The sequence below is a fragment of the Saimiri boliviensis genome, chromosome 15 (assembly GCF_048565385.1).
Source record: "Saimiri boliviensis isolate mSaiBol1 chromosome 15, mSaiBol1.pri, whole genome shotgun sequence".
In the NCBI taxonomy this organism is placed as follows: Eukaryota; Metazoa; Chordata; class Mammalia; order Primates; family Cebidae; genus Saimiri; species Saimiri boliviensis.
Genome location: NC_133463.1, coordinates 12907771 through 12979859, shown reverse-complemented (window position 1 = coordinate 12979859; position 72089 = coordinate 12907771).

The window sequence follows — 72089 nt, the reverse complement described above, 5'->3', positions numbered from 1 at the left end:
ATCACAAAGGGCGTTTCAGCTCTTGGAAAGGAACTTGAACCATGTTCAAATGGTGGAGGGAATTCGTGTAGGGTTTTGAGCAGTAGTGAGGGTGCATGTTTACATTTGTGATTCGGTAGATCCTGGTTTCTGTTGGGTCTTGAGTGGTGAACCAGAGTTTTCAAAAGAGATTAGGTAACAGAAAGAACAGGACAGACAGTGCTAATACAGAGTGTCCTTTAAGCTAGACTGCAGAGAACAGAATAAATGGGGCCATGGTAGGATTAGAGGTAGGGTTTCAGGGACAAGGTGTTTGTGAGAATTTAACTAAAACAGAATAGTGGCCTAAATTAGAAAAATGGCAGCAGTGTTGGAAAGAAATGAATGTATTTGAGAAATAGAGCATACACTAGACTGTACACGATGATGCTTACCTGTGTGGGAGAAGGAGATGCAGAGCTAGGCATTTAGTTGCTTGAGACAGAGAATATAGGAAGTGGAAGAGGTTGTAGTGGAAAGAAATAATGAGAAAAGTTATGCATTTTCAGTAATTAGGCATCTAATTGTGTGTGGTTGACATGTGAATATTATTATAGACACTGAAATGAGGTGGTATTTATTCTTAGAAGTGCTGTAGAATAGGTGAGAAAATTCTCTTTTAAAATAAAATACACATTTTCACATGAAATTAGTAAAATATATTCCTACTCATTTGTCAATCTTTGGCCACAAAGCAATAAATGGCTACTGAAATGACCCTATAGAATCTGAAAAAACTATTTCCTCCCAACCCAGGTATATTAGAATTGGGCCTGAGCTACCTTGAAAAAATTTCACTGGAAAATCTATTGTGAAAGAGGGAGAGCTGCAGGTCATAATGGAAGTTTTGGCCTGTGGTTTGAAAAATCAGAAATTTCATCTAACTCCTTGGAAGATTCTGGAGACTTCAAATTGTAATTCCCACAAACCCAAATGAACTACAACCTCATTCATTTGCACTTGTACTTCCAGAAGGAAATACTGTTCTTGGTTATGAAAATACAATTTTTCCCCTAATGGACTGCCCTTTCTTTGTGAACATGCTTGCTTTTATTATTCTGAAAGGAGAAATGTAGTCCACTGCAGAATGAGAGCTGCACATTAATTTCAGCAGAGGACAGAGAGCCTTGTTTCCTTATTATCTTTAGCTTATAGGCAATGCACTCACTTTCAAGCAAAATAAGAATACTACAAGACTTATTAAATGGCAAACTTCTGTAAAGGTTTTCTAAATGGAAAGAATGCCTGTGTATAAAAGTAATTTCTATAATTTTATGTGTTCTTATGTTCACACACACACACACACACACACACACACACAGAGAGAGAGAGCCTCATAAAGTTATTTATTAAATAAGTAATAATTGAATGTCTATCAGGTGCAAAGTATCATTATCCATGCTGGAGATACAGCAGTGAACACAGAAGACATAAATCCGTGCCCCAGGCACAGGATGAGTTTGGATGAAGACCATCTTTGTAAGAATATTGGAAAAAAATGTTCTCTAAATAATTACCATTTAAGTGATCTTCTTTTTAAATTTTCCATGAGTTACTGAAACTACTGAGGTGTTCAAAAGCCACATGAACAATTTACTGAGGTGCAGATCCATGCCTCTTCCCCAAAAACCCTAATGTACTTCATCTCAGGAGAGGTCTGGAAAATCGAGTTTTATCATATCGCACACCTAGTGGACCATTTGCACCCCAGTTCCCACAGACTGGGGCGCAATGGTCCACTAGGTGTGCGATATGATAAAAGTTTCATGTGTTGTCTCGTACGCAAATTCTTTTCCTTTTTTTTTTTTTTTTTTTGATGGTGTCTTGCTCTGTTGCCAGGCTGGAGCCTCCCATGTAGCTGAGACTACAAGTGCACCCCACCATGCCCAGCCTATTTTTGTATTTTTAGTAGAGAAAGGGTTTCACCATGTTGGCCAGGATGGTATCGATCTCTTGATCTCATGATCTGCTCCCCTTGGCCTCCCAAAGTGCTTGGACTAGAGTCACGAGCCAAGGCGCCTGGCCTTCATTGTCTTTAATATCTTACTACATCAGGAGAAATAGCAGAGATCCCTGCGTGGTCCAGGATTTAATAATATGGTGGTGTGTATATGGGGTTCTTAAAAACAACCAGGCATTTTTCATTTATAAAAATGAAAATTCTTAATTAGAATATTTCCAAGTACAGGCTGTTGGTCCTCAATCGTGATTAACATGACTTGCGTACATTCCTTTATAGCTGATATAACTATGTATACATTTAGGTATGATTATTTTCCTTTCAAAGTGTCTTTGTTTATTTTATTTAATTTGATTTATTTTTATTTATATTTGTTTTCTTTGAGACAGGATCTTGCTCTGTCACTCAGGTTGGAGTGCAGTGGTGCTGTCATGACTCACTGCAGCCTCAACCTCTGGGCTCAAGCAATCGTCACACCTCAGACTCCCGAGTAGCTGGGACCACAGGTGCGTGCCACCACGTCTGGCTAAATCTGTATTTTTGGTAGAGATGGGGCTTTCACCACATTGCTCAGGCTAGTCTCAAACTCCTCGGTTCAAGCGATCTGCCTGCCTAGGCTTCTCAAAGGGATTACAGGCATGAGCCACTGCATTCAGCCAGAAGTGTCCTTGTTTATATCTGTAAGCACTTGCATGCTGAAAGGAAGATTTATATGTTGATAATAAATGTAAACAGCAGCTACACATGACTGATAATTTCTGTGATCCTGTTTTTAGAATTGCAGATTTTGAAATGCTTGGTCTTACGTTAAGCACCACCTTGACCTCTGACACAGGTCAGGAGTAACTAAGTTGGGCAGACAATCAAACTCTTCCGTTTCTCTCTTACTGGTCTCTTTTCTTCCTTAGCTCCTCTTTCAAATTGCTGCAAAATTTTCAATTCCCAAACACACACTTAGAACACACCCTGCTTAAAGGTGTGTAATGTGTCCATGTTGCCCTTGGGTTTCACCAGCTCAGTGATGAGGCCAACGGCACACAGTCCTCCTTGCCTTCCATCCCTGCACTGTGCACTCCAATCTTCAGCCAGAGGGAACTTTATGTGGGCTCTTTCATGCCAGTAGGTTTGGGCACATACTTTTCCTTTAGTTTAAAATATACTCTCTTACTTATTTTTTTTAAATAACAGCTCTATTGAAATATAATTCACATACCATAAAATTGGCTTTTAAAAAGTGTGCAATGCAATGTTTTTGGTAAATTCACAGGGATATGTAAACATTACTGTCATTTATTTCTAGAACATTTTCATTCCCCATAAAGAAATTTGTACCCATTAGTATTCACTCCTAGCAACCACAAGTCTATTTTTTTGTTCCCTATAGATGTACTTTTTCTGAACGTTTCATATAAATGGATTCATACAATATGTGGTCTTTTGTGACTGGTTTCTTCCACTTATCATAGTGTTTTCAAGGTTCAACCCTGCTGCATCATGTACTTCATTCCTTTTTATGGCTGAGTAATATTCCATTGTATAGTTATATTTCAATTTTATTCATCCATTTATTAATTTATGAACATTGGAATTTCTAGATTTGGGTTATTTTGAATAATAGTTCTACAGATATTCCTATATTTCTTGTCTTTTGTATCTGGTTGTATCCTAGTCATTGTTCAAGATCCAACCCAAATGACAGCTCCTTTGTGGAATCTTTTTTGATCTTTCTTGAAGTTACTTGCCTCTTCCACCTTCATTCCCATTGTGCTCACTTTGTGCTTTGCCCAATGTCCTCTGTCAATTGGGAGCTTCCCAAGGGCAGGGGCAGTGTCCCTCCATTCTTTATATCTGCCCTGGTGGCTGGCATAGTCCCTGGTCAACAGACAGATAGATAGTATCTGTTGAAAGGGAGGAAGAAGCAAGGTAAGGGAGCGAGGAAGAGAAAGAGGAGGTAAAGTTTTAAAATAATAACCTTTGTTTAACTGGATCACAGTGCTGTGTTATCTGGAATTTTTGATGTTAATAGTTAAATGAATTGTTGAAGGAATGAGAGAAGGGGCTCTTTGGGACAGAAATAAGCTCACTATATCGTTAGCACAAAATTGGGAGACTTGAACAATTTTATCATGTTTCCAGTTTTCATCAGAACAGAAATAAAATGCGAGGCCAATGACAGCAGTGAGTCGGAAAATTAAATATACACAAGCTATAAATAGACAACCTTATACTGCAGCGATTAGTCATAATAGCACTCTAACTTGTGTTCGAAAAAGATGCCTTTTTCAGCTCAGAACTTCCTTGGGTAGTTCTTTATCTTGCCTCATTTATTATATAGTCAGGAAACAGTCTATAATATATGAAACATGTAGAATATATATACGGTTCAATGTGGAGCATAAAGATTTGACAAGGACATTCAAGAGGGAAAGGTCTTTGTTAATCCTAAGGAGAGAAAATATACATTAAAAAGAAGACACATAAGTGTGTCTTTTAAAGTGGATGTGACAACTGCTCAGTTCTGTAGACACAGAATAGGCAGAGAAGAGTAAATCTGAGATGCTGGAATCTGTTGCCACATTGGAAGGGCTCAATGCATCTCTTGTTTGGAGGGGATGGGGGCCTGGGAGGAAGGCCTATGTTGACTGCACCTTCATCTAGCTATTAATTAGCTTTAAAGGCTGCCAAGGGAGACACCTGTTGGAAGTGGAACATGGAAAACTGTCAGTTTTAAGGAAAGATCTGAGTTTTTCATTATGTGTGGCTCCAAGAAAAACAATAGAGGTGATTTCAAAGCAACAAAGACAAATTTACTTACTCTTTATCTTCCCTGGGGCACATTCTAAACTCAAACTGCATCATTTCCTTTCTGCTGTTGCTTTGGCTAAAGTACATGAGTTATAGACCCTGGCTTGGTGAAAAATGCAATGCGATGCTGTGGGCAATAATCATTACTGATGAATTGAAAGCTAATAGGTATCTCCAGTAATAAGAATAAGACCTACAAGTCATTGGAATCTGTCATGGGAGAAACATTCTGCTATCTGCTTTACATGTGCAGTCTCCTTTCTTAACTATTGCATCGCCCAAATAAAATAGGTATCTCTATTCCTATTTTTAAGGAAACAAATGAAGACTTGGAAAGATTAAGTCCATTGTCTTTCCTTCATCCATTCATTTTATCTACTTGTAAGAGCAGATAAAATGAGCTTTCATTTTGTCCATATCCAAACCAGCACCTTCTATGCTTTAGATCCTGCCACCTTGCATTCTCTTAAACCTCACTTTGTCATTTATTTTGTCTACTTTAGCATCAAAACATTTTTCATTTTCTTTTCTCACTCAGGTCTGGCTAACCATTACAAAATGGCTTTTAAAAGTTACATTTGTTCCTCTGTCTATCTCATCATCTCTTTCCATTTGGAGGCAAACTTCTTAAAATGCTGCACACTCATTTCCACCTCATCGCATTTTCACCCCTCAACCCTCTATAACTCACTTTTTTTCTTTTCTTTGCTTCAACTTTTATTTTAAGTTCAGGGGTATATGTGCGGCATGTGCAGGTTTGTTACAAAGGGAGACTTGTGACTGGGTGTGGTGGTTTACACCTGTAATCCCAGCACTTTGGGAGGCCAAGGTGAACGGATCACAAGGTCAAGAGATCAAGACCATCCTGGCCAACATGGTGGAACCTCATCTCTATAAAAATACAAAAATTAACTGGGTGTAGTGGTGCGCACCTGTAATCCCAGCTACTCAGGAGGCTGAGGCAGGAGAGGTGGAGATTGCAGTGAGCCGAGAGCACACCACTGCACCCCAGCCTGGTGAGAGAGTGAGACTCCATCTCAAAAAAAAAAAAAAAAAAAAAAGGAAACTTGTGTCTTGGGGGTTTGTTGTACAGATTATTTCATCTCCCAGGTAGTAAGCCTACTGGCCATTAGTTATTTTTCCTGATCTTCTCCCTCCTTTCACTCTCTACCCTCTGACAGGCCCTAGTGTGTGTCGTTGTAAACATGTAACTTCTATAAATCCATGTGGGCTCATTACTTAGCTCCCACCTGTGAGTGAAAACATATGGTACTTAGTTTTCTGGTCCTGTGTTACTTTGCTAAGGATACTGGCCTCCAGTTCTATGCATGTCCCTGCAAAGGACATGATCTCATTCTTTTTTTATGGCTGCATAGTATCCCATGGTATATATGCACAGCATTTTCTTTATTCAGTCTATCTATCGTTGGTAGGCATTTAGGTTGATTCCATGTCTCTGCTATTGTGAATAGTGCTGTAATGAACAAACATGTGCATATGTCTTTATAATAGATTGCTGGGTTGAATGGTATTTCCATTTTTAGGTCTTTGAGGAATTGCGACACTGTCTTTCATAATGGTTGTGTGAGATAGTATCTCATTATGGTTTTAATTTGCATTTGTCTAATCCAGGCATCCCCAAACTACGGCCCACGGGCTGCATGTGGCCCCCTGAGGCCATTTATCCACCCCCTCGCCGCACTTCAGGAAGGGACACCTCTTTCACTGGTGGTCAGTGAGAGGAGCACAGTATGTGGCGGCCCTCCAACGGTCTGAGGGACAGTGAACTGGCCCCCTGTGTAAAAAGTTTGGGGACGCCTGGTATAATCATTAGTGATGTTGAGCTTTTATCATATGATTGTTGGTTGCATATGTGTCTTCTTGAGAAGTGTCTGTTCATGTCCTTTGCCTACTTTTTGATGGTATTACTTTTTTTCTTGTAAATTTGTTTAAGATTCTTATAGATTCTGGATACAGATATACATTTGTATATCTGTATATCTTCATCAGATATACAGTTTGCAAAAATTTTCTCCCGTTTTGTGGGTTGTCTTTTCTCTGTTCATAGTTTTGTTGTTGTTGTTTTGGCTGTGCAGAGGCTCTTTAATTTAATTAGATCCCTTTTGTCATTTTTTGCTTTTGTTGCAATTGGCTTTTGGCATCTTCATCTTGAAATCTTTGCCTGTGCCTATGTCCGAATGGTACTGCCTAGGTTGTCTTCCAGGGTTTTTATTGTTTGGGGTTTTACATTAAAGTCATTGATCTATCTTGAGTTAATTTTTATATATGATATAAGGAAAGGTCCAGTTTCAGTTTTCTGCCTATGGCTAGCCAGTTATCCCAGCACCATTTATTGAATAGGGAATCCTTTCTCCATTGCTTGTTTTTGTCAGGTTTGTTGAAGATCAGATAGTTGTAGGCATGCAGTGTTATTTCTGAGTTCTCTATTCTGTTCCCTTGGTCCATGTGTCTGATTTTGTGCAGGTACCATGCTCTTTTGTTGATGCTGTTTTTGTTTTTAGATGGAGTCTCACTCTATTGCCCAGACTAGAGTGCAGTGGCATGATCTCAGGTCCCTGCAAACTCTGCCTCCTGGGTTCAAGAATTCTCATGCCTCAACCTCCTGAGTAGCTGGAATTACAGGCATGCAACACGATGCCCAGCTAATTTTTGTAATTTTAGTAGAGACAGGGTTTTGCCATGTTGACCAGGTTGGTCTTGAACTCCTGACCTCGGGTGATCTAGGTCAAAGCCACTGTGCCCAGCCTATGCTGTTTTATTTACTGTATCTTTGTAGTATAGTTTGAACACAGGTAGTGTGATGCCTCCAGCTTTCTTCTTTTTGCTTAGGACTGCCCTAGCTATTTGGGTTTTTTTTTTTTTTGGTTCCACATAAATTTTAAAATAGATAGATTTCCCTAGTTCTGGGAAGAATGTCAATGGTAGTTTGTTGGGAATATCATTGAGTGGTAGTCATGGGAATATCATTGAATCCATATATTGCTTTGGGCCATATGGCCATTTTAATGATATTGATTCTTTCTATCCATGAGCATGGAATGTTTTTCTGTTTGTTTGTGTCATCTCTGATTTCTTTGAGCCATGCCTTGTAGTTCTCCTTCTAGAGATCTTTTAGCTATATTCCCTGTTAGCTATATTCATAGGTATTTTATTCCTTTTGTGGCAATTGTGAGAGTTTGTTTGTGGTTTTTGGCTTGACTGTTGTTGGTATGTAGGAGTGCTAGCAATTTTCTGCACATTGATTTTGTATCCTGAGACTCCTCTGAAGTTGCTTATCAGTTTAAGAAGCTTTAGGGCTAAGACAATAGAGTTTTCTAGATACAGGTTCATGTTATCTAAAAATAGGAATAATTTGACTTCCTCTCTTCCTGTTTTAAATGCCCTTTATTTATTTCTCTTGCTTGATTGTCCTGGCCAGAACTTCCAATGCTATGTTGAATAGGAGTAGTGAGAGAGAATATCCTCGTGTTGGGTTGGTTTTCAAGGGGAATTTCTAGCTTTTGCCCATTCAGTATGATATTGGCTGTGAGTGTGTCACATATGGCTCTTATTATTTTGAGGCATGTTTCCTCAATACCTAGTTTATTGAGAGTTTTAAACATGTAGGGGTGTTGAATTTTATCAAGGCCGTTGTCCCATCTATTGAGATAATCATGTGTTTTTCATCCTTAATTCTCTTTATGTGATGAATCACATCGATTGATTTGTGTATGTTGAACCAACCTTGCAACTCAGAGATGAAGCCTTCTTGATTTTGGTGGGTAAGCATTTTGTGGTGCTACTGGATTCAGTTTACCAGGCTTTTGTTGAGGATTTTTGCATCAGTGTTCATCAAGGATATTGGCCTTCTATTGGTTATGTTCTTCTTTATACTGGTTACTTTGTCTGGCAACTCCTGTAGTTTTTTATCATGATTTTTAGCTTCCTTGCATTGGATTACATTGTACTTCTTTAGCTCAGTGAAGTTTGTTTTTATCTACATTCTGAAGCCTACTTTGGTTATTACAGCCATTTTAGCCTCAGCCCAGTTCCAAACCCTTGCTGGAGAGGTGTTGCTATCATTTGGAGGAACAAGGGCTCTCTGGCTTTTTGAGTTTTCAGCATTTTTGTGCTGATTCTTTCTCATCTTTATAGGTTATCTACCTTCAGTCTTTGAGGTTGCTGAACTTCGTATGAGCTTTTTTTTTTTTTTTACCTTTTACTTCTTTTAACAGTCTGGCCACTTTTCCATATGGCTCCTGCAGTTTGCTAGGAGTCCACTCTAGTCCTTAATCGCCTTGGATTTTCCAGTACCTTGAGATATCACTAGTGACAGCTGTGAAACAGCAAAGATGGCGGCCTGCCCCTTCCTCTGGGAGCTCCATCCCAAGGTGGCACAGACCTTTTGCTGGCCTGAATGTACCTGCAGGTGGTGGCTATAGTTCCTTGTTGGGAGATCTCACCCAGTCAGGAGGAACAGGATTGAGGACCCACTTAAAGAAGTAGCCTATCCACACTTTTGTAGAGCAGCTATGCTGTGCTGGGGTACCATTGCCACTCCCAGTTGGCTTGGCCTCTCCAAAGTCTGAAGGCTGGAATGCCTAAGTTGCCAAAACAGCATAAATGGTGGTCTGATCCTCCTGCTCCTCCCTCCAGGAGTTCTTTCCTAGGAAGTTTTCAAATCCCTGTTGGCCAAAGATCATCACTGGGAGTGGCTGGAGGCCCTGGCTGGGAAGTCCTATACAGTGAGAAGGAATGGATCAGGGACACACTTAAGGAAGCAGTCTGGCCACATTTTAGGTAGAGTGGCTGCGTGATGCTGGGGTACTGTTTCTTCCCCAGTCAGCTTGGGCTTTCAAAGCCTGCAGGCTGGAATAGCTCAGTCACCCAAACAGGGAAGATGGCCCCCTGCTCCTTCCTCTGGGAACTTTGTCTAAGGGAGAAATTAAAACTCTGTTGGCCAGAGAATACAGGTGGGGGTGGCTGGAGGCCCTTGTTGGGAGGTCCTGCCCACTGAGGCTGAATGGATCAAGGTCTTAGTTAAAGAAGCAGTCTGGCCATGTTTTGGTAGAGCAGCTGTGCTGTGCTGGGGGATCCCTTTGTGCTCCTAGTCACTTGACTCTCCTAAGTCCACACGCTGGAACAGCTGAGTAATGCAAACAGCAAAGATGGCAGCCTGTCCCTCCCCCTGGGAACTGCATCCCATTCCAGGTAGGTGCAACACTGTTGGTATTGCACTTGGAATTCCAAGCCAGTGGGTCCTATCCTGTGGGTGCTGTGGAAATGGGACCTGCAGACCAATGCTGCTCAGCCCCTTGGATTCAGCCCCCTTCCTAGGGGTGTGTAGGAACCTCCTGCCTTGCCTGAGTTGCAGTCAACTTTGCTGGGAATCCAAGAGCCAGAGCATGTAAAGCTCCTGGGTCTCAATGTCCACCTGAGCAGCTGCTCTGCTGAGACTCCACACAGCTCTGTGTCAGACCAAAGGTCCTGGTGGTTTGAGCTCATGAGAGAATCTCCTGATCTGTGATTTGCAAAGAACTGTGGGAGGAGCTTGGTTTCCTGGGGTTGTATGTTCACTCACTGCTTCCCTGCATGGGGGGAGGTTCCCTTGGCTCTGTGTCGCTCCCACGTGGGCCATTGCCTTGCCCTGCTTTTGTCTATTCTCTGTGAGTCGAGCTGTTTTCTTGATCAGTCCCAGTGCAAGTATCTGGAAGTTTTAGTTAAAGGTGCTGAATTTACTCACCCCTTTTGTTCTCTGTGAAAGCCACATACTGTAGCTGCTTTTAGTTGGCCATATTGGCCCCCTCCCTCCTCATCTTTTTTGTATCACTCCATGGAAAGTGCTCTAATCAAAGTCATCATTAATGTCATGATTGTCAAGTAATGCCTAGCCATTCTCAGTATCTGACCATGTGAAACATTCTTCCCTGCTTTGTGCTGTCTCCCGCCCTGACTTCCATGTTTCTCTTATACTCTAGTGTCTCATATTCAGACTCCTTTGATGGTTTACCTTCTTAATCCAAGCCTGAAATATTAGTGTTTTTCAGAGTACAATTTTCTGAAGATTTCTGCTTTTCTTACTCTATGTATTAACCATCTATAACCTTATCTAAACCTGATGACTCTCAAACTTTTATCTGCTAGTACAATTTTTCTTAACTTTATAATCATATGCACAGCTCCTGGCTGATTGCTCCCATGTGCTTGTTCTACAAACATCTCAAAATCAACATATCACTGACTCCATACTTTGCTCGCTATGCTTACTCTTTATCTTGCTTTATCAGCAATCCCACTACATCCAGTCACTTAAACCACAAAACTGGAATCAGTGTAAGGCTCTTCCTCCTCTGATCCTCTTCCCACCCTCATTGAACATGGGATCCTGTTGAATCTACTTGCTGTATTTTATTTGTAGCACATCTTCTCTCCATTTCTGCCTGTTACTACTTTAGTTTATTCCTTTATCTCTTCCTGCCATAACTACTGCAATAACCTCCTGAAAGTTCTCCCTGCTTTTAGAGATTTTTCCTCTGCAGTTCATCTTTCCTAGAGATATTAATTGCAAATCAAATCACAGCATCCCCATAATTAAATTCTGTCAGTGGGCTTCCATAGCCTTCAGGAAAGTCTAAATTGCTGAGCTTGGCAAACAAGGCATTTCATAATCAGGCTCATGTCTTTCTAACTTTATCTGTCATTCTCTCCCATAAGCAAGGCTCACTCCAGACAATTTCAAGTGCAGACTGCTGGCTTTTAAAGACAGTAGGAAGTGATCCTGTCAGCATGGGCACCTTTGCTCTTTCCTCTCTTGTGACTGTGTTTCCCCACCTTTCCATTATCTAAAAACTCCTTTGGATTTGTGACAGTTTGACCCGATCTCTCCTCTAATGTGAACTCTATTATTTTCCCTCTTCTTTAATCCCATGGTCTATAAATTATTTCTTATTTATCTTTTAACATAATATTTACCACACTTCATTCAAAGTATTGGCAAGCTTTTTCTCTAATAAATAAATTGTTAATTCACTGATTTGTTGATAATCTTTTTATCTTTGTCTCTGGCACACAGCAGGGGTTCAGTTAAAATAGATAGTGTTATGGAAGGACTGAATGAATGGATCTGAGTCTGTTCTTTAAGTGCCCTAGTGGAATCATCTTACTTTTCTTCTCAAGCAGAAGACTCTTTTCTTTCCAAGAAATATGGAGGAATTAGAGGATTTCATATACTTTGTATATCTTTATTCATTGATTTTCCTCAGTAATAGTACTGCCTATGCCACTCTATTTCTGATTATAGTAGATTTTGGATGACAGTCAGCTGATGTAAGGATTTTAAGAAAATCAGTCAGAGAATAATTCTCATAATTTGGTAAATGAATGCCCCCAAACAAGTCCAGTTTATGAGATGCCCTCAGCCTGCTTGAGACAGGAGAATTCTGATGCTGTAGAATGCTTGTTTGTTTCCTGTCATTTATTTCCAAATATCTAGTGTGAGGGAGGAAATATTTTTTAGGAAATAGTTTTCTTTATGTGTGTGTGAATATTTCTGGGGAAATAATTTAGATTTAGAGATCTTTAGATGAAATCTTACATTCTGTGATTAAGAGAAATGATGTTTACACATGTGCTAACCATGCATCATGTTGGCATAATCAGTAAGAACATCACAGGGAGGGCTAGCACGTTACCTTTGGATTAGAGGCTTTCATAAAGTGAAGGATGATGGGCATTTCTCTGCCCTAGCCATCTAATTTCTCTGTTCCCTCTTGTTTAATGTCCCATGATTGTGTGGTACTCTCCTGCTTTTATTCTCTTTTTCCTCCCCTCAAAATTTCAACTTAATATTCCCTATCTCTTCCCCCTGATAGAGTCTGGAGCAATATTATTTTGAGGAAAATGAAAAGTTTCTTTCTCCATGCTCAGCCTAGTGAAAATTTTTATTTCTCTAACATGGTCATACCTGGTTCATTGCAATCTTTCTTAAAAATCAATATCAATTTTGTTTTTCTCAGTTTTTGCTTTGAAGAAAAATATTCACTTGCTCATAATTTTCCAGTGGCTTTTCTCATTTATGTACAAAATGTGTAAAAGAGCTGTGAGGCCCCACATTTATTCATTTATCTAATATGTATTTATTGAGCACCTACTATGTGTCAATCACTTGGAATGTGTCAGCAAACAAAACAGAGATCACTTCCCTGTGACCTTACATTCTAGCGAGGGAGTCAGACAATACATAACAAGCACAATAAATGTGATTCTTTACTATCTTAAATATAAATGCCATACAAATAAATACAACTAAGGGAGTCAGGAATGTGAGGTGGAAAGAAGGTTGGGATTTGAGGTAGAAGGCTTAGAGTGAGCGTAACTGAAAAGATTAAATATGGGCAGAGACTGGAGTTAGTAAGGGAAATAAGCCCAGATATCTGGAAATTGCTGTTTCTGACAGAGAAAACAGCAACGTGAGTGGTCCTGCAGTGTTGAAGTGCAAGGCATGTGTGGCAACAGCAACGGACCATTGTAGGTGAGGTAGAGAATCAGAGATCCAGGGTCAGAAAAACAACAGGACGTGGCTTATTAGGACCTAAGACTGGTTTTTATTCTGAGTAATATTAGAAGCTATTGAAAAGTTATAAACAGATCTGTGACATAATCAGACAAATAGTTAAGCATCTCACCCTGGATGCCATTTTTTAGTAGTTCGTGGAAGGTAAAGTAGAGGCAGGAAGAGCTTTAGGAGTGCCCTGCTGAATCCAGGTGGGAGACCATGGCAGCTTGGAACAGGATGGCAGACGTGGAGAGAGGGAGAACTACTTAGGCTATAGATAACTTTTAAAAAAGCGAGCCTAGTAGGACTTCCTGATAATTAAATGTGGAGTTTCAGAGAAAGAAAGAAATCCAAGATGACTCTAAGATTTTTGTTCTGAGTAACCACAATGATGGAGTTGCCAATGAGATAGGAAAAAGTCAGAAGGGTTGTATGGGAGGTAAAATCAGAAGTTCAGTTTTGGAAACGGTGAATTTAAGATGTCAAAAATCTAAGTGAAGATGTTGAATAGGTAGTTAGGTTGATAGACCTGGAGTTCCCAAGACAGATGTGGGCTGGAGATTTAAATTTAAGAATTGTTTCATTTTCTTCCTTCCTTCCTTCCTTCCTTCCTTCCTTCCTTCCTTCCTTCCTTCCTTCCTTCCTTCCTTCCTTCCTTCCTTTCTTTCTTTCTTTCTTTCTTTCTTTCTTTCTTTCTTTCTTTCTTTCTTTCTTTCTTTCTTTTTCTTTCTTTCTTATCTCTCTCTCTCTCTCTTTTTTTTTTTTTTTTGAGACAGAGTCTTGCTCTGTTGCCCAGGCTAAAGTGCAGTGATGTGATCTCGACTCACTGCAACTTCTGCCCTCTGAGTTCAAGTGATTCTCCTACCTCAGCCTCCTGAGTAGCTGGGATCACAGGCTCATTCCACCATGAGCCTGCTATTTTTTTTTTGTATTTTTAATGGAGAAAGGGTTTCACTGTGTTAGCCCAGATGGTCTTGATCTCCTGACCTCGTGACCCACCTGCCTCGGCTTCCCGAAGTGCTGGGATTATAGGTGTGAGCCACTGTGCTCTGCCTGAGAATTGTTTTCAACTTTTTTATTGCTAAGAATAACCTACAGAAAAGTAAAGCACATATCCATGTACAGCTCAATGAGTTGTCATCATAAGAAGACAGTGCAGCCCTCATCTTCGTCAAACAATAGAATATTTTAGGCACTCCTGGAACCCGTCATATGTTCCTTCACAATTTCCATGCAGTTTGCCCTCCGTCAAAGTCACTGAATTGTTACACCACAGTTTCATTTTGAACTTTAAATAAATATAATGATTCAATGTATAATGGTTTTCAATTCTGTCAACCATTATTTTACAAAATTAGTTTACTTTGTGGTATATAACTGTAGTATTGTGGTATATAACTGTAGTATTGTGGTATATAACTCTATTTCTGTGGAATATTCCATTGTAACACGGTACAATTTAATTTTTCATTCTATACTTAATGGGCATTTGGGTTGTTTCTAGTTTTGAGATTTTAGCCTGTTATGCATTTTACTGTACAAGCATGGAAGGAGGCATTTTTGTTAAACACATACTTAGGGGTGGAATTTCTGGGTCAGTGGGTATCCACATATTCAATTTCAAGAGATAAAGACAATTACTGTAGTCCCAGCACTTTGGGAGGCTGAGGCAGGCAGGTCACAAGGTGAAGAGATTGAGACCATCCTGGCCAACATGGTGAAACCCCATCTCTACTAAAAATGCAAAAGTTTAGCTGGATGTTGTGGCAGACGCCTGTAGTTCCAGTTGCTTGACAGGCTGAGGAAGGAGAATTGCTTGAACCCAGCAAGCAGAGGTTGCAGTGAGCTGAGATAGCACCACTGTATTCAAGTATGGTGACAGAGCAAGATATCATCTCAAAAAAATAAATAAATAAATAAGACAATCATTATCGTTTTTTGTATCATTTGCACTTTCATTGGCAGTGTATGAGTGCTCTGACTATCCAAAATTTTCTTTAACACTTGTAATTGTTGTGTTTTAAATTTCAAGCTTTCTAATGAGTATGGATTTTATTTTATATTTCTCTACAAAAGAAGTTGAGCATATTTTCATGTGCTTATTGGCCATTTGAATATGTTCTTCTATAAAGAATCTATTCAAGTTTCTTGCTCATTTATCAATTAGTCTGTCTACCTACTTTCTATCAAAAGATGTTCTTTATATATTCTGGATATGAGTGCTTGGTTAGTGGTATATGTTGCATTCACATTCTGTCATTTGCTCTTTAAATCTATTAATGACACTTTTGAGGAGCTGAGGTTCTTAACTTTAATATAGTTCTGTTCACCAGTTTTTGCCTGTCTACTTGACGTTTCCTGTATACTATAAAAAATATTTCATGACCTTTATTAAAAAGATGTTTGTTATCTTCTGAAATCAGTATTGATGGGTTTTTCATATTTAGAGCTAAAGTTGACTTGGAATTGACATGAGATAGGCTCAAAAGTAATGTTTTTTTTTTTTTTCATAAGGAAACCCAATTTTCTCCATAATGTTTACTAAAAAGACCATTTCTTTCCCACATCTTTGAAGTGTCAGATTAGTTACAAAATAAGTATCTATACATAACTTTATAGGTTTCTTGGTCTATATTCCATTTACTGGTTTATGTATTTCTTTTTTCATTATTACCACATTTTGATTAATGTTGCACTATAATCAGTTTAAGATTGTAGTAGGTTAAGTCCTCCTACTGTAGCCTCTTGTTCTTCTTTAAATGTCTTGGCTATACCTAGCCTTTTGCATTTAGTTATAAATTTTGACAGCAGCTCTTTAACTTCAAGAACATAAGATTTTAGTGGGTATTAAATTGACTATATTGGTCAATTTGGGGAACAATTGGCATCTTTATAGATAGTGTCTTTCAAAGTATGAAAATTATATATCCCTTCATTAATTAGGTTTTCTTTAATTTCTCTCAAAATGTTTCATATTTTTCTGTATAAGTATCTTACACGTCTTTCATTAGATTTATTCTTAGGTATCTCATTTTTTAATGTTATTATCACTAATATGGTTTACAATGTTCATTTTCAAATAGTCTATTTTTGTTATATTAAAGTGTATATATTTCTTTACCAAACCCAATTCAGAATCCCAGTAATTTAAATGTAGAGTATTTTAGATTTTTTTCACACACAAACTTATACTGTGATAAATAACAGTTTTATGTCTAGCCAATGATCATTCCTTCTAACCTTTCCCTATCTTATTGTACTGGTTAGATTCTCCAGCAAAATATTAAATATAGGTGATGATAATAGACAGGCTACTTTTATGCCAGACATCAGGGAAAGTTTTAAACTTTTCACCAGTACTTATGATGCTTGCTGTAGGTTTTACTTTAATAGATTAAGGAAGTTCTCATCTAGTCATAATTTGTTGAGAGTTTTAATCTTAAATGGATGTTGAATTTTATTAAAGAAATTTTCTTTCATTTTGAAATTATCAAATGATTTTTCTCTTTTAGTGTGTCCATATTGTGAGTTACTTTGATGTGCTCTGAAAGGTTAAATTAACTTTGCATTTGTGGGATGAACTCCACTTAGTTGTGACTGTATTATCATTTTTCCATATTGCTATATTAGATTTGCCATTATTTAAAGAAATTTTGCATCAATATTGAGAAGTAGTTTTGGCCTGTGATTTTCCTTTCTTTTAATGTTCTCATCATTTGGTATGAAGATTACAGTAGTTGTCTATAATGAGTTTTAAAGTGTTTTCTTTTTTACATTCTCCAGAGTAATTTCTGTAATATTTCATTTTCCCCCCAAAATGTTTGGTAGAATATAGGTGCACCCATCTAGTCTTGAAGTTCTCTTTAAGGGAGGGTTGGTGATTATAAATTCAACTTCATTAATAATTGTAGGACTATTCAGAACAGAAAACCAAATGCTGCAAGTTCTCACTTATAGTGAGAGTTAATAGTGAGAACACGTGAACACGGGGAATCACACACCAGGGCCTGTTAGGGGGAGGGGGAGAGATAGCGTTAGGAGAAATACTTAATGTAGATGATGGGTTGATGGGTGCAGCAAACCACCATGGCACATGTATATCTGTGTAACAAACCTGCACGTTCTGCCCATGTACCCCAGAACTTAAAGTATAATAAAAAAACTAAAACTAAAAAGTTAATGATAACCAACAAACATTATCTATATCAAGAAATAGAGATGACTCAAAATCAGAAATAAAAGAGGAGACATTACAACTGATGTCACAGATATACAAAGTGTCATAAAAATTACTATGAACAATTATATACCAACAAATTAAATAATGCAGAAGAAGCAGATAAATTTCTAGACACATACAACCTGCCAAGACTGAATAGCAGGAAATAGAAAATCTAAACAGATCAAGAATAAGTAAGGAGAATGAATTTGTAATAAAAAATCTTCCACCAATGAAAAGTTCAGGACCTGTTAATTTCACTGATGAATTCTACCAAATATTTAAAGCATAATACCAGTTCTTCTCAAACACTTTTCAAAAAATCGAAAAGGAGAAAATACTTCTAAATTCATTTTACAAGGCCACATTACCCTGATACCCAAGCTGAGCAAGAATACTATAAGAAAAAAAATTACATGCAAATATCCCTGATGATCATAGATGTGAAAATGGTCAAGACAGTATTAGCAAACCAAATTGAACAGCATGTAAAAAGGATCATTTACTATAACCAGGTGGAGTTCATCCTAGGGTTACAAGGATGGTTCAATATATGCAAATGAATAAATGTGATGTGTCACATTAACAGAATGAAGGAAAAAAACTACATATTCATCACAATAGGTGCAGAAATAGATGATAAGATTTAGTATCCTTTCATGATACAAACTCTCAACATACTAGGTATAGAAGAATTACACCTCAACACAATGTAATGGATAATCTAATATTCAACAGTAAAAAGTTGAAAACTATTTCTCTAAGGTCAGGAGTAAGACAAGAATATTGGCTCTTACTACCTCTATTCAAGACAGGACTGGAAGTTCTAGCCAGAACAGTTAGGTAAAAGAAAGGAATAAGAGGCAATCAAATAGGAAAGGAAGAAGGTAAATTGTTTCTGTTTGCAAATCATTTTTTTTTTTTTTTGAGAAAAAGTCTCACTCTGTCGCCCAGGTTGGAGTGCAGTGGCATGATCTTGGCTCACTGCAACCACTGCCTCCCAGGTTATGGCAATTCTCCTGCCTCAGCCTCCTGAGTAGCTGGGATTACAGGTGTGTGCAACCATGCCCAGTGAATTTTTGTATTTTTAGTAGAGACGAGGTTTCACCATGTTGGTCAGGCTGGTCTCAAACTCCTGACTTTGTGATCCGCCCACCTTGGCCTCCCAAAGTTCTGGGATTACAGGCATGAGCCACTGCACCTGGCCTCATATGTTTTTATATAGAGATAACTCTAAAGTCTCCACCAAAAAACTGTTAGAACTAATGAATTCAGAAAGTTGTAGGATTCAAAAATCAACATACAGAAATCTGTAGCATTTATGTACATGAACAACAAACTATATGAAGAAGAAATCAGGAAAACAATCTCATTTATAATAGCTACAAATAATAAATTTAACCAAGAAGGTGATAATCTATACACTGAAAACTAAGACATTGATGAAAGAAACTGATGACACACACAGATAAAATGGAAAGAAATCCCTAGTTCATGAACTGGCAGAATTAACGTTTTTAAAATGTCCATATTACCCACAGCCATCTATCAAATCAATATAATTTCTATCACAATTTCAATGCCATTTTTCACAGAAATGGAAAAACCAATACTAAAATGTATATGGCACTAAAAAAGACCCTGAATAGCCAATGAAGTATTGAACAAAAAAATGAAGCTGGAAGTATCACAATACTTGACTTCAAAATACGCTTCAAAACTGTAGTAATCAAAATACCTTGGTACTGGCATAAAAACAGACACATAGACCAATAAAACAGAATAAAGAGCCCAGAAATAAGTCCATGCATTTATAGCAAATTGATTCTTTACAAAGATGTCAAAGACACACAATGGGAAAATCACAGCCTCTTCACTAAATAGTGCTGAGAAAACTGGATATCCACATGCACAAGAATGAAATTAGACCCTGATCTCACAGACCATACATAAAAATTAATTCAAAATGTATTAAAGACTTGAACGTGAGACATGAAATGATGAAACTACTTGAAGAAAACATAGGGAAAAATCCCTCTGAGATTAATCTGGGCAGTGAATTTTTGACTATGACCCCCAAAACACAGGCAATAAAGCCAAGATAGACAAATGGAATTACATCAACTTAAAAAGCTTCTGCACAGCAAAGGAAACAATTGACAAAGTAAAGAGACAACCTATGGAATGGGGGAAAAATAGCATTTACAGACAATACATCTGAAAGGAGTTAATACCAAATATATAAATAATTCCAACAGCTCAAGAGTAAGAAAAAAACATGATTAAAAACTGGCAAAACACCTGAAGAGACATTTCTTAAAAGAAGATATATGAATGCCCAATAAGTATATGAAAAATACTCAGTGTGACTAATTGTTAGGGGTTGTAAATTATTGTCATGATGAGATATTCCCTCACAACTATTAGAATGACTATTATCAAAGAGATGAAAGATAAGTGTTGGTGAGGTTGCAGAGAAAAGAGATCCTTGTATACTACTGATGGGAATGTTAGCAAGTACAGCCATTGTAGAAAACAGTATAGTCAGTTCTCAAATAATTAACAATATGATCTAGCAGTCTAACTATTTGTATATATCCAAAGAATGTAAAATCAGCATGCCAAAAAGATGTCTGCATTCCCATGTCCCTTTTAGCATTATTCATGATAGCTGAGAAATAAAATAAACCTAAGTGTTCATCAATAGATAAATGGATAACAAAAATGTGATTTATACACATAATGGAACAGTACAATTCAGCCTTAAACATCCAAGCCACAACATGGACGGACCTGCAAGGCATTATGTTAAGTGAATTAGGCTAAGCATAGGAGATATAAATACTGCATAATATCATGCATATTTGGAATCTATAAAAGTCAGACTCATAAAAGTATAAAGTAGAGTGGTAGTTATCAAGGGTTGGGGGTGAGAGGGGAGTTGGACAAAGGATACAAAATTTCAGTTAGATAGGAGAAATAAGTTCAAGATATCTATTGTATGACATGGTGGCTATAGATTAGAACAATGTACTGTATTCTTAAAAACCTTTCAAAGATATATTAAGTGTTCTCACCTCAAAATATGATAAATAAAAGAGGTGATGCATGTTAATTAGCTCTACTGAACCATTCCTCGATGTATATATATTTCAAAACATTATGTTGTACCCAACAAATATATATAATTGTTGTTAAAATATAATTTAGTAAATATAATATTAATTTGTTTCATGGACCAATTCATAGGAATTTTTATAAAGTTTTTGTATAACTAAAAAGAATATGTAAGATGATGACACTAGTTTTTCTACTGCTAGAGTAGAAAGTTACAAGTAAGGTAATTGGAAAGACTAGAGTCAACCCTTTGATGCTGGGCTAGAATCAGCTAAATCAGGATGAGCTTATGTTTATATACAGGTATATCTCATTTTATTGTGTTTTACTTTATTGTATTTTTCAGATATTTTATCTTGTGCAAATTGAAGGTTTCGTGACAACCCTGTGTTGAGCAAGTCTGTTGGCACCATTTTCTCATAATAATATGCTTAATTCATGTTTCTGTGCCATGTTTTAGGCAATTCTTGCAATATCTTAAACTTAAAAAGGTTTTTTTTTTTTTTTTTTTTTTTTTTGAGATGGAGTTTCGCTCTTGTTACCCAGGCTGGAGTGCAATGGCACGATCTCGGCTCACTGCAACCTCCGCCTCCCGGGTTCAGGCAATTCTCCTGCCTCAGCCTCCTGAGTAGCTGGGATTACAGGCACGCACCACCATGCCCAGCTAATTTTTGTATTTTTAGTAGAGACGGGGTTTCACCATGTTGACCAGGATGGTCTCGATCTCTTGACCTCGTGATCCACCCGCCTCGGCCTCCCAAAGTGCTGGGATTACAGGCATGAGCCACCGCGCCCGGCCTTAAAAAAGCTTTTTGAAGAATGAATTTATTTTAAGTGAGGCAGTGTCTCACTATGTTGCCCAGTCTCATCTTGAACTCCTAGACTCAAAGGATCCTCCCCCATCAGCCTCCAGAGTAGCTGGGACTTCTGGCACACAGTATTCTGGTTGTAAAGTTTTTCATTATTATTGTGTCTGTTATGGTGATCTGTGATCAGCAATCTATGATTGACACCTGTTGTGTATATTCTGACTGCTCTACCCATCAGCGTTTTCCTTCTGGGAAAGCAAATTACATGTATGTTAAATATCCTTGGTCTCTTTCTCCTCTATTGTTTATTTTTTCCTACATATATTTTCTATCTGTTTTGTTCAGAATATTTTTTTTCTTCTTTCTAGTTCAATAATATTCTTTCCAGTTCTGTTTCATATGCCGCTGAATTTATCCCATGAATTTTTAATTTTGAACATTTTATTTTTCAGGTCTAAAATTTTCTTATTTCATTTTACAGTTTTTAGTGTTCTGTTGAAATTCTCAATCTTCGATTTTATTTTCTTAAACATATTAAGCATAGTTATTTAATGTCTTACACCTGCTAACTATTTTTTGTGGGTTCTTTGTGTATCTATTTTATTTTCTGCTTATTTTTCTTTTTAAATTTATGTGATATTATCTCCTTTTGTTCATGGTCTTTTGATTAAATGCTGGATATTATATGTAGAAATATTTTAACAATTTTGCAGATGATATCTTCATAATATATAATATATGTTACATACATTGCATGTAATTAAATATGTAAAATAAGTATAAAATCTTCAGGGAGGATATATACTTGTTTCTAGAAGTAAGTACGGGCACTAGCAAGCTGAATAATCTAATCTAGTTCTGGATTTGGTTTATTATTATGGAATGGCTGGTGTTTGTTGTTCAAACTCTTAATTATGTGCAGGTTACTGGGGTTGCTCCTTCTTGTCTAGACATAGACTCCAATACTTGTGTCACTTGACAATCAAAGCTATTGAAATGATTTTTATCTCCTCAGTCTCTCATATGTCTCTTCCTGTATTGAAAGGTGTCCTTAGGATACATGCCAGGCTCAGTTTTCTGGGGATTCTTCTTTTCCTGGATCATATGCCATAATTATTCACCACCTTTGCTTTCAAAAAGCTTTCATAAATATTTTTTCAGATTTCATGGTTGGTTCTTAACAAAGGAATTGTCTAGTCCACTTTTACTTGAAATACATTAATTACTGCTTAATTTTCTTAGTGTGGTAGAAAGCAAAGTTATCAGTTTTGCATGAAGATGAGAAAGAAAATGTCAGTGGTTTAAGGAGCAAGAAAATGTCTGAAAAAGTCAACTATTACCATAGTGAGAGGTTAAATGAACTTATTTATAACATAATACTATAGCATTATAGTATCAGATTATATTTTACTTGGTATTATTAACAGCACACTTGGGGTTTTTGGTGATAAATTCAAAATGGTACCAGACAGTGTGGTGGGGCTTTCCTTTTACTATGTTCTTTTGTTATACAGGTGCAGAAGGCAGAGATGATTGCTTTTATCTATGTCTTTGGTTTTGAAGTAGCTATGTTGTCTGAGATATATACCTTAGGGTTTGTCATGCATGCCAGCAAAATTGAGAGGACAGTCACACTCAAGGAGTTTAGGAGTGGAGGTTTAATAGGTAGAAGAGAAACAGCTTTTTGTATAAAGTGGTCTCCCAGTGGAAAAGATGAGTGGGGGGCACATGCACCCAATACTGTAGTCAAGTTTGAGGAGGTGGTGTCTGGTTTACATACGGTTCACAGATTGGTTCCATCAGGTATGACTTTTACATAGTGCAAGGGAAAGGCTGTTTGCCCCACCCTAATGGGCTTTCCAATTGATCAGGTGCCATCTTGTTTGCTTCTTACTGAACACATGGCTGACAAGGAAAAGGGAAGATGGTGACACCATCTTGAAAGTGTATAGTCCTTATTTCCTGCCAGCATTCACGGGTGGAAGCTCCCTGCTTCCTTGTCTATGTCAGCAGCTCAGCTCTACAGGCTGTTCTTTGCTAGGAAATGATTTGGGGCTGCTTTTCATAAAAGGAAAAGTCTTGCCAAGGACTCCAATACCCTTACTATATGCCTGAGTGATTTCTTCTTAACTCCTGTGTGAGTTTTGTCTAACAAATCCACATTGAAGGACTTTTTCTACCTCCCTTACCTGGGCAAACAAATCCAGGTAAGGGAGGCAGAGAGAAGAGAGGTGATTATGGAGGTGAGAGAGAGTGAAAGTTGATGAGATCAATGGATTGAAAGTCTCAATGGGATAGCAAGATGATGGGAATTGGAATGCTAAAGGAAGAGAGTTGGTAAGAAGTAGAGCTCAAAGAGGGATTCATGGAATTGAGGTTGTTGGGAGATTGTGGGTATTGATGATAACAAGGTCTGAGGGAGATTCACAAGAGAAAGTCACTAAATCATTGAGATAAAGTGGAGGACAAATTGAAAGAGAAGAGTTCAAGACCAAGAGCTGGAATATTGAAAGAATTACTTATGTGCCTACTGAAATGGCCAGTGATTAAGACTGGGGTAGTTTGGTCTAACAGAGAGCCATGAGAAGTGAAAATTTCAATTCTGAAGAAATCTGGGAGTTGGTCAGAAACATAAGTAAGAATAATGGGTGATATCATCTCATAAGGTTTTAAGTAAATAGAATGGTTTAGAAGCATCAATGAAGTTAAACAGACAACTACTTCACATTCAGTATTTATTTATTTATTTGCTAGGAGGCCAAGGGAGAAACTACTGCCACCATTTGAGAAGGCTGCTGGGTAAGCACTGTCTGTCAGAGACAGTCAGATTTTCATGATGAATCATAGATTCCACTTGACCCTGTGGAAATTGACGTATGTCCACTGAAAGACTATTGTTGGGAATAAGAAAGAAAATGTGTATGAGAGCATCAGGCATACACTTGCCTACAGTATGGGTTAAATGTTAGAGTCCCTTAACTCTAGTCAAATACCAGTTTTATATTGCTTAGGATGAGTCTAAAATATGTCAAGAGAGAAGAAGAGTTTTGACAATTTCTTTTGATCCCTTGATAATAAGCACTAACCAAGCATGTGCTCTTTCTTCACACACAATGTGAACAAATCTGCCTAAAAGCCTAAATTAGAATGCCTTTGGCAGCAAATAACAGAAAATACAACTAAAATAGCTTAATTTATTATTTATTAACTCAAACAACAAAAGGTCTTCTGGTAGGGTGACTTCATGTTTTTTTTATGAAGGGGTTCGATGACATCATCAAGGTCACAGCTTCATATTTTCTGTTTTTGTATTCTGCCATGTTCAGCACTTTGGATTGTTTTCTTTTGCTGATTTTCTTTATTCACCCAAGATAACAGATGTAATTACAGCCACCACATCCAGGTAATCTGGAGGAATGAAAAATAATGCTTCCCCCTGTGTGTGACTTTTTAACAATGAGGAGAACTTTTCACGGATGTCTCACTGATGTCTAATGTCTCACTGTTCAGAGCTTCATCCCATTCCCACACCTAGGGCAGTGGGGCCATAGATGGCTCAGACGAGATAGTGTCTACCTTCTGAGGCTGTCACCTCCTTCCCGGAAGGACAAACCTACATACATGTTGAAGAAAATCAGGGCATTGTTAGCAATAAAGAAGGAGCAAGGACTATGGTTTAGGCACCCAAAGGTGTACTTCACTCTTCTTCCTTTAATCTTTTAAACAGTTGTTCCTAACACTATTGTTACAATTCTATTCGAATTGTCTCTTGACCCTAAGCTTTCTGACATCGGTTATTTCTATGTATAAATGTATAAACATACAAATATAATACATACATGGGCATAGAGTATATTAACGTTCTACTGCTGCACATCAAATCACCACAAGTTTAGTTTCTTAAGAGAGTGTGTATTAATTATCTCACAGTTTTCATGGGGCAGAAGTCCAGGCAAGCTGGATCTTTGCCTTAAGGTCTCACATGGGTGCAATTGAGAGGTTGGCCACATTGGAACTCAGGGTCTTTTTCAAAGTTTATTCAGTTTATTGGCAGAATTCTGTTCCATGTGGGTATAGTCATGAGTTGCCCATTTTCTTGCTGGCTGTTAGCCAGGTACTGCTCCCAGCAATTAGAAGCTGCAGCAATTGCTCTCCATGGGTTCCCCATAAGGGCAGCATGGATGTTTGCTTCCTCCAGGCCATCAAGACTGCATCTGACCTCCAACCCTCTTCATAACATAACCATAGAAATGTCCCATCACCATTTGCCATATAATTAACCTAGTCAAGAGCAATTCTCCCATTATATGCATGGGTTCCACTTACCCTTAAGTGGAGGAGATTATACAAGATGTGCATAACAGGGAGTGGAAATCTTGGGGACTATCTTAGTATTCTGCCTACCAAAATATATATGTGTTTTGTTATTAAAATTGTACTAGTTTTCATTCCCAGGCAGATTCACTCCTTTGAAAGGAGAATTTTTTTCATTCTGCATTCAATACAAATATCTATGCATTTTAATACAATAAGCACAATGCACTCATTCATTACAATGGATTGACCATAACAGCTGAATGTTTCAAACTGAATTTAGCATCCAGAAAAAAAAAAGCCTTTGGTGGTATAATAGGGGTACAGTTTTCAATATCTCTTCTTTGTCCACTTGCTTTTTAAAAGTTCACATTATCCCCCAAAGAAGTAAAATATCTTTTCCTAAGTCCTGCCTGAGAATATTCTTATCCTTTCTAGTCCTATGGTGATTTGTCCCTGTCCTCTCTCTCTTAGGTGTTTGAGATTTTCTCAGATTGGGTAACGTAGGGCCTGACTCAGGATTAGCTTGTCTGGGTCAAGTATGTGGGAACAAAGTCAAAACGGTTCTGGGTGGGGCATTTCTCTAAAGAAAATAAGGAGAAAGTCTCATCTAAACCTTATAAGCTCAGAGTTTAACGTCTTTAATTACATTTTTTAAAAATGTGCTAATGAATGTAGCAAGTGGCTATTACGTGAGAACCTTATTCTGATCCTGATTCAAACAAAACAAACTATAACACATTTGTAGACAATCTGAGAAATGTGAATATGTGTTAGATGCTATGGAGGAATTACAGTATTTTGTTAGGCTTAATAGCATCACTGAGGATTGTAAGAAAATGTTTATAACTGTTAGCGATGTGTTCAGAAGTATGCAGGAGTGAAATGATGACCGGGACATGAATTAAAATTATGTAGGGAAGACAGAGAGAGACATGAGAGAGGAAGAGGGAGAGAGAGTAGAGAGGGAGAAAAGAAAGAGGTCTCATGCACAAACAATAGATAAAGTAAATGTGGCAAATTCGGGAAAATTATGAATCTTGTGGTAAGTATCTCTGAAAATTCATTGTCTTGACCTCTTTTTCACATGTTTTAAATGTTTTATTATAAAACATTTAAATGTGTGTATAATATATAAATATATAATATATAAACATTTAAATGTTTATGATATATAAACATATAATATTAAAATATTATACACATTTAAATGTTTTATAATAAAACATTTAAGAATGAGATTTGCCAAGTGCTGTTAGGCACTTCTCCATTTGAATCCCTTTGTACAAGCTAAAGAAATGGTGGAGTGGTATAATTATTTTCCTTCTGTATTTTTCTTAGGAGACTCAAACAATAATGTGATAAATACACTTAAAACAGATAACACGTAGATCAATTTTGAAGTCATATTCTAACATTTTAAAAGTCAAATCTGAATTAAGTCCACACTCTTGAGATTAATCTCGAATCAGAATTTATTTTTCTTTCTCTCAATGCTTTCAGAATATCTTTTGAATTCATTTGGCGAGGTATCTGAAGGTTCGCCTTGATTTATTTATAAATCCTTGGTTTTTGACTGTACAGTTGGCAGCAAGACTAGTATAAAATAAAATAGCTTTCCCAGTAGATACTGTCCTTCTGCGTACTGACCTCATCAATAGAGACACTGATACAGAAGGTGTTATAGGGACAACCTAAGTACGCAGATTGTGGTGGACAGAGGAGCCAAATGTAATGGAAAAAATGCTTCTGTGATGGCTCTTTCCCCAGCAATGAACACTCTGATTTGCCTTTGCCATGACTCAAGTCACCCAAGGATGGATTAGCAGGGACCAACCCACTTTTGCTTTCTGTTTTGCTAGCTCCTCTGCTCTTTATGGTGGAACATTATGTCATCCTGATCAGCACAAAGCTGAATGACCTTCTGTCTTAAATGTTATTAGCAAGGCTTCTCTATTTGTTTGTATAAAATAGAATTGATGGAACTGTATTATAGGTTGAATTGTGTCCCTCCAAAATCCATATCTTAAAATCCTCATCACAGAATCTCAAAATGTGCACCTAGTTGGCAATAGGGACATTGTAGATATAGTCAGTCAAGGTGAGGTCACTAGGGTGGATTCTGATATGACCAGTGTTCTTACAAAAATAATGGTGTGTGAGGAGGATACACACAGAGGAACGCCATGGAGACACAGGCAGAAGACCGTCATCTGCAAGTCAGGGTGAGGCTTCTGAAGGAACCAACCCTGCTAACACCTTGGTTTTGGACTTCTTGCTTCCAGAGCTGTGAGAAACTAAATTTCTGTCATTTAAGCCACCAAGTCTATTGTGTTTTGTTATGGAAGTTCTAGAAAATAAATACAAACTCTAGATAAATATTAGATATCTTTTCATTTGCATTGCCATATATTTATTTTTTTTTTTTTTTGCCTATGTTTGAAGCCTTCAAACATTCCTAAAGTGTATACCAGTTAAATGCACATTTCACTCATTTGGGATGTATCTATGAAGCACTAAGGGATGTTAAACATCTATTCCTTTTGACTTTTAGTTAATCAGTTCCACCCGAGGACCGAGAAACCCCTAGCTCTGGTGCTGAGTTATCCGATGTGCTCTCCTTTTTGCCCCGCCCTGCTTTGGCAGTTTCTACCCTTAATTATCCTGATTAGTTTTATTTCTTTAATGTGGGGAGTGGAGGGTGGGGTGAGGAGTATCAAACACAAGATTAGAATAGTTGTACTTGAACTAGTATTTTTCTTAATAAAATGTCTTTGTTTTTAAATTAAATCATACCTCTAAAGTTTAGCAGGAGAGAATTAAAATAGAAAAGGGCTTCATTAGGCAATACAGAACTCCTAGCAAGTTTTCTTCATAATGTAAGTCTTGTTTCTATTGTGTGTTACTTATATAGCTCTGAGTAAGTTACCGAACTCTTCCAAATTTCAGTTTACTCAGAGACAAAATAGACAATCAATCACAGCAGCCTTTCAGGAATCAAGTAAGATAGTCAATATGAATAAATCTCTAAAATATAAAGCACTATGGAAATCAAGATCTTGGCAATTATTAGGTCTTTGAAGGCAGAGTTTGTATCTTAGTTTAAACAAATATTCTTGTAACACTTCATAGCATATTGCCAAGTGCATGGAGAAATCATATTTGTGAAATGGTAATAATTGTTGAAAATAGCTAGAGAATGGGGAAGCTTAACATCTCACCCTTCCTCCACAAGCTAACTGAGGCTAAACACACAATATTGATTTATTACTGCTGGTGGCAGATTGTGTCTTCCAAAGCTGCCACTGCCAAAACATCTCTCTTATCCAACATGCTCTTCTTACAATGTGTCTGACACTCCCTCTCCTTGTGACTGAAAGATGAGTCTAAGCTCCCTCTCCTTGTGACTGCCCTGAACGATGGAGTTCAAGGGATGCTACCGTGCCTTCTGAGACTGGGTAATGAGGGGGCTATCCTCCCAATCCTTCTCTTTCTCTCTCTCTCTCTCCACTCACCATTCAAAGCTGGCTACCACATTATAAGAAAGCCCCAGCCACATGGAAAGCCATGTGTAGATGTTCCAGTCAGCAGTCCCAGCTAAGGTCTCCCGCCTGTGTCAACTGCAAGAGCATGTATGGTGGGTGAGCCTTCATTTGGTTCAAGGCCACGGCCTTTGAGATTTCCGACCGAGGCTCCAGGCATCATGGAGATGAGCTGACCTCACTGAGCCCTGCCAGATTTTCTGACTCACAAAAACTGGGAGAGATTATAAATGTTAAACGTATTTTAAGACATCAAAATACATTTGTTGTGTGGCAGTACATAACCAATACCTCGGTGAAGCTGGATTAGATAAAGGAGAGCCTCTTTAGGGCACTCTGAACTGACAAGTGATACTCTTGGTTTCAGGCGAAGAAGCTGGAGAAGGGCTGTGACTCTCTTCGACTTCCCCATGAGTGAAAGAGGCATGGAAGAGGATCTCATGTACTAGGGGAGCAGGAGAGGGTAAGGGGAAATGTCTGGGCTTCCAGGGAGCAAAGCGGCCCTGATTGTTATGTCTAAATGGATGACTGGCTCTCTCCTGTCTCAATTTAGGTAAGTCACTTCTCCTACCATGGTGAGGAGTGAGTGAGTATAAGAGTGTTTACTTCTAAGGTGCTGAACTCCTATAGAAATATCAGAATGAGGCGTGTTCACCAACAGTGAAAACAGATCATTTAAAAAATTAGAAAAGAGAAATCAAACAAATATTTTTAACTCCAATTTAATAGCCATTTTAAAAAATAGTGAGGTCAATGTGTGTGTGTTTGATGTTTCTCGCACACATTGACCTACTCCCCAGTTATAACTTTTCCCTCTCTTGCCTGACCTACTTCATCTTAAACGTCACTATGGTTATGAAAATAAGGACCTGATTAACATCAGTAGTGGTCACTGGACCACTGAGAACACATGCAATAGTTTCAAAGGAAGAAACTGGGGAGAGAACTAATAATACGGAAATACTAAAAGGTGGAATCTGGTTCTGAGTAATGAGGATGTGGTTTCTGAAATCATCTGATCTGCTCTACCAGAGCTGATACAACTTTTCTTTATGGAAAAAATAAGCATGAAAGTACTTGGTGGTTCTTTTTAATCTGGTGCTATTTTAAAATTGTATGACAGCATTAATACTTGCTCTTTCCTTTCAATTGACTTCCTTGGGGATTTAATCTGCAGGTTCTCTCTTTCTTTTAGTTAAAAAAAAATTTTTTTTGTAGTGTCTATGCTGCTGTATTGTGCATGTTTTTCCATACTTTCTCACAAGAGAATGCTATTTTGCCCTTGTTTTTAAGTTTTATTTTTTTAATTTAAGGCTTCTATACCTAGAGATTGCCATTTCATATAAGAACATACTGAGAATTTCAAAACTCGTAATTAAATTCAATGAATATCTAATTCATAAATTAGCTAAGATTCTGCAATTTACCTTTTCCTACATCTATTTACTTGAGCAATCTTCCATTTAAAGTTCGGTGGTGAAGTATTTTTCAAACCCCACATCATCTTTTTCTTCTATAAACAAAAAGTAAACACAGAGTTTAGTTTTAGACAATCTTATGTTAAATCAAAGGATATATCAGCCCCTCTAGTGGAAAAGGATGGCAAAGGAGATGTCTGCCACTGATCTTGTCTTGGGATAAAGGTGTTTTCTTTCATTTAACCCATCCCATGTCTGACTCTGAGTCAAAAGTTGTATTGTCCACTTCAAATGACAAAGATCCAACTTGTCTACTGTAAGGTGCTCTAAAAGATTATTGAAAAAATCATAAGAAATTTCAGCTGTCTGTAAATGTTTCTGGCAGATTGAAGAGCTTGACCTTGAGACCAGCCTTAATCAATCTGGGTATTTGTCTCTCATGTATTTCCCTGATGGGTATGAGTATCACTTGCATTAAAAATGATGGATGTTGGCAATTTCATATTAATTTCCACAGGAAAAAAAATCTTAACGCTTTCTCATGGGTTCTGACCAGAGAGAGAAAGAGAGAGAGGCTCTATTGCAGCTAAATATGTTTCCTGGCAATTTTTGTGTAAACAAGTTTGAATTGGGGCCTTGGAATAGCTGAGAAAAACGTGTCATTGGCAATTGTCCTAGAATTACAAACAGTGCAAGAAAATGATTAAGTCACCTATTCAAGTAATCTCCAGGCACAAAAAAGAAAATAGGACATTTATTCTGTCTCACACTTTTCTTGGATCTGCTGGAGAGGAACTGAATCTCAGCAAGTTCTAAAAACAACTCGATTTGTGCTTATTCTTACTTATTCCTAGTAGAATTTCTCTCCTCACAGACAGAATCATTTATCACTTTATAATGTGTATTTCCCCCTTACAGTCTCCATGTTTTAAATTAATTAAATGAACTTTAAAATATCTTATGAACTCAGTGCTGACTTCTTCAGTGTGTTTTAAAAATGGGACTCTTTGGCATACTTTAAAGGCCTGTTAGTTGAGTGTGTGTGTGTGTGTGTGTGTGTGTGTGTGTATGTGTGTGTGTGTGAGACAGAGTATGCATATATGTGTATTAACCCACTGAGCCTTCTTTTTACTGTGTATTGAAAGTAACTTGGCAGAGGTAATTTTTTTCTGAAAAATGTCTAGGTATATTATGTTTAGTCAGTTATAGTATATCCAGCAGACCTAATAAGGACAAATTATTGTTTGTTCATTCAAGCAGAATATTTTCTATTTCACTCCTGTTCCAATATATTAATTTTATCCTTCTCTTAAGCTTATACCACACCCTATATTTTCCTTTGAGAGGGCCGTGTCAGATAGTAGTCTAAGCCTGAGACTGGAATGTGGGGCGACTGTGCATAGTGCAGAGGATCACAATGATTGTGTAAATAGGTCAAAGACGCTATAGGCTAAATGTGAGTTAAATAATGAGTCAACCATTATAAATTAAAATGACAGAAGGATGGCTTTATTTTCATACTACACTTTGTGCATGCACTAACAGAAAATGATTTTACTCTGTAAAAATATTACAAAGTATAGGCCCAAAAGATTATTAACCAAAAGTATGAGTACTGATTGTATAGCTAAGATTATTATGAGGATGCAAAAAATCGTTCTGACAGACTATTTTACAAAAAAAATTTAACTGGGACAATATTTCACATTTATTAATCAAAAAGTCTCCATTTGCGAATAAATAATGTTCATCATTCTAGCGAGCTAATCTGATTGGAAGATATTTGATCTCATTTGTGGCACTGGATGTACCTCTTTGGGCCCTATTTTTACTCTTTCTGCTATCATGCAGATTTGTGATGAAAAAGAATCCCCACATATCTAAGCTGTGCGTGTTTGGTCACAATAGTAATAGATCAAACTCAAGTGTAATAAGAAGAGTTGTGAATTTTCTTCATAAGCTGTGGACTGACAAATGAATAATAGGTGCTTTTAGTTTTCTTAATTATAAAATCAGATCAACTGTTAGGGAAATTCAATCAGTTGCTAGGTAGGCAAGTGAAAAAACACACCTAGTTAAACAAAAATATTGATTCAAGGATTGTGTATCAAATAATAGAACTTCAAAAATGTCTGAGTTAGAGAAAGCAGAATGGAATATTTGCAAAATGCAAGTACAGAGCATTTTGAACACAAAGAAAATGTCTTTCTTTGATTATTTGTGAAGACTTCTATCTTACTTGTGAAAATTTCTATTCTAAACTGATAGAAAAGGGCAAAAATACTGTTATTCTAATATCTACTTTTCATTTTCTTGAAAATTTCATTTTGGGAGACCCCCTACCTGAGTTTTTAAGTATGTAATGACCAAGAGATTGCATTATTCCCATTAGTCAAACAGTTAATTAAAGAAATAATCGAAGATACATGAGTTAGAGAAAAAGATGACTTGAATTAAGATGTGGGCAATTTTAATCAAGACACACTATATTCAGTAAACTCCATAAGATCAGTGAAGGGAAAAATGTATTAAGGTTAATCAGTTTTGAAGAAATGTAACTAGTAGATAATGTGCCTTGGTTTTTTTTTTTCACATTGACAGGTGTAATAAGCACAATCATTGTTCATCTATATTTCACTGGGCATAAATGCAAATTTCACATTTTCACAGAAGAGGGAATTTTATTACATTATATTGATTTAGAAATAATTCATTAACCTCTACTCCTTCTTTTTCTTTACATATCAATCTGTCTCTATTCAGGGCTTTATCTTCATTTTTCAAGTGGTTACTGTGAAGTGTCTTATATTGCAGGCTATTAAAAACCCGTCTTTTATATGTTCAGCTTTGTCATTCTTGGCACAAAACTGGTACTTCTTTTCTATACATTTTTGGATATTGTTCTGCTGTTCAGGAATGTCTGCTATGTTTTCTTGAAGTCAATTGAAGACAATTTTGTAGTCTCGTATAGTGTAAAATACTTGTTGTGTCTTTTATGGACCTTCACCAGCTTTTGGGAAATGAAATGTATTTATATGCTGATTTTTCCTACCCCCTCCAAAATCAAGTCTATATAATGTAGATGGATAAATTAAATCAATGACTTTCAATGAGGGAGGAGAGGGATATCAGGAACCTCCTGCCCAACCTGGGACATTGGACAATAATATCTGGAGACAATTGTGACTGTTATGAGTGGAGGGTTTCTTGCTACTGACTTCCAGGAATGGAGGCAAGAGATGAGGCTTGATGGCTTACCATGCATAGAATGGCCCTTGACAATGAAGAATTACATGGTCCAAAATGTTAATAGTGTATGAAGCTGGGAAAACCCGGATTCGATAATTCGCATTGAAGTCTAGAGTTCATTACTCTTTAGCAATGTGAAATCAGATATAACAACTTCCTTGCACCTTTCTTTCCCTTTCTCATAAAAGTTGAAAATTGAGCCTCCTAATAAATAATCAGTGATGCACCGAAGTGTTTATGCACAAGGATGCTTACAAAATTTTATTTATAATTGTAAGCGGTAGAAAGCAAGCTAGAGGTCTAATGATGCAAGATTTTATGGAGTTAAAATTATAGTTAATTCATAATTGAAATAACATGTAGCATAAAGATTTATATTTTAGGTGAATGTTGAAATAATATAGAAAGTGTGCAGTGCATACAGTGAAAAAGTTATCATAACCTGACATGTATAGAGTGATCTAACAGGAAAATATATGTGTTGTTTATTTGTTCTCATAGAAAAAACCTGAAAACAAAAATGTTATTTGGTTGCCTCTGGGTAGTGGCACTCTGGGTCAATTCTGCAATTAATCTATACTTTTAAATTATAAAAGTAGAAATAACATTTTAAAAAGTGTTGACAACAAAACGCCCTATGAGACTCAAGGTGATTGGATGTTGCTGAGAGCACAAAACCTGGGACCTGACAGGTGTGAGTTTGTGTCTTTATTCTGCTACTTACTTGCTGTGTGACTTTGGGCCTCAGTTTTTTCATTTGTAAAAGTAATGGCCCCTTAAAATGGTTGTTTTGAAGCTTAAGTGGTACTGTACGTAAATCACCTGGTCAAATTTGGCTCTTCGTCACCCTTCTTTAAATGAGATAATTTGAGGCATTATTCTGTGGATTATTGAAGGTGTTTCCCTATTTATTTATTTAGACACAAGGTCTTGCTCTGCCACCCAGACTGGAGGTACAATCACGACTTGCTGCAGCCTCGACTTCCCAGGCTCTGGTGATCCTCCCACCTCAGCTTCCTGGATAGCTGACACACCACCATGGGCAGCTAGTTTTTTGTATTTTTTGTAGAGGTGGGGTTTCGGCATGTTGCAGAGGCTGGTTTCAAACTTCTGGGCTCAAGCAATCCACCCACCTTGTCTTCCCAAAGTGCTGGGATTGCAGATGCATGTACAAGAAACGCTAGCCAGTACAAGGTTGCAAAAGAGGTACAGACTATGAAATGAGTGGACACAGAAGGGAAAGATGAAAACATTTTGTAAAACTGGGGAAGTACTAAGTCCAGTTTCTAAGAATAGGAGAAGCTAGAGGTGGGAAAGGAAAGTATTCCAAGTGTTTCATTCATGTTGGATGGATCCCTTGGAAGTGAAGAGTTGAGACATCTTCAGAAACTGCAAAAGATCTGATGTGAATACCTTATTGTGGACAGTAAAGTAAGAATGAGAATTGGACTGAAAAAGACTTGGAGCAGATTAGAATGGTCCTTGAATAATGAGATAAGAAAACCAGGTTTTATTCTGTGTGCAATGGGGGATCACTAAAAGTTCTTAAAGGGAAATGACATAAAAATAAACTGATTACTAATGAAAAGGTCATGTAGCTAAATTTAAAACCTATTTTATTTTACATGAAGTAGGCTACCTTACAACTACACTCAACTCCTCCAGGCAAACCACATGTTTCGTGAGTATTTTTGTAATTAATTAGAATTAAAGAATTTTGCACAAAATTAATGGGAGCAAGAACAGTGTCTTACGCCCGGGTCATGATATTGATTGAAGGTATAATGACAGTGACTGATTCCTGAATAAAATTATTATTTCTATCTCTAAAATGATCAGATAGAATTAATCTGAGAAATTCATCTATTATACAGTTGAGAAATAAATTAATATCAATGCTTAAATTATTAATTTCAATTCCAAATTTCCCAAAGGAAGAAATAGAATTTGAATACTTACTTTTGAGTATATATATTATGTGGCTGATCTGTGAGATTTACTTTTTAGCAGATGACACCCTTGGTTTATAACATTGTTAGTAAATTCATTTTCAGAGAGAAGAAAATCCTACTTTAATGGCACAAAAAATTAGTTCTTACCAATTCTAAATTCAGTGCTTATGTTATTAATTTTAAAGGATGGCCAAGGGAAGCAAATAAAGAGAGTTTGCTTATCTGAGGAAAAATATACTAGACCGGAGAACCTGTCCACTTTCTTTTTAGATGATTCTCTGGAATACGTTGGCCCATTACCAAAATACATATTTTAAGAATTATAGTTCTTTCTAAGCAGTGTTTTGCAGTTCATTTCCAAGTCTAAGGTGATTTAAATTACATGATTTCTCTGTGCATTTCAAATAAGGTTTTTAATATTTTAGTTTTAAGTAATAAAATGCCATTCAAGTGTGTAATTTATTACTAAACCCATTAATATTTATAGCCCAAAAAATGATTTTCCTGAATGGTGAAAAAAAAACCTCTCAATATCATTTCTTGCTCAGAAAAAAAAAGTAACCACAATGACAAATCCTGTGACAGAAATACATTAAATATAAACTTTTTGAAGATGAAGAACATAAACTTTTTCATCACATCATTTTCTATAGAATTCTGCGTCTGAAATTCTAAGTTAAGTTTAATTCATAGACTTAAGTATTGGGGTTGTTTATGTGATTATGCAGCATTCTCTGTAAACTCTGATTTGGGAAACTTTCTTTTGAAATAAATAATTCAACTCAATAAATGTCCCATGTTATGTATTTAAGAAAGAGCTTATGATGTCTAGAGACATCAGTCATTAATTTTATTCAATAAATGTTTACCCAGACCCTAATATGCGCTAGGTACTGTTTAAGGCAGTGAAAATACAGCAGTGGTACAATAAATCTCCAGCATCCATAGTCTTATGGATGTTATACATTTCAATGGAAATTGAGAACTATTTTGTTTTACTTCATATTAATAAATGAAACATGTGACTCATTTTTTATGCATTTGATTTTTTCTCAAATGTTGTAAACTTTTGACACGTATCTCCTGTGCGCCCAGGGCTGTATTGCAACACAAAGATGCTGAAAAGACAAACACCAGAGTCAATGACTTTGAAGATTTAATGATCATTTCTTTATTTTTGTCTCCCTTCTGAGGACTCTATCTCCACTTGACTTACCATGATGGCCCATGTGGTCCTATCTCTTCTTTCAGTTCTAACTCTCACAAGCCAGGATGAAACAGAATGAAAACCACTGACAGAGTCATTTCCCAGAAGACCACTTTTACCATGTCATTCTCTGCTTGAGAAGCTTTAATGTTCAATTATTTTCTGTGCAATCAAGGCTGAATTCTAAAATCTGGTGTCACTCAGTGTTAATCAGGGAAGCAGAACCATTGCATTTATTACAAGTAAGGAATTCATTTTAGGAATAAGACCTAAACAACTGGGCAAGAGAGATGGGGAAGGGAAGGTCTGAAAGGTGAGTTGGAGCATGATAGAAGTCAGGTGGTACATCTGAATGTCTCCACTGGTTAGCACAGCTGACAGGTGGGCTTTGTTAATAGTGTCTGATATACCTGGAATACTTATCTATCTTCCCTTTGCCAATCTGCATACCTGCTCCCCAACTTAGATGATCTATTAAACCCCAGATTACAATGGCTGTGGCTTTGTTTAAAATTGTGATAGCGTTTGTGAGTATAATATGTATTTGAAACTGTTGTTTCTACTACCTTGAAATGGCTGCCGAATTTTGAGAAAAAGATGACTCACAATGTGGAAAAACAGATTTACCTAGAGAAAAAGTTCATTGAATGGTTTCAAACAGATGTTGACAGGTAGAGTTGCACAGATTTATAGAGGATTAGGTGACCTAAAATGGGAGAAGTAGTAAACTGGGTAAAGGTATAAGATTTGTAAATATGGTGGGACTAGACAGATAGAAAAGGGTTAAGTGGAAAGGATGTTCCTCATGTTGTAATATGAAGGAACAGGGTTGAAATCCAGATTTACCAAAAAGTCAAAGGAGTTGTGAGAAAAATAAGTCGAAAATTTCCTTCAATTTCCAATATGACCTCATACTGATATCTGTGAAAACAAACAAAGATAATAAAATGGCAGGTGTTGTTATATTGTTTGACTCACGCCAGACTCTGCTCTTCAACTTTCCATATGTTAAGTAGTAATCCTCCCCAACTCTGGAGAGGTAAGTACTCTTATTATCTTCACTTTGCAAATAAGGAAATATGGTACAAAGAGATTATTATTAATATTTTTTGCTCGTACTATCACAGCTAGTAAAATATGAAGGTAGAATTTGAAGTCATCCAATTGGACTTCAGAATATATAGTTTTTACCATTGCACTATTCTCTATTTAATAGGAAGTTAATTTGCGAAGCTAATAAAAACCAACTTATTTCCCTCCTGAATATCTAAGATACCCCAAGACCAGAGAGTATTAAAAATTATAAACATTCAACAGTATCACCTCATCAACTTGGAAACCAGGAGAGTTCCCGCTATACTTTCTTACCCTTACATTCTTAATTTTTGTATGTGTCCTTTTACCTGTCAATTTATCAAACTGGAGCAGGAAAGTAGGGTCCATAGGCCAGCAGCATCACTACAACGAGGGAACTCATTAGAAATGCAGAATCTCCTGCTGAATCAGAATTTGTCTTTACAAGGAGGTGATTCATATACACATGAAAGATTGAAAAAACTGCTTTAGATTATCTTTTAGAAAAAAAGGTCTTCAGAAATGAGGCCCAGTACATCGTCACAACAAAATTTACTGCCCATTCCCACCTCCTACCCAATTCATACCAAACTTCACATAATATCACCTGGAGGCTTAGGAAAAAAATACAGATTCTTGGGTCCCTCTCTAGACGTACTGAATCAAAACTTTCTGGGAAAGAAAGTTACCAGTTTTTAAAAGTATCTCGAGTTTTTCTGAAGTGGGGTTAGATTTGAACCCTTGGGTTGAAAGTGTAATGTCTCTTTACCTCTGTGTAGAGTGCAGAAGAAATGCATGATGAATCCAATTCACTTATCAAGGCTGAGACCAAAGCTCTCCTTCTCTCACAGGCTTTGCCTATGTCTTCAGATGAAATAATTTTATTTCTCATCATGTGAAACTACTTTTGCTATTGTACCTATTACATTGTGCTTATTTATTTACATTTCTGTGTTGCATCCTGGCTAGACTTCCTAATAGGAATTCCATATATTTTTGTTGGATCAATGAATATATAACAAATGACATGTGTTATGAGCATATAGTACCATTTAGCAATAATGGTAATTTCTTTCTATTGACCATGGCTGCTTGCTTTACCATCTACTATTGTTTCATGATAGAGTTTTCCATTCTTGCAATTCCTTGCAGAAGAAAGGCCTATGAATCATTTCATAGCATCATGTTAGATTATTATTTTTATGACAAATATTTGTTTTAAATATTTCTTCTTAGGTATAGATGAAAAAGCCAAAAATACCAAATTTTCCACTTAAATGTATTTTATACATGGTTCATACATAATTTCATGTTAAGAAACTAGCCAATGCATTTAGTTTGTTCTTAATAAAAAAAATAGGTACATAGGTTGAACTCGTTCTTAAAGATCTATTTGTTTTCTTTCTTAGAGCTTTAAGAATGCTCTTATTGTTTAGAAAAATAAAATATATGTTTTGGGAATTTTCTAAAGGAATAGAATCAGGAATGAATAGGACTATACTTTTGTGCTAACCTACCCTGTGTTAGCCTGACAGACTCCATCTTGTTGAGAGCCAGACAGACTCCATCTTAACCACCGCCTCACCCCTCCTGCCATTTCTCCCTTGAGTACATAACTTGAGTACATACATGGGTCACATGGTGCTGGGTCATGTTGCACTTAGAATCATAGAAACATATAACCATTGTAACCATATCCTGCTTGACAAGCCCACTTGCTATTGTGAATACCCCCTTGATTAATTGTATGGAAAGTACTGAATGCCACCCCCCCTCCACCTTGGTAACCAGCAATCATGGGAACTGCTTGTGTGTACCCTCCTTAGTTAATCAACAATCATGGGAGCCTTCTGCCTCCTAGGTACCAGCCTCCTCCCTTAACTTGCTTATTCTGCCTTTGTAAAATTTGCCCCCTTACCCTGAGCAACATATAAAAGGAAATCACACTCCTTCATCAGGGCCGAGGGATTTTGAGCATGAGCTGACTCTTGGTCGCTGGCAATAAAGGACTCATGATTCGAACTCAGAGTGTGGCCCTTTCCATCTAACTCGCTTGATTATAACACTTTGGCTCCCTTTTCTTTATTCTTAAAAAAAAAAAAAAAGGATTGACTTTACATAGATTTAAGGGCATCAGAAACTTCAGAGTGACTCATAGGAACTATATTTTCAACTTCTACTTCAAATTTCTGAATTTAGAACTTCCCTATGGAAGCCTGAGATTGAGTTTTTCCTGATTATTTAACTTATAATTACTTCAGCTATTTAGCATGACAAAGTTACCTGAAACAACTTGGAAATTAGGCTGTGTGGTCACAAAATGACACCAACAAAAATGAATAAAAATCTCCTTTGCTATGTAGGATACAACTTCCTGTTCTTAGAAAGATACTTCGCTACAGCTGGAGTCAGATTAAATATTCACTACCTTGTTTAGATTCTTCTATTTTTCCTAAGGTTTACCTTAATTAACCCCATCGTTTCCTTTGTAAAACACAATTATCAATTTTAGACAATACGATCAAAGGTGCAATTATAGGGGAAATGTGTAAGCATGATATATCCTCTTTAAAGATAATCAGGGTAAATGTTTCCTTTTCTTTAGGAACAAATACACTTATTGATTGGGCCCAAGATGAGAGACCTAGCTTAAGGCAAACCTTCTTAACAACTAAACATAACAGAGTTTATGACATCAAACAGCTATTCTAAGTGCAGGAGGAGGTTTTGAATAAAGATGACACTGAAATATAAAACAGAATTTATTAATAAAATGTATAAAAATTTTTTATATAAATAGATAAAACTACACATTTACCTTACTTCAGTAGGTCACATTCAGAAGTGCAGAAGACAGAAATATGTGAAGAATTTCCAGACATAAAAATGATTTGTAGGCTGGGCACCGTGGCTCATGCCTGTAATCCCAGTACTTCGGGAGGTCAAGGTAGGCAGATCACCTGAGGTCTGGAGTTGGACTCCAGCCTGACCAACATGGAAAAACCTCATCTCTACTAAAAATATAAAATTAGCCCGATGTGGTGGCACATGCCTGTAATCCCAGCTACTCGGGAGGCTGAAGCAGGAGAATTGCTTGAACTCAGGAGGCAGAGGTTGCGATGAGCCGAGATTGCACCATTGCGCTCCAGCCTGGGCAACAATAGTGAAACACTGTCTAAAAAAAAAAAGTGATTTATGGTATTAAAAATTTATATATAGTCAAATTTACATGTAGCCAAATCAGTAGGCTTAAAAGATGTAAAACTCACCACAGTTGATGAATAGCTTATAAATAAGTTTTCATTTAGTGAAATAATCAGTAGTTTGAATCAACCAAATTTAGCATCACCTGAAGGAGAGAGCTAATTTTTAGCCAGAAACTTACAGGTAAGATACAAGTAGAAAACTTTGCACATGAAATAATCTTTTTTAGTAATTGCTAAACGTCTTCATTTCTAAGTCCCCATAGCAGCTATTTCAAAATTACTCTTTAAAATGGTCCAGTTTGCTTTTCCTAGGTGATATCGTTTAGTCCCACACTTTCAAACAGCACCCATGTGTATGCTGACGGTTCAAGTCTATTTCTGAACTAGATTTCTTACCTGAGCTTGAGGTTCCTGTATTCAGCAGCACTTAGGAAAACTGTAATTATTTGCCTCACAATCACTGCATTCTCAACAAGTACAATGAAGAAATAACACATCTCCACCAATATGCTTTTCCTCTTCCTTAATGTGAGTAGCATATTCTTCCAATTGTTCAGCCAGGAGTTCTCATCATCATCTCCAATTCCCCCTTCTCTGTTAATTGATAACCCAGTCAAAGAGATTTTACCCCTCCCCACTATATTGGTTCCTTCTCTTCCTTTCATGCCCTGAGCAAATCTGAGAAGCTCCTAGAACAGATTCTTGTCCTATCTCCTCATCCTGGCTGCTACAATGGTCTTGAAAGCACTCTCATGTATAATTGTTTTTTCTTCCCTTCAATCTGTTTTCCACATTGCCAACAATAAGTTTGTTTTAAAGACAGCCATTTGACTTCTTTTCTTAAAATTCTTCTCTCTGAACAACAAGATAAAAACTGTCCTCCATGGTACCGAGAACCAAGCCATTCTGGATCCCACGTCTTCTTGTAACTCTTACTTCAGTCCTTCAGATTCTCTTCTCATCTTTAAAACTCTGCTAGTACTAAGTTTTTAGTTCCCTGAACATTCTGTACTCTCTCAGGCCTTTGTGCCATTGTTCATTCTGTATTTTTGCCTAGAATGCCCTCCACCTCCTCTCCATTTGGCCTTTGCAATTCACCACTGAGGACCTAGCTTAGCACAGCCTCTGCTATGAGGACTCCATGATCTCCCCAGGAAGGACAGGCTCCTCAAGTGTCAGGTGGTAAATGACAGTTTTCATTATTTGAAATTTACATTTCTTTAATAAATGCTAAGTTTAATGTTCACTGTTGATTTCTCTGCAGACTTAAAAATATTATTTTTTTTTCTGTGTTCCTGGAAAATTACAGCCTCCTGGAGAGGAGGAACTGTGATCCCCTCATCTCAGGGCTGGAGTAATAGAGGCTTGCTTTAGTGACATCTGAGGGACAATGAGAGTTTTCAAACAAGAAGAAAAAATAAATAACTGGAAATCTTATTATATTAATGTATTAGTATTAGTATTAATGATGCAAGTATTAATTAATTCCAAATACATTAAAATTACTTACTATATATTTATTGTTATAGTATGCAGAGCTCATTAAATCAATTATTTTATTTTTATTTACCACTAAAGATTTTATTTTTGATGATTTTTTGCTGTTGTTTACTTGATAACACTCTCCTAAAGCAGTGCTGTTTAAGCTTCTAGTAGATAGCTAATATCTAATCATTAAGCAGACCAGTCCCTTATAGTCCAGAATGTGTTTATCAAGATGCCAGGAACATTTCTGTGGGAAAGAAAACCATTTTCACATTTTTAGGTGGAGCCATATCACATATTGCTTGAGCCTTTGCTCCTATTCTTGTTGATCAGACAACAGTCTCCAAAGACGGGCATTGCTACCTTTACTCTTCTTTCTAGATGCCTTTATGAATTTATTAATGATTAATAAAACCATTTAAACGTATACACCACACCTTTTGCAATTACTTAATTTGTAAATACCTTAGACTATCTCTCTTAAATAAAACATGTAAAACAGACAAAATCGGTGTTTAACTTTTTAAGTAGAGACAAACTCATTGGCTGTGAGGCTAACAAGTATTCACAAAGTGTATTAGTTTCTCATTGCTGCTATAACAAATGTCACTAATTTAGGGGCTTAAAGAGACATAAATTTATTATTTTACAGTTCTAGAGATTAGAAGTTCAAAATCAGTCTCACAGGACTAAAGTCAAGATGCTGGCAGAGCTATTCTTTCTGAAAACTTTAGGGGAGAATCTGTTTCCCATCCTTTTCTAACTTCTACAGTCCACCTATGTGTCTTGGCTCATGGCCATTTCCTCCGCCTTTAAATCCATCATCATAACATCTGCACATCTCTGTCTCCATTGCCATATCTCTCTCTTACAATGAGCTTCTGTCTCCTTCATCGAAGGAAACCTGTGATTATTTAGGGCCTACCAGGTAATCCAGGATAATTGCCATCTCATAATCCTTAATTTAATCATATCTGAAAATTCCCTTTTGCCATGTAAAGTGACATACAGTCAGGTTTATAGACTTTAAGGGGAAATATTTTTCAGCCTACCAAAATAAGTATTTTGTAATCATGCCTTGTAGTGACAAAACTCTAAAAATGCTTATCATCCAGGAAACCTAAATGCTATAAATCAAAATATTAAAACCTATTTAAGAAAATAAATGAAAAGAGCAATCATTGTTATTTCCATTTGATATCTGAGAACCAAATATACAACTGTTATGAATTACAAACAAGAGAGAGTCAGAAATAACAAAAGAGGTATTGGGGATGAGATCCACAAAGTGAAGAAGGGAAATCCAAGCTGGAGGTTGAGAAATGGAGGAAGATTATCCAGTACCTTGGCTGTCATGGGAGCACAGCAAGAAATAATTTTGCATTCAGCTTGGCTTAGCAGATAGACTGTTGCCTGCCTAAGATTGACACTAACTGATACTATGAAATATATACCTGAAAGTAAAATACAGCTATGTAATTCAAAGTTGGAAAAACCGAAGAAATTGCCATGAATTCATCAAGTACAAGGTTGGGCCATTATGCTGGGGCCCAAGATGGTTCCCGTGTTTGACCTACAAGAATTCCAGACTCCTGCTAACTCTAGAGACTTTCATTATATTTCTATGGCCTTTCAGAGAGACCATGCTTAATCAACTTGTGTTCAATCTGGTAAAGCTGCTCCTGCTCCTTTAAAAAGTAGAAAGTATATGCTTGGAGATTGTGGCTACTTTGCCATTTTTTGTGTTAGTAATCTAGTATTAGTTGGCAGAAGGAGATGAACAACATAGGAAAATATTAATGTTTATAGCATAAGTAATCACAGAATATGCCAACAAGAACATATTCATCTTAAACTGGCAATAATATGAATATAAGAGGCTATTTGCACATGAAAGAGAACAATGGCTGATCTACTCAATGCGTCAATCAACCCTTGCTTAGCTTTCTTATTATAAACTCCAAAGGGCCAAAGTTTAAAAGGAATGTAAAATTATTCAATTCATAATCCAGTAAAAAAGTACAGATTCAAAGAATCTTCCAGTGTAATGTTCTGAATTTCAACAACTAGCATCAGTTATTTTTAAGTATAATCTTTTGCAAATGTTTGCAAGTGCAGGTCTTTTAGAGGATTTTGCATCTCATTGTAAAGATCATTCTAGGTTTAGTAATTTCTGGTAAAGTACTGCTCTTTATTTTTTAAATGAATAAAGCATATTCAACACTATATAATAAAATTTTGCATTGTATGATAATAAAATGGGTTCCCACAAATGCATTTCAGTACTAAATCCTAGAGACATAGATTTTTAAAATAAATGTAAAATGTAAACTGAATTTTAACTAAACAATAAAATACAATGAAAACTCTTGAAAGTAGCATTCCTAAATTTTGGTCTCACAAGTTGGAATTGAGATGCCCATTAAGCTTGAAGAAGGAGAACACAGGGAAAGACACACACACACATGCAGACAGACACACACACACACACACACAGACACACACACACACACACACAGACACACACACACAGACACACACACAGACACACACACACAGACACACACAGACACACACACACAGACACACACACATGCAGACACACACAGACACACACACACACACAGACACACACACACAGACACACATGCAGATGCACACACACAGACACATACACATACACACAGACACACACACACAGACACACACACAGACACACACACACACACACAGACACACACAGACACACACACAGACACACACACACAGACACACATGCAGACGCACACACACAGACACATACACATACACAGACACACACACACAGACACACACACACACAGACACACACACACAGACACACATGCAGACGCACACCCACAGACACATACACATACACACAGACACACACACACAGACACACACACAGACACACGCACACACAGACACACACACACACACACACAGATGTGGCAAGTGCTCTGAAAATAGAATCATAAAATTTTAGAGATATAACAGATCTTTAAAAAAGCATTTAAGCTAAGCTCCTTAATTCCAGATAAAGAAATTAATATTTAACATCACATTATTGCTAATAGAATTTCCAAAAATTGAAGCAACATATGAAATTGTAATATTTTACTAAAAAATGATCCCCAATGTTTAATAGCCAGTACAAATAAAGAAGTAAATTTTTTTAAATGCTTATTAAATTCTACGAAGAAAGTTGAAGGCCTGGAAAAACAGAAGTCAGAAGGCCAACTATAAGCTCAGCCTCTACCATATGAGATTTGTATGACCTTGGGTTAGTCATTTAGCCTTTTTGAGCTTGGTTTCGTGGTCTACCTTCTATGAGGTTTTGTGAGAATTGGTGAATATTTTTACCGTTTATCCAGTGACTGAAGCCAATATTCCCTCTCCTCAACTATAACAGAGTTTGTCAAATGGTTTTCCTAAATCCAAGTTGGTCCAGGCACAGTGGCTCACCAGCACTTTGGGAGCCAAGGTGTGTGGATCACAAGGTCAGGAGTTCAGAGCAGCCTGGCCAAGACGGTGAAACCCCGTCTCTACTAAAAATACAAAAATTAGCTGGGCATGGTGGCAGGCACCTGTAATCCCAGCTACACGGGAGGCTGAGGCAGAGAACTGCTTGAACCCGGGAGGCGGAGGTTGCAGTGAGCTGAGATCGTGCCCTGCAGTCCAGCCGGGGTGACAGAGCAAGACGCCAACTCAAAAATAATCATAATAATAAAATAAATCTAAGTCAATGTTGTTAATATTCTTCTACATATTAAAAAATTTGTTGGGTATAAGTGTCTGTTAACTTTCCTGTTTATGAATGAGTTAATCACTGTGTATATTCATTTGATATTTTATTCTGTGACTTTTTCATTTATATTCTTTGATTATTTTTCTATTGGATTATTAGCTTAATTAATTTGGAGTGTTTTTAATATGCAAAGAATGTTGCCTTTTAAGTTGTTTACAATAAAAATGTTTTCTTTCAGTGTGTAGCTTCTATTTTAACCTTCTTTCCTTTTCTGTTACTTTTTTTTCTTTCTTTCCTCTTTCTTTTGTTTTTCTTTCTTTCTTTCTTTCTTTCTTTCTTTCTTTCTTTCTTTCTTTCTTGTTTTGTTTTGTTTTGTTTTGTTTGAGACAGGGTTTCTCTCTATCACCAAGGCTGAAGTACAGTGGCATGATCTTGGCTCAGGGCAACCTCCACCTCCCAGGCTGAAGTGATCCCTTCACCTCAGCCTCCGAAGTAGCTGGGACCACAGGAACACACCATCACACCCAGCTAATTTTTTGTATGGGGTTTCATCATGTTGTCTAGGCTGGTCTGAAACTCCTGGGCTCAAGAGATTCTTCTGCTTCGGCCTACCGAAGTGCTGGGATTACAGGGGTGAGTCACTGTACTGGGTCCTATTTTAACTTTTTTTGATGGCTTTACAGAATTTAAGATTTCAATGTGATCAAATCTGCCAATGTAATTTTCTACAACTTTTGATTAATATGTCCTACTCAGAAAGACTTCCCAGATCTTTAACAAAGCTATTCTGTATCTTCTTTCATTATATTTAAAATTTTAACACAGTTTTCTTTACTTAACCTGGAACTTATTTTCTGAATGTTGTAGGATAAGGCGGACATCCTCTTACTTTGTTGGAGACACTCATGTCTCAAACATGAGCTTACGTTGCTACCCACTGGCTCTCATAGTGGTTTGATCATAGTGACAACAATAGGTTGGTTAAGTGGTTAACAGTAGGATATATCATCAAATCAGGACATTGGTATTAAAAACAAGTGCAGTAACACTAATTTTTTAAAGAGACACGGTATCTTTGGTTTGAGGAAACTCACTCACCCATTTGCCCTTTACCAAAGTGCCAGAAACCCTGGTTGCTTTGCTTTCTTAGCTGTTTCTAGAATACTAGGGAACATTGTTATTAATGGATCAGTTTTAATCTAGATTTAGCTTAGATGTGTTCAATTTTTATATCAGTACTGTATTAGATTTCCCCTAACACGAAAGTTGAGGTAGTTCTGAGTTATACAGATGCGTATAAATGTTTAAGCAGATATAAATTGTTTCTATGTAACTTGTTACATTTTCCAAGAATAATATGAAGTACTGTGCAGCACAGCTATTAGAGTGTCATTCCATGCAACTAAAATGAATTCACCCTCACAATTGCAGACATTTGGAGTTAGACAGTCATGAGTTAACATCTGTGTTCTATCATATTGAAAAGATAGTTTTTGTACTTTAAGGTGATATTCTCTTTATGAGATAGAAATTTAGCTCCAACTTTGCCAAATTTGGAAAGCTGAGAATTTGGAGACTGGAAGAATTTTCTACTTACGAAAAAGTTTGGAGTTGCAGGAGGGATTAGCTTCCCTAGATCAGAAGCAGAGGCAGAAAGATGAATTCAGGGAGTGACTCTGATGGCCTAGAAGAATCCTGAGAGCTCAAGGTCTGGATAGGTCATGGAAGCACCTGACAAAGGCTTATACCTTATTGATCAATAAATAATTTCTGTAAATTCTGATGGGGAAAAGGTCATGGGAAAGATTATTTTTTAATGGAAGGACAAAAGTTTGATCAATTGATCAACTGTTAGAGAAAAAATGTTGACGTTCAATGCAAGTTATTAGGTGTTAAGATAAGGGATGCCCAAAAGCTTGGAAGTCTCCATTTGGAATCACTGCTGCTGCTCTGGCTCTTAGATTATAGCTACTTCCTAAGACTGCATTGGCTCCTGATGATTCTTAACATATGCTGTCATTTCTTCTTTGTCTGAGACCCTCACAGGCTAAAGAAGAGCAGGGCCTTACTTACACTCAAGAAGAATCAGCAGGGCTCAGCTGCAGCACAAGATCATCCTAAGCTTCTAAATTTTTTATCAAAAGGGGTTATTTGGTTAATATTTTACCAGAGAAGGAAGAAATTGGGGCATATTCTCACAAGTAGTATGATTAATATATTGTTTGATTGGCACTAAAATTTGAATAGTTGAATCTCTCTTCAAATAGCTCACAAGCTAAGTGAATAGAATGCATGCTGGAGAAAAAGTGGGTAAGTCCTTTGCAAGAATAAGAAAAAGCTTTCTGCTTTACACAGTGTAAGCACGTGCAAAATATCTATCTAAACTCATCATGCTGGCTCCATGCGCACCAACCAGAATTTTGTGTTTGTCTGGAAAGTAGACGGATACTCATTGCAACATTAATCTCATTGTTTTGTCATTTGGCTCCTGACACCTATCTTTAAAATGCTGTGTGAGGATTAAGGCAGACATTTCTGCTCTTACCATAATGAAGGTAACACTGATACCCTGTTCAAGTTATAAAGGATGGGAAAGCAGTGTGGAGCCAGTGTATCTATTCTTCTTTGTGACAAGGAGTGATTTATAGCAACATGCCGTGCTGAGCATATGCTCTATCTAACAAGGAAAGTTGTTATTATTTGAGTAAACCACGCTAGATCCAATTCCAAGGAAAGTTTTGAAAACTTTAATTAAGTTTTCCAGGATGACTTTTGTTTCAGTTTCTGTTTTATTCAATTGTATGTCTGTTAGTGCCATAAAATAAAGGGCCATAAGACAAGAATGGGTTTTATTATTAAATGTATCATTCAAATTACTGTTCTGGTATTTTGTTGATACTTTTCCTTTTTTTTTTTTTCATTCCTTTTTCCTACCACGGTTGCTATGTTTTGATTGGTTTATTTATTTTAGATTGCAATCATATTTCCAAAGAGCCCACAGAGAAATGGTTTAGTCTTGATTTTAATAAAAAGATTGAGCAGAGATAATTATAAAAACAGCAAAAATGTAATAATAATAGCATTAAAAGGAATAATATGTGGTATTTATATAGGATGTGGATATGACAAAGCCTTTGACTCATGATCTCATTTAATTTCAGTAGATTTAAATCCTTCATTGTATATTAAGTGGTCTTATTTTCATTTTCATTATTTGTTTTCATTTCTATAATGTATTGTTTCTCCATTTCTATAATTAATTGTTCTTCATGTCTATAACTTATAAGTTTTTTTTAACTAATCAATGAAATCAAAAACAATGTTAGAAAAATTCACAAGACTTACAGCTTAAGTCACAATGTGATTATTTTTTTCTTTCTTCGGAGTGACATGGATGGCTCTGTCAAATTGGGTGTTCACCAGAAAATTAATGGTTGGAGAATTACCGTATGCTTTCTCCTTGACACACTTCTCCATGCGGCTGCCATGCCTGTGTTGAGCAAAGAGTTTCCCTCTAATCTCACTCCACCGGCACACACAACGCCAATGCCCATTGATGACATGATCCCTCTCTTTGCAAGCAAATTACTGTGGATGGTACAAGCATATTTGACAATAACTAAATTTGTTTTAGAATCAAATATAACACAGGACAAAGAAAAAAATCAGAATGCTGTTATTTTGACACATTTAGTTATCTTTTAAAAAATGCTCTCCTAATTTTCAGCTTGATGTGATCTCAGCACCCAGTAGAAAGCTGAGGATTTTTCATCCCATTGACGGGAATCCATTAATAAAACAACAATCTTTTGTGTGTAGTAATCTTTAATCTTATTTTGTCACATACTTCTCAGTAGCATTTCCACTCGTTTTACAGTATAATTTATGGCACTGAAACAACTCCTGCCCTGGAAAAGGTCAGTCTGTCAAGGTTTACTTGTCTTTGAAGAAAAGTAATAGAGCATTATTTATGAACCAAAGAATACATTTCACTACTTTAATCAATCAGAAGGATGCTTGTATTATTGTATCTTTTGCCACTATTCTCCCTCCTTCCCCTAAAAACCGTAAGCAAAGGATACGCCACTCTTGCTTTCTCTTTCATGTTGCAAAAGGCCTCTTACCTTTCATGTCTCTTTTGCTTTTGTGTTTATGGCACTAGGGAAATAACAAGCCTGATGGTGTCTGATATCTGGGAACAATTTGTCAATTATGAGCAAGGGGTTGATCTTTCTTAAAGATCATAGAACCTCTGAACAGATTAACCAGCCCTATCCCATATGCTTATCATGTGACATTCATCTGACAAAACAGAAGGGGATTTGCAATTAGAAACCTCGTGGATAAAGAAAAAGTTGAAGAGGTTTGAAACTATCTTAGAGAGCAATCAGCAAAACAAAAACAATTACCATGTTTTCATACAGAAGATCCTAAACATAACCACAGTTGGTCCCCATATGTTTCTAGAAACCACCACAAGCACAAATTAGAACATGCTGTGTGGGAAAATGAATTGGTAGTTCATTAGAGAAAACAGTTACAGTGTGAATAAATGTCTTCAATAAGGATTTAATTTAGGTTAGAAAGGACATTGGGTGTGAATTAAATAACAGCAGAATCTAATACAATCTTGTTAAAGTTGAGGAAGTATATAGAAATCTATATCTAATTATAAAATGATTAAATATGGGCCCAGGTATTTTTGGTAATCTATTTTATAATGCATTAGGATGACTCCAAGAATATGTAAAAATATGTAAAGAGCCAGCCTATGATGATTCTTTAGAACTAAATGGGAAAAATAAACCACAAAATTAAAAGAATCACTCAAGTGAATTATTTTGTTTTCAAAGTAACATTAACCAAAGCCTCAAATAGAGTATTTGAGGCATTATAGCGGTTTCCCAGTAGATTTAGAAGATAAGATGAGGTCAACTAACCTTAAATTATTAGTTTTCTATTTACAATTACCCCAACAATTTTGTGGTGGCCTGTATTCAATTAAGGCTATAACCACTTGAAAGAAAAACAACTGGTTAATTCAGCCAAAACTTTAAAAAATAACTCTTGTCCTCAAGATGATGACAAAATTAGTTCCGTTCCCCGAAATAAATGAGCTGGATTTAACATATTTGAAAATGTATTTAGTGATTGAAAAGAATCACTTTTACATGCAAATAGGTATTTTGGATTCTAGAATGGGATAATAAGGAGTTCTCTCAAGGCTCAAGGTTGGAAGGCAGAAATAAAATGGTGAGGGGTGTCGACTTAAAATGGCAACTGGTTCACCTTCCTGTTATAAACTCCCCCAGCTTCTTGGTAAAATACTGTGAGGAAACCAAGACATAGGATAAAGATGTGACAATTCATAATGTCACAATATAAGGCTGACTGCTGTCTTAGCCTAAAAGACATGGTTACAATGGAAAGACGGTAAATGAACTACAGAGCCACACTTGAAATGGAGCATCTGGCTCACTGGAAAGAAAGTGGGGATATACTGCACCCTTTCCAAAGTAAGCTCCAGTGTTCCTTCTGCTTCCCACAACTGTTCACTGGCTCGTCAATCCATCGCTGAGTCTCTGCCATGAGTGTGCAGTTGTTTACACACTACTTCTCTGTGAGGTTACCTCCACAGAAAAAAGCTCCCCCACCCCCACCTTTTTGGCAACTGAGATATTACAGCTCTCATAAAACAAGAAAGGAAGAGATTGATAGTAATTCATTATGTTGGCGATAACAAGAAAAAGAGGCATAGAGTGAGAAAATGAAAAAGCCCTTATAGCTATACATGTATTTGTATATATGTGTATATAAATATATGTACATATATATATTGATGTACGTGTATATATTTATATGTATGTGCATTTATGTGCATATATATGTGTATATGTATATATGTGTGTGTATATATACAAGTGTGTGTATTTATGTGTATATATGTGTATATGTATATATATGTGCATATGTATGTATATGTATGCATATACACATATAATTACATGTAATGTATATACACATATACACATATAATTACAAGTTTTATTGAATGCTATAAATTTAGAGTGTTAGGGAGTAAGAATAGGAAAGGCTACCACCTCAAGTCAGCTAATTAGTCTGAGCATTGGTTAAGAACATAGGCTCAATAGCAGACTGGTGGGCCAAACAGCATTTCTATAGTTTGTTTAATTTCTGGATTTTTTTTTTTTTTAAGAGATAGGGTTTCATTCTGTTGCCAAGGCTAGAATGAAGTGACAGAATTGTAGCTCACTGCAGCCTCAAGCTCCTGGGCTCAAGTGATTCCTCCCACCTCAGCCTCCTGAATATCTAGAACTATAGGCATGTACCACCTTGCTGGCTACTTTATTCAATCTTTAAGTCTCAGTTTCCCCACTTGAAAATTGGAGATGGTAATAGCAATTTCTTCAGATAATTTGTGAAAATTAAGTAACCTATGTAAACTCTTCAACTCTAACTGGCACACAGTGGACCCTCAAACATACAGTTTGTTTTAATTAGGGAGGAAAAAATGATTGATTAAGGGAAAAATATCTTTAAGGTACTTTTTTTTTTTTTTTTTTGAGATGGAGTTTCACTCTTGTTACCCAGGCTGTAGTGCAATGGTGCAATCTCGGCTCACCGCAACCTCCGCCTCCTGGGTTCAAGCAATTCTCCTGCCTCAGCCTCCTGAGTAGCTGGGATTACAGGCACGCGCCACCATGCCCAGCTAATTTTTTGTATTTTTAGTAGAGACGGGGTTTCACCATGTTGACCAGGATGGTCTCGATCTCACGACCTCGTGATCCACCCGCCTCAGCCTCCCAAAGTGCTGGGATTACAGGCCTGAGCCACCGTGCCCAGCTTAAGGTACTTTAATGTAGAAAAAGCCAGAGGCACAATCCATAGAGAATGAATGTTTTAGGCTGAGGAAAGAGACTCCTGTATTCCTGGGGCAGGATGGAATCTTTTCAATACATAAGCAACCCACCAGGAAAACAATCAAGCCACATACTGATGTTTGCTCCTTACCCCTTGTGCCACTGTTTGAATAAGTATGGTCGTAATTCCAACTGTCTTGGCTGGCATCTGTTTGGTGGACTGGGTCACTTTTCTCAGGCCTGATATGCCAGAGAATTAACTCCTCTCTAGGAGCCCTTATCTAATGACTAACAAGAGCTGGCTTTGGGATATATTACACAACCTTCTGTCCTAGAAAGCTACCAAGCTTCTTAGACTTTTTCCATGGGATTCAGTTCCAGTTACTTATAGTGTAGCTGACTTTACAGGGCATCTTTAATTGGTTGTCTTCCCTTCTCTGACTCAAATTCTTATTCCACTACTAGTGATTTCTTCACCAACCATATAAACTACCTGCCCTTAAATTATTGTCTCAGGAACTTCTGGGGAAACTCACATTGAGATACTACACATACCTCTATGCTAAACAGTGTCTCCTGCTAAATCTCATTTAAATCTTAGTAAACTGAAAACAATAACAACACAAAACTTATTAAAAGTACAGCAAATCTGGGAACTAACAGAATGTGCCTTTCAAAGCCAATGGCAGAGGCTAGAGTATGCACTTTGACATGTCATTTCTAGTGAAAAATATTGACAAATGATAGTGTGCTTTATGTCTCAAGAATTTTATAGCAGCTAAGTTTTGTGTATTAAGACCACATGATGTATTTTCATACATACAGAGGCTCCAAAAATAAATTGTTGTAAAGAAATACTGAAAAGAATCCTCCATTTAATACTCCATTAAGAGATAGATTGAAATGAAGAACTCAAGAATCGTGAAAGCATGATATAAAAGAATAGTGATGACATGAAGCCATTCAAAATGTAGTTGTATAAATAACTATCTTAAATTAAATAATTGTTTTATATAATCTAGTTATAAAGTTGAATGAAAATGTTAAAAATTACTATTAAAGATAAAAGATATGATGCAAAAAATACTAAACAAACATAACCATCTACTTGAAATTTCAAATTGTATTATCAAATATTAACATTTTGGGAATGAGTAAAAGTAAGCAACATATATAATCTTACATGAAAGGATCAAAACATAAAATTCCATTTCTGTTGTCTTTTAAAATTGAAAATAAGCTAAGTAACTTCCAAATCCTACAAAAATATAAGTAAATGAGTAAGTCTGTATATAAAAATGGAAGTCAAAAGAAACCGAAAAGAGCATAAAAAATCAAAAGCAGGATGGCAGCATTGTTTGACTTCCCTGATTACGAAGAAATTCTCAAAGCCAAGGAGTTTCTGTCCAATTGACCGAAATTTACCAGCTTTGGGAAGCATGCCTGGCATGTAATGGAGGCTCAGTAGCTACTTGTTGCCCAAATAAAAGCCAAATATGCCGTCTTTTAAGTAGACATAAATGTGATCATCTAGTCTGTTGGAAGTGGTTCACAGAAATATTCAAACCGCTTTAAAAATCACCTAATCCAAAATGAAATAAAAATGATTAAATTTTAATAGCATATCAGTAAAATATATTTTAAAACCCCTTAAAAATAGAAGGAAATGCTAAAATAAATAGAAATGTTAATATTGTTGAGACCATAACACTTTCCTTTAGCTGTGACAGATAATGTGTAAAGACATAAAGTAGGAATATCAAGGATTAAAATAAAAAATTAATGAGATTGAACTAATAAAGATATAATTTTACATTATGTAAAAACAGATATACCTGTTTTCTAGTGAATTTCACTCAAGACACTAAAAGTTACAATAATTAAACAGTATAACATTGATACAAAAATAGACAACATATATTTGGAAATACAGCTTTACCTTTGTGACAAAGTTATGCTAGCCAATGTGAAATCAATGCAATACTGTTATATAATTTTGCAAAATGGATTATTTGAGGAAGAACTCTTTGCCTTATCTGCTGTCAATTAAATAATAATAATAACAATAAACCAGGAGGGAAAGAAAAACCTAAAAGAAAATATGCATGAATGTTTACTATCTGCCTGAGAAAGGATTTTCATATGCTTTGAAAGCAATGAAAAAGTTATATCTAAAAATACCAATATAATAGTCCTTTAAGAATTCAGGATTACCTGAGTATTGTTAATCAACATGAAAATCTAATAAATGACAAGCTGAGTATTGTATTTCCTACATGTATAATTTATAATATTGTATTTGTAATATATTTATATACTTAATATATTTGCATATTATAGTTTATATATATTCTAAAAATAATTTGTAAGTCACAGTCACTTTTAATTACCTTAACTATAAAGACCTGTTATGAATAATTAAGACAAATTTGAAATCCAGATTTTTAAAAAATAAATGAGTCACGAACAATTTACAAATTAAGAAATATAAACATAAAAATAAATATGCAAAATACTCAACCTCCTGACTATTCAAATTAATGCAAATAGAAAAAAGATACGGTATTTTTATTCAACAAATTAGAAAGAATATCTTTTAAAGTTGAATAATTGATGCTTATGTGGTATGTGAAACCAATGGTCTTAGGCGCTGCTAATAGCAAAGTAAATGAATATATTTCTAGAGAGCAATTTTGCATCAGATTTCAAAAACCTTTAAGAATTTCATGTTGTTTCATGCAGCAACTCTACCTTAATTAAAGCCGCAGACAAATATTCATGAGGAATGTTCATTATATAATTTTTAAGTAACAATGAATAATTTATATATTTGGAAAGAGAAGATGTTCTTTAAAAAAAGAAAGAAAAGAGAATGATAGATGAAAAAAATGGAGAACTGTACTAATATAGAGTGAGTATTTTGTGTTAGGGGAGAAACTTGTGTTTTCCTAGGGTAGAAACAAATTGACCAGCTCTGGGGTCAAATTAACGGAAGAGACATCACAAACAAAATGCATTTGGATATATCTGAGTCCCCAAAATAAAGCAGCATTTTACTAAAATATGCCCAATGTGAGGTTAAAAACAGCAAGTAGTCTGGAACTTGAAATGGCATTGATTAGGCATTAGAAGCATCACCACAGTAATCAGTCTTGTGTAGACCAGGGTAAGTAAGTAGCAGGAAGACTTGATGAATCAATGAACATAGAAATCTTCCTTGTGACTTAACTCACTTGCGTATACAGTTTTTTGTTTTTGTTTTTGTTTTTGACAGGGTCTCATTTGCTTCATCAACCAGGCTGGAGTACAGTGGCACAATCATAGCTCACTGCAGCCTCAAACTCCTGAGCTCAAATGATCCTCCCATCCAGCTTATAGAGTAGCTTAAACTACAGGTACATGCCACCACATTCCACTACTTTTTTTGATTTGCAGTAGAGACATGGTCTGGCTATGTATTCACAGCTGGTCTTGAACCCCTGAGCTCAAGCTGTCCTCCTGCCTTGGCCTCCTAAAGTGCTGGGATTACAGGGGTGAGCCACTGTGCCTGGCCCACATATAGAGTTCTTAGTGAACAGTCTTCAACATTTCACCTATGCACTTATGCCTGGAGATTTATACCTTGTGTGCTGAACTGCAACAGGAGATAATTTACATAATAATTTAGACTTTGGGCTCTAGAGATAGACATGGGTTCAAATGCCAGTTCTGCAACTTCATAACTGATATTTTAGGTAAGTTATTTGACCACTCATTCTCATTTCTTCATCTGTATAATGCAGATAATTGTATGTGTGTGCATGCATTAGTTGTAAAATGTGTGCATTAGATGTAAAGTCTAACACCATATGTGGTGTTAATGGTATGTGATAATAGTAGGCATGTACCTATGCATATCCCAACAGAGTCTTTCCTTGACCAAACTCTACTGACTTGGCCTCACCATGGTCCATAAAGCCTTGAACGAAGACTAACCTAGGTTCTAGTAACTCAGAGATGCATCCCCAGGATACCTCTAGTCTCCCTTAAAATACCTGCCTGAGGAAACTCCAGGCTGCCAAAAGAATTTACTGTTTGTTCCAGCTAATATCTGAAGGTAGGGTTCTCAGCTCCCCATCTCTGTGGGACAGCAGGAGCCTAACATTCGTAAGGGCTAGTTAGCAAAGCCAGATGGGTCTCACATGCAAGAACCTTCCTTTCCCTCTTTTTGTAGTTTTCTACTTCCTTGCCTCTACTGAACCCACATTCTTCCCACTCCCTATTCCCTCATTAAGCACATAAAAGTCTCTAAATGTTTAAAAGACTTCCAGAGAAGAGGCACCATCTCTTCTTATAGGCATTAAAGGCTCAAAGATCATACTTTCTTATTTAATTTCATAATTACTGTAATGTATGTGTGCATGTATTTCAGTCTAATCACTCTGTTTTTGCTTATAGAGATAAACATATTCAACTACCATTTATTAGGCATTTGACATTAAACAAACAAATATTCATTTTGCCTTTACAGTAACTACAGAAAATAGGTCTTGTTAACCAACAAGAACACAAAATTCAGAACAAGTAATTATGAGGTATTGAAGGACAGAGCATGGATTTGAGCTGAACTATCATGACTCCTTGGGTACCATCTACTCCAGGGAGACACAGTGTCTGTGCTGCTACCATTCTTTCCTACATCCCTGGCACACGTTACTACTGAACTTGGAGCTCTGTCTTGATGCATGGAAGCATGATGCAGAATCCTCCACAAGGACTCCCTACCAAGTGATGAGAGTTGGCATGGAAGTTTAAACATATTTACCATCTCTGATTTGGCAGAAGATTGTCATAAAAGCACAATCATTATTTATTCCTTAAAATGCTTTCTGTTTTAGTTTGTTTTCATGATGCTGATAAAGATTTACCTGAGACTGGACAATTTACAAAAGAAAGAGGTTTCACTGGACTTTCAGTTCCACATGGCTGGAGAGGCCTTGTAATCATGACAGAAGGCAAGGAGGAGCAAGTCGCATCTTACGTGGATGGTGGCAGGCAAAAAGAGCTTGTGCAGGAAAACTCCCCCTTATAATAATCATGGGATCTCATGGGACTTACTATCATGAAAACAGCATGACAAAGACCTGACCCCATGATTCAATTACCTCCCATTGTGTCCCTCCCACGACACGTGGGAATTCGAGATGAGATTTGGGTGGGGACACAGCCAAACCATATCTCTTTATTTGTAGGACATTAATAATCACTGAGGTGATCTGCATCTCTTTTACATAAAGGAGCCCCAAATAGAAAGGAATATTCCTATACAATCCAAAACTTAACAAAAATAGAGCTCTATTCCAGAGTTGCTACACTTTCTAATGAGTTCAAATTCATCTTACTTGCTTATTTATGTTAAGCTCTATGGTTTTGTAAATTATATTTATTTTATATTTGTACAGTACCTAAAGGATTATATACAATGATCATTGAAATGATAAGGTACAGTTTCAAAAGAAAGACATGTATGTATGTGCCCTTTTCTGTCCCTACCAGAAGGAACAGCTTTAGACATGAAAATAAGAATGTATTTTGAAACTCACAAACTAGGAAGATACAGTATTCTAAGGAACAATAATTAAAGCTAAGGAGATTATAATGCATCCACGAATGGCTATATCACTTGTTTGTGCACTGAAATTGAAATAATGCTGTTCAAAATTCTATTGAAAATATGATTGCTAATATCAGAGATAGCATAAATGAAGCTAAAATTTAATGAGGAAAGAAAATAGAATGACTTTCCAAGCCTGTGTAATTTGTTCAACTCAGAGCTAAATATATTATCTAAAAATATATAGAAACTGATATGCTCATCATGCCACAGCACTAAAATGTTAGTAAATTACTAGAAAATATTCATTACTTCTCCTGAAAAATGATGATCTTTGTAACAAAAAGTAAGAAGGTACATGGTGTTTCTTTACAAATGGTTAGTATTTACAGTGAGGGTGACTTTCATGTTGGAATGTTACAAGTTACACATATTTCTCATGGTTTGAGAAATATTACACAATGTTCTCTGTGTTTGCAGAATGTAATGAACAGCTAACTGGAGGTCAGCATTTCACCAATACTTAAATCTATTTACTATTCTGCTGGGAAATATCCTGAAAATTATAATAAAATTGTAATGTATCCTAGTTTATTTGTTTAAATGCAATACCTGTGAATTTAGAAAAATAGGGCAGAGATAAAGGGAATGAAATTTTCATTAATGGACAAGATGCTTTGTCTTGTTGTGAAGTTTTTGTTTTTTTCTGTTTATAACACAATGTCTGTGTCAATGGATCACTGCCTGTCTTACAGGTCCAAAGGAATATACCCTTAACTCAGAAATCTCCTGTTTACTTGCCTGAGATGGTCAGAAATAGTATCAGAAGTTGAAAGTCTTTTCCTCAAGGCTTATATTGTAACTGGTTGAAGCATTGCCCACTTGGGAAATTTTGAAGAAATAGACACCAGACTTCCACTGTTCCTTTAAGTTCTTCCTGCTAGCACCTTCCGTAGGACCTAAGGGAGGAATTTCTAGTCTAGTAAAAGAACCCCAATCTTCTCTGTTTCTTGTTCATCTCACAAAATGCCTTTCTCCTGCAATCCTGTATGTATGTGTATGTGTGTGTGTGAATACATGTATGTCTGTATATATGTATTCACTATTCATTCATTCATACAGTTACACATTCACAGAGTATCTACTAAATATTTACTACATGCCTGTTGTGCTATTGCAGAAAAGCAAAGATGAGGAAGTGGTACCATGTTTGAGTCAGAAAAATCCCAATGAAAAATGTTACTCTGCTGCTTATTATCTGTGTAATGTCAGAAACATGGCCTAAGCTCTTCTTTATAAAATGGGGGTAGTACTATCTAGCTCCTAGAGTTGTTGTTGGAAATATACAATTGCCTTATGAATAAAGCACATAGCACTTCACCTTATAGCAAGCACTCATATAAATGAATAAATGCCAGATAAATAATAATGATTAAGTTTTAGTAAAAAATCCTTCCTTCCTTCTCTTTCATCATAAGGTTTTCTCTCTCTCTATTGGGTTATTCCTATTAACATACCAACATTTTGATATATCAGTTTCGTAAAAAATATTGTCCTTGCCCCACTTCTGTGTCCACTTTAGAGTCTCACCTCTTAGTTCATTTTTACAGCAAGACTCCATAAGTAATCTTTCTCATTCTCTCTAATTCTTTCCATTATGCTTTGAAATTAATAAAATCAGGACTTCTTCTGCCCAGCTCCACAAAAACTACTTTTAGGAAGTCCACCAGTGGCTTCCATTTTGCCAAATGTAACAGTCAGTAGTTAGTCCTTGTCTTAATCGATTGTCAGCATCATCTGACAAGTTAATGTCCCCTTCCTCTTTGAGAAATTTTTGTTTTAAAACAGTTTTATTTTTATATATTTGGGGGAGTACATGCGCAGCCTTCTTTCATGTATATATTGCGTAGTGTTGAGGTCTGGGCTTTTAATGTACTCATCTTCCAAATAAGGAATATTGTACCCAACAGGTAATTTTTCAGCCATCATCCCCATCACACCACCGCCACTTTTGTGGTCTACAATGGTTATTATTCCACTCTGTATGCCCATGTGTACTCATGGTTGAGCTCCCACTTATATGTGAGAACATGCAGTACTTGGCTTTCTGAGAAATATTTTCTTTGCTAGGCTTCCCAGACAAGCCTTTACTAGGCTTCTTGGTCTTCTTCCCACATTCCCAGGAGCTCCTTCTCAGTCTTCTTTGTAGATTCCTCATCATCTCCCCAGTCTCTTAGACTTAAAGCATTCCACGCTCAATCCTTAGATGGTTTCTCTCTCCATTTACTTCCTTGCTGATTTCTTCTAGTTTTATAATTTTACATGTCAATGACTCACAAATGTATATCTCCATCCTAGGCCTCTCCTTTGAATTCCAGACTCTCACGGTCAGCTGCTTACTTGACATATTTTCACCAGATGTCCAACTGACATCTTGGAATTCATGATATTGGTCTTTCTTCAAGGCTTACTTTTCCAGCAGTCTTTTTTTATCCTAGTAAATGGCAACTCTATCCATTGTTCACGCCAATGACCATACTGTCCTTTCTGACTCTCCGTTTCTCCTCATATTGTATATTACCTCATTTGTCAAACCTGTCACCATTACCTTCAAAATGGATCCCAGACTGGCACATCTCACCACTCTGGCAAAACACCAGCACCTCTTGAATAAATTAATTGCCACTTAACGAATCTTGCTCTTGCCTCTCCACAACCTGGCAGCTAGAGTAATTCTTTTCAATTACAAATTGGCCTATCATATCTCTTTGTTCAAAATTCCCTAATTGTATTACTTTTGGTAAAGACCACTGTACTCATCCTGGCCACAAGCCTGCCCTAAGATCCCCTCTGTATCCACCCATTCCTCTCTGACATCGTCTCCAGCCATGCTCTTGCTACACTGGCCTTCTCAGACAGACATGCTCCAGGCTCAGCAATTCTACCTGCATGCGGTTCTCTCTTCCCCAGATATCCAAAGGGCTCATTCCCTCACCCTCTTCAGTCTTTGCTCAAATGTTCCCTTCTGATGAGGACTTCAGTGAGACACTTTATTTAAAATTGCACCTCAACCCATCCCACTCATTGTTCATTCTTGTTTATTTCTTTCCACAGCAATTATCACCATCTCATGTATTGTTTACTTCACTCACATGTTTTATTTATCAGCTGCTTTCCATACTAGAATTTAAACTTTATATAAGTTTTTTTTTATTGGTTTTTAATCTGTTTTGTTTGCTAATGCATTCAGAGTTAAATCCAGGTTTTTTGGGGCCTGAAGCATCTATGATTTGGCTGTAGCTCTTAAAAATATTAAACCAGGAATGCAAATTGGTATTTAGAATGACAAGAAAAAAAATTATAACCATGTTACCACTTTTTAAAAGCTTACAGCTGAAACACCGCAAAATTTAAAAAGTCTTAAAAAATTGCTCAAACTTTTGCTGCATACTCTTTAATCAATTTTAAGTGATAATTTTGTCATATAATTTTCAATAGATTGAAACAGAAAATGAAAATCTCTAGCATGGTTAATTAAAATTGTTTTATGTTTTAATAAATTGAAAAGTTATTCTGCCTCATTAGTGTTATTGGTACTGTCATTTAAATTTTCACAATTGTCAAATTTGGGGAAACAGCAATCAAGCTTCATTCCTAAGGAAGTTTTCTAATTGGAGGAATTTTTCGCATGCTAGCCTCTGACTCTGTGCATTTCTATCCTTATTTTTCCTCTTTTGCACGTAAATTTCTGGTGTGCAGAGCTACAGACATTTTCAGATCATGAGACAAACTCTGGCTGGAGGAAGTAGCATAGAGAATGACATCAGGATTCCCTGAAGAAATACCTACCTCCAATTGGCTAACAAGAATGTAACTATACTCAAAAAGTGGCTGCAAACTGCAAAAATATGTCATGCTAACCACAAACTAAACATATGCCCAACTAACCTCCCCACAGGAGAACTGCAAACTTGCTGACAGCTACTGCAACATCACCATACAAAGGGTAGCATTACAGAAAGAGAGTAAGAGTGATGAGAAACCTTGACCTGAACCAACTGCAGCCAAAATATCTTGCGTATAGAAATGTTACAAAAGCATATGATCCCCAATGGCCTCGTGGGGAGGGATGGCACCTGTGCAAATGCAGTGAGCAGAAGCTTGAATGGTGAGTCTGCCTCTGGTGCAATGCTTAGAACTGCTCTGGATACAGAGTACGATCCCAAGATAAATTAGGTAAATGAAATGTTCATTTGCTGTATTGGTAGGCTTGCCAGAAAACATACAGGATACCCATTTAAGTTACAATTTTGTATAAACGATGAATGATTTTTAGGATTAGCTATGAGAATTTTGAGCAGTCTGCTTAACGTCAGGTAAGATAAAACTTTACATGAAGCTTCTATATTTGATTTCTGTTTTTAATTTTAAAGAAATTTTATTGCATACATTTAAATATACCAGCTGGGATTTATTTTGATAATTAATAGATGGTGTGGCTTTCACTTACTGTTTATGATTATTTCTTCTTAATGGTTTCTTATTATGCTGCACGCTTTTTGGGAACAGAAATATCTCACCTGATGTCAGAGATCAAGGGAGGGGTGGTGAACACAGCCTGCAAAGGTTGTTGGGTAAATTGTCTGTAGGGAATTTACAAGCAATAATAACGGTGACTGAAAGCCAGCCAACTTTTTATTATCATCATGCACTGGCAATTCTAAACAGTTTCAATAATAACATACTTTTCCTTGCTGGAACAAGTCTCTACCACAGCCCCGCCCCGTTGGTATGCCACTGTTTTGAATTCCTGTCTCCCAGCTCAGCGCTCTTGTTATTGAGTATAGAGTGATTTTTCCGTAAACGTTTGTGAACTACACTGAAGTCTCACTGAGGGCCTAATCTGTAGCAGCAACTTTATTAGATTTCTTTTCTTTTTGTATCCAGTTTCCCAAGAATTTCCCATTTTTCTTCCTGCTCCTTTACTAAATTTCACCAGTACAAGCCGATTTCCAGAGCCATGTTTTACACCTCGTCTCCTCCTTCAGTATTGCCGTCTTCTCCAACAATAACACACCGCACTTCAAAACTCCATGTTCATGATTTTCCGCCACATTTATACCAAACCTCTGCTCTGGGGGAAAATATTTTCTTTTGTTACTATGATGTGGCCTATTTGTTGGCAAGGTCTTATCTTAATGTCACCTATCATGCATAGCAGCTGAGTACCCTACCTTTAAACTATGGGAGAAAATAAGACCAAATTCTCATTACGTGCCGGACGTTTTTCAAAGCCCTTTGCCAGCAAACAAAAGATGAGCACTTACAGCTACTCCCTTTGAGTAGGTGTTTCCCGAATCTTCCCTTGAGAGACAAGGTACTAGGAAGTGGAGTGACACTGGTCTAGCCTCCCGGTAGTGAAGTGCTGGAGTCAGGTTTTAAACTGCAAGTCATTTCAGAGGCCGTGCCTGTAACCAGTCTCAGCCTGGTGTTTCATGTCTATTACCTGATCTCATTCTCAAAAGACTTCGTGCAGGAAATTATTTCCATTTACAGATGAAGGAGACAAAGAAATGTGCCTAAATTCATACAGTTGGTCAGGGGTGAGTTCAGACTATGACCCCGGATCCATCTAATGCGGAGCTATGCTCTTCTTGGGGATTGTTTTCCACTGCCAGCTTCTGTACTGTGCCAGGCTACACCATCTACAGAGGGCCCTGGGAGGCTTATGGATCACATGAGAAGTTGTCACCAAAGGTGGAAAACCGCTGAAAGAAGGGTGGGTGGCTCAAAGACAAAGATCCCCCACTAATTATAACCCTGGCCTGGCAGGGGCTTCAGGGCACTGTGGTAGCTGTTGTACAAGGCGCCGCATCTGTCCCCTGCCTCAGACATCCACAACTGCCACGTGGGCACAGCCAGTGCAATTCAGAGGTGCAGGCACCCTGGGTGGTTTAGAGATTGATGTGCAGAGAGTATCAGGCCCCCTTTTATTTGGAAGTTTTGGTGCAAAATAAAAACTCATAAACTAACTTTTTTTTTTTTCTTTTAGAAGGTCATTTGTCCTTATTACACATTTGGTTAATGTTAACATTATGGACTTGACCGTAAATATTTTCTACCTGAGTTCCCTATTCAGTGGAAAGAGAGTATGTTAATAGAAAAAATTTTTAAGGATTAAAAAAGAAAAACCCTTTGGATATACCTGGAAACCATCATTCTCAGCAAACTGACACAAGAGCAGAAAATCAAACACCGTATATTCTCGCTCATAGGCGGGTGTTGAACAATGAGAACACATGGACACAGGGAGGGGAGCACTACACACTGGGGTCCGTTGGGGGGAAATGGGGGAGGGGTGGGGGGGTGGGGAGGTGGGAAGAGATAGCATGGGGAGAAATGACAGATACAGGTGAGGGGACGGAAGGCAGCAAAGCACACTGCCATGTGTGTACCTATGCAACAATCTTGCATGTTCATCACATGTACCCCAAAACCTAAAATGCAATAAAAAAAAATAAAATAAATATTAAAAAAAAAAGAAAAGAAAAACCCTTTTGTACTTAAATTTTCTGATTATATTACTTTGGTCTCTGGTTCAAATATGAAATTTTATACACTGGCCTTTTCCTATATTGTTTAGGTTCCAGTCTCCTGGTTAAAATGGGTGAAATTTCCATTTTATTTGCCATGAATCATTAGTTTGAGACTTCCTTTATTAAAAAACAAATATAGCATTAAGAACATATTCTAGAATAAAAGTGGTTAATAAACAGAAAGAAATGCAACATGGAGAGTAAAACTCATGACGTGGCGTACTGCAGACTAACATTACCCTTCCTGCTTGCTGTTTGGGGAAAGTTTATATTTTTTAATCAATTGTTTCTGAATCTGCTAGGCACAGCCTTGGAATTTTTTTTCTTGTGTTTGAGGGCATGCTTATCAAATTGCTCTGGATGAAAATTCAGGAAACCAATACTTGAAAAGTTTTCCTGGCCTTTTTTTTTTTTTTTTTTTTTTTTTTTTGGTACCATTTAGATAGAAGAGCTGAAGAGATCAAAGATAAAAGTAAAACTGTGAATGACATAGGCAAGAACTGTTTTTCAAAAAGGGCTTAAGACAGAGTCAAAAAAGGTCTGTTGGTTTATGCCTTTCCCCCTTCCTGCTACAATCATTGTCTCAGGAATGAATTCATATTCTGCATCATTTTAGGTTACCTTTATAGTCTTTCTTACAAGAATGAGGAATGAAAATTTTAATGCCTCATATATTCTATGAATTACTGTAGATGGCTAGACTGCACTACTTTGATCTTTCCTATATTCTGTGGTTTGATTGGATCGTGATGTGAATGAAAAGTGGCACAAAACAAATCAGTTTCTGAGAGAACGACTTTAACAAGAAAAAAGGAAAAAGGTACCTCAATCCACTTCAGAATATTACATATGTGACAGTGAGAGTCCGGATAACTGCTCCTGTGTCCAACTCAAAATGATCTCAGTCTTTCTGGTTGATACACATTATGACCTGGGAATTCATTACCAAAACTGGTGACCGGACTTTGGAACAAATAACTATTATCATTTAGATTTATGGTTTTGGTTTCCCATGAGCCCAATGATAGCACCTTGCGCCCTGCAGGTATACACTACACATGGATGAACAAATGAATGAATAAATGAATTGAATGCTAATATCCTAGAATGAATGGGAGTGCATACAAGAATTTTTCTACTCTTCTGCATGCCCCTCTAGTGAAAGTTAGCTCATAGTCAGTAAGTAGAAGAATCATGTTACTATAATGTGGAAATTGTGTTAGTTCAGAAGCAATTTTTTCCCCAGCATTCTAATGATGTGTCACCAAAGTAATACCAGCCAGTATCCAAATACACCAGTGCAGCAGAGCTAAGCATGTTAAGCAGGAGCTCCAGGTGTGCCCAGGGACCTTCCCATCATTTCTTTTTGCTCACTTTGACCACATGCTCTGTTTGGAAGTGTGTGTTGCACGGTTTCTCAGATCCAGAGACATTTTACATCAACTCCTTTGCACATCACTTTCAATCAAGTTCTCAATACTTTTATCTAAGGTAAAGTCTTATATATGCTGCAGTATTATTTTAAATTAGAAATGCCATGACTTTTCTGAATTAGAATCTGCTTTTGTTAGTGCTCTGGTTATAAAATTGCATAGGTTTGAAGGTATACCCTATCCCCTAAATACTTATTTTTAGTGTGCAATTTTGCAGGACATGAGAGTATTTTTCAGGAAGGCACATATTTCATTAGAATGGAAAAGCCCATATAGGTTAAAAAAAAGAGTAGAGAGTTGAGAAAAAGAGCCTATGTACAGCAGAGAAAAAATGGTTTATAAGTCTCTGACTATCTTGGCAAGAAAAATCTTACAGTGTCAGAGCTGTGGAGGGTTTCAGAGATTGCATATTTCTACCCATTTATTTTACTGATGAAAGAATGTCACCCAGAAGAAGTACTTACATTGTCAAAGATCTTCACTCGGTATTGACTAACTAAAATCAGTTCCAGTGTCTTGGGACACCTGTCTCGGGACTTCTCATGCTCCTGAAAACTGAACTTCATCTTGTTGCTGTCCACATCTTGCCATTCTCATGGACAAAGCAAATATTTCTTTCCTTACCATTAGCTTGTGTTATCAATGGATAATTATGCCTCCGTCTGTTGGGGCAGTTGCAATTTGTACCAGTTGTCCTGGTTGCTAATTATTAATCACCCCTGCTGTTCTTAAAAGTGTCCTAGTTTGGAAGATAAAAGATATGGCTGCCCTAGTTATGAGACAACGTCAGGAATCCAAAAGTTACGTGTGTCTTAGTCATATCCTTCCTTGAATATTTATATCTTATACATTACTTAAGACCTTGCTTACATTCAGGTTGTTGCACAAAGCATTTCCAGGTTACATAGCAAGCAATTACCCTTTGTATCTGATTTTCCTAGTATTTTATTTGAGGTCTCTAATGCTGTATCATTTTGAACCTGTGTTTCATAGTTTATTTCAGTGTTTCTCAAAAGGGACACTGCTGGCACTGTGTGTGTGACTTCTTGGTGTGAAGAATCCTCTCTAATGTTCAGGGATCCTTTGCAATTCTGAATGCCAGTAGAGTCCCCCAGTCATGTGATAGCTCAATATGTCTCCATCCATTTTCAACCCACTCAACACCCTGTAAGGGGCAGAACTTCCATCCTGTCTCCCTAATTGTAAACCACAGAGATGACTGAAACCTTAATAAAGCAAGATTCAGAGTTTTTTTCAACCCTTTTTCACCCCTTACCACTCACCCACCCCTCACGCAGTTGATGGGAACTTGATAAATATTAGTTGAATGAATGACCTAAAAGGGTTATTGTAGGCACCTGATATAATTTAACATTACTGTCTCAAACTGAGAGAAATTGAGGGAAAATGAAGATGCTGCAGTTGCTTACAGAAGATGCCAAAACACCTTAGGAAAACTTGCCTCTCTATATACTTATTTATCTCCAGTAGAGCAGATACAAGTTGCTAAGCATAGATGGGGGCCCTGGAAGATGACCAGATGGTACCCATCACCTGCAACCCATACACTGGAGGTGATGGGCTAGGGACAGTCCCATTGAACAGACTCTCATGTTGAAGAGCATAGACAGCAGTATTGTTACTCCTACTGCTATTCTTCCTACTCCTTGTCCACCTATTACTCCTGCTCCTAATAATAGTAATTATGGCAGCTAACATAACCTTAAGATTTCTTGTGTGCCAGACACTTAGTTCTAAGTTTTTTAAAAATATGAATTATGTAATGGAATTCTTGCAAGGCAACAAAAAAGTTATTGTTAGAGTTGTTACTAATTTTCCCTTTTCCACCTAAGGAAACTGAGGCACAGATAGGGTGAATAACTTGTTCAAGTTCTGACAGCAAGTGATGGAGTCAGGATTAAACTTGGGCTATCTGACTTAATCACCCTGAATCACCTCCAAGTCTCATTCTGAGACTCATAATCTGGTTACAGTGTTGGCTGACTCTGAAAAGCTTCTCACAATCCCCCTGCATCTATATCTACAGCATTCTTGTGTGTCATGATCATAATCATGTATTTTCTGTTAATCTTCAAAGATTTTTGGTGACACTTACTTTTTTTTATTTGAGCCTAGAGAGATGAGTGTAGTGTATTGGCACACGCACCTGTACAGAGAGATAATATGTGTAGTCCACAGTGATGTCATGTGATGAATTGGTTAAGAACTTTGTCCTTCTAGTGCTAGACTTCTGGGTTCAAATCCTGGCTCCACCATTTACTAACTGTGTAACCTTACCTGAAACACTATCTCAATGATCACATTTCAGAAATGAGGATAACATCAGTATGCACCCCAGAAGTTTGTTGCAAAAGTTGAATGAAATAATGTAACAGGACACGCAGATGAGCCTAGTGCATAGAGGCTGTAGTTAAACTTAGCATTTCCGTGGTGATGTTCATGAACTGCTCATAAGATAGAGTAGTAAATGCAATTGTCTTCAGCTTTTACTATAAATGAAGAAAGTTAAATGCATAGCACAAATTGTATTTGATGAGGTGAGTTGGAAGCAGCAATGGACTGGCATGCCAATGACTGTACGTCTGGTCTCAGATCCCCATTAGTTTGCGGTATTGGACAAATAAGAGGTTTACTTCTCTCTCCCTGGTTACTTTTTCAACAAATTGAAAAAAAAAATCCTGAAAAAATTTATGTAAATGTTAAGCATTTTATGATGGGTTTGAGGTAGTAGTGTTTTCCACGGGGCTGGCCGTATGATTTTCACCCCCACATAACGCAACCTTTCCAACAACCATGCCACTTTGACTGTCTTGGGAAATAAACTCCAGCAGCATTTTGAGGAACATAATTTTGAGAACAAAAAAATCTCTCCACCACAGAGGGAAACGTAAGCTGTCTCTTCTCCCTCTTATGACATTCAACTATTAAAGGCAAGAATTCCACTTTATTGGCTTCTTGTAACCAAGATGATGTGACCTTTACAGGATTAATATCTCATTCTTTTGCTAACTAATTTACTCTAATAATGCAGGAAGATGCTTTATAGTGTAAAAAACACCTTGGGGTATGGGGATTGGATATAATAGCTAGAATAAAGCCATTATAGCTGGATATATAGTAGGAGTAAAATCTTAAATAAAAATTTGTAGCCATGGGACGTGGAAAAATTTTTTAATGTTGGTGTTTTGCTTTTATTAGTTCTTTGTTAAAAGAGCTGCTCTATTTTTGCAGTAAATTCTCGAGGGTTTTTACTTAGCTTTTTGTCATCTTTACTTTTATTATTCTTGAATTTTATACAACGCCAAATTAGGTGGTCCTATCACAGCCTTGATATTAATTTGAATCTAGCCATAAGAAGACTCCAAGGAAACATATCTGCTCTACCTGCCTATTAGAATCTGTACTCACCCAAGGTAGAGCCTCTTCTTCTGAATCCTTCTGTTCCCAGCTTCTAATCAAGTGTCTGGCACACAGCAGCTGATCAATCAATGTGTAATAAATAGTGACTTTTCTCTTCACTTGAAAAAACTTCAACATTTGCATTCCATAAGGTCCAGGTAGTATAAATTGACCGCTCTGTAATCAGTAGGAATATCCTTGCAATGTCTAGGTATCCAGGACAGCAATTACTGCTTACTCTGACTTCACCCACTCTTAAACAGTTTCAAAGATGTCCTGTCTCCTTTATGGTCTCTTTCTCTGTTTCTCGATCTCCAGATAGTGATAATAGGGACAGCTAATTGATTACAATTTTACCATAAACCGGACACTGTTCTGAGCCTTTTACATGCAGCAACTCTAATCCTCATGATAGCTCTGTGAGGTAGGTTCTGTGATTATCTTCATTTTATGATGAGGATGTTGAATGGTGAAAATCAGATTCTATCTCTGATCCTCTGGATGCAGACACAACTTGCTTAACTGTTAGTTCCTATGACCAAGCTCCCAAATACAGGTTGAGAGGCCTTGAGCCCTTCTTCCTCTTCCTCTCACTCCATACTCAGTCTTGATGATCTTAGTTCTTTCCACTGAGTCATGTGCATTCATCTCTAATTTATATCTTCTATTCAGACCTATCCTCTGAGCTCCTTCCATAGTGAACTGCATGCTTGCTATCTCTATGTATTAATCTCACATACACCTTTTTTTTTTTTTTTTGAGTTGGAGTCTTGCTCTGTCACTCAGGCTGGAGTGCAATGGCATGATCTCTGCTCATCACAACTCCACCTCCTGGGTTTAAGTCATTCTCCTGCCTCAGCCTCCACAGTAGTTGGGATCAAAAGTGCAGGCCACCATGCCTGGCTAATTTTTTGTAATTTTAGTAGAGACGGGGTTCCATCCTGTTGGCCAGGCTGGTTTTGAATTCCTGACCTCATGATCCACCTGCCTTGGCCTCCCAAAGTGCTGGGATTACAGGCGTGAGCCATTGTGCCCGGCCTGATCTCACATGCATCTTAAACTTAATGTGTCCTCAGTTTTACCTAGATTTCCTCTCTGGTCCATCAATCTCCCATCTCCCATGGACTTAGGCTGCAAATCTGTCCCCCACTCACCACCTTCAGTCTTTCAGCAATTCCTGCCAATCTTCCAAAAATATGCTGACTCACCTTTTTCCTCCATCTTCAGTCCATGACTATTGTCCAGGTCTCCAATTTCTTTCACCTGTACCCTCCATTGCTTTCACTGTTTCTTCTCTTGGATTCATTCTCTGTACTGAAAAAAAAAAATTTGTTCTTAACATGTAAATAGTTTAACATAACACTTTTCTCCTTAAAACCCTCAAATGGCTTTCTACTGAAGTAGAGTAACAGCTATATTTTTGTCATTTTGTACAAAAACCTATGTGACCTGGTTCCTGCTTATTCCT